The following is a 58,486-nucleotide window of genomic DNA, read 5'->3' as shown; positions in this document are numbered from 1 at the left end:
TCTCAATCCTGTTCCCAGAGGCTCTGCTTCTCAGAACCCCGGCAACCGCTGCAAACCTCGGAGAGAAAGCTGCCCTCACGTTTCAACTGATGCCAGACAATCCAGCTTCTCCCGTTTGAGTCTGAGTCCCTAGAGACTCGCCCGGATCTGGAGCTCAGAGTCTGAGACTCCCTTCTGATTGAAAATGACAACCGCGCCCTCAGCCACCAGCCCGCTTTGCGCGCGCACCTCCGAACCTTTAAATTTTCCACACTGCACCTCCTCTCAGCCTTGGTATGCTGTTGTCTTTCCTTCTAGTTGAAGAGTCTCTCCTCAGCCAGCCCTCCTGTGGTTCTGGGTGATGTCCGTTCCATCTTTTAGTTGTATTTTTGAAGTGGTTGTTTGCGGCAGCAGTCTCTGGTGTTTACCTATGCCGCCATCTTGGTGGTCTCAAGATTCAATATTGCATAGCTGTCGCTCTAGATAATCTATATGTTAAGTGTGAATTTATTTGGTGTGTATTTTTTTTAAATCTCCTGAAGTTACTCTTTCCTCAAAGAAATTGATAAACTAATTCTAATATTTAAAGAAAGAGCAAAGAATCGAGATCACTCCTTAAGAAAAATAAGGAGGGAAGACTTGCTCTTCCAGGTTTCAAGACCTTTAATCACGTTATAGCAATTAATTACCCCTTCGTTAGACAAGTTGACCAATGGAACAGAACAGAAAGTCCCCAAACAGATGTTTACTTGTGTGGAAATTGGCTATCTAGGTAAGTCCCTGAGGAAAGGATGAATTAGTCACTAAATAGTAGGAATAAAATTGATTTATCTATATAATTAAATTATATTTTTCCTATCTCACACTTACACCAATCAATTCCAGGTGGACTAAAGACTTATATGACTTTCTGACGTTTTTTGTGTCTCTGTGTTTTATTGAATAACATAGAGCTCATTGAGATATCACAAAATAAGCACTGTATAATCCCCACCCATCGAAGAAAAAATGTTACCTGCTTCCGGCAGAAGCACTCTGATTCCTAACCAGTCCTTTCTCTCCTCCCCAAAGTTAACCATCTCCAAAATGTTCTAATATATTGGATTAGTTTTGTTCGTTTTATAAGCTTTGTATAAATTGATTCACTCATAAGGAACTACTTGTATTTCTGGGTTATTTTGCTCAATATTACATTTGTGAGGTTCCTCCATATTTTGTGTAGCAATACTTCCTGTTCCTGGTTGCATAGTATTTAACAATCTATACTAATAAAAGGGTTATATGCTAATTAGACTGGACATCCTTCCGGATGTACTTCTGGACAAAAGCAATAGTGGCGGGGGCCTAGGCAGAATTGGTTAGGGGCAACCAGGCCGGGAGGGGAGGGCAGTTAGGGGCAACCAGGCCAGCAGGGGAGGGCAGTTAAGGGCAACCAGGCAGGCAGGCAGGCAAGTGGTTAGGAGCCAGCAGTCTTGGATTGCGAGAGGGATGTCCGACTGCCGGTTTAGGCCCAATCCCCAAGATCAGGCCTAAACCAGCAGTCAGTCATCCCCTGAGGGGTCCCGGATTGGAGAGGGTGCAGGCTGGGCTGAGGGACCCCCCCCCCCAGGCATGAATTTTGTGCACTGGTCCTCTAGTTTTTTATATTGAGGGAAATCTGAGTTAGTACTATGACTGATGCATAGGTGCATGCATTGCTATTGAGTATATACTGAGGTAAGAATTGCTGGAGCACAGATTCTATTTATAACTTTCTGACTTTTAGAAAAGACAGTAAGAAATTTCTTAAGACAAAAAAAGAATTACATTTGAATATGTTAAAATTAACTTTTCTTACAAAAAAAAGATAATCAACAAGCCACAAACTGGACAAAGATATGTGCAATAAAAATAAATGGAAATATTAGTATATTATAATGAAGAACTCAACTATATACAAAAAAAAAGAAAAAAACAAACAACAGAAAAATGGACAAAAGACATCAAGAAGTATTTCACAAGAGAAACAGGAGTAATAATCATGGAAATAGGTTCAACCATTAAGGAAAAAACAAGTTAAAACCACAATAAAATATCACTTTATACCTACCAGATTGGCAAGAATCAGATCTACAATAGCAAGTAAATGATAAAACATTGTAAACTGGCACACCATTTTGGAAAATCTTTGCATTACTTATAAAACTGATATAAAGCTGACCAGGCACATAAACCAACTCTACTTCTAGGTATATACTCTAAAAAAACTCTTGAACATATGAAATATGAATGTTTCATATGTTTTTCCTTTCATAAAAGCAAAAAGGAAAACTATATGCAACATAAATTGAAGCTTTACCCCTAAGCGACACTTACACTAGCATCGCCCTCATCTCCTCCCAGCTGCCATCAAGACCATCTACCAGGACCTCATCAGTCAAAAGAGATGTTCTTCCATAGCTACCGGATCTGGGTCATTACACGTGGGCTGTGCCTGGAGGTGGAGGAGATGGTCAGTAGGACAGAGGGTAACATTGATGACGGTCATTGGTGGAAATGCCTCCACCGAAGGCCCCAAGGACGAAGGTACCGAAAGCACAGTCATCACTGGTGTTGATATTGTCATGAACCATCATTTGCAGGAAACTAGCTTCACAAAAGCAGCGAACAGGAAGCACATCAAAGATGACACGAAATCAAAGGGAAACGTAAAGAACAGAAACAGCAAGAGCAAAGCCTCTCATGCTTTCCATCCACACACCAGGGCACCACAAACGGGACGGGTGGGGTCTTGAGCTCTTCATTTATTTTTGCCTTAAGCGGAGGCATTGTTTTTAAGGAAAAAGATGCCATGTAGGTTGTCTAAAAATAAAATCATATGAACTAATTTGAGAGAATGCCTCTCAGTTTAATATATTACTTAAATGCATCCTGTATACTGTTCCTGGAGAAACTCGAACCTGGTTATACACCACTACAATAAAGCATAGGACAGTCTTCAGATAACTTCTACAATGAAAACTACTGCTGGGACTGGAATATAAAAAAACAAGGATCAAAAGTCTGAATTCTGGGTTGAAGTGAAGGAAAAGACCATGCTCCAAGCAGAGCCAACATTCGAAGTGGATTCCTTGGACATTCCATCACCTACAAATGGAAGTAGTTAACTGGGAGAGATTTCCGAAGAATAAAGAGAGACTATAGTATAGTATTTAACAATCTATACTAATAAAAGGGTTAGTATTTAACAATCTATACTAATAAAAGGGTTAGTATTTAACAATCTATACTAATAAAAGGGTTATATGCTAATTAGACCGGACATCCTTCCGGATGTACTTCTGGACAAAAGCAATAGTGGCGGGGGCCTAGGCAGAATTGGTTAGGGGCAACCAGGCCGGGAGGGGAGGGCAGTTAGGGGCAACCAGGCCAGCAGGGGAGGGCAAGAGCAAAGTTGGGGGGTGGGGATAACAAAAATGAATCTGTTGAATGAAAAGATCAAATTATATAAGACTATATAACGGTATACTATCTTTTAAAAAGCTCACCAACAAAAGTAAACATTAGGCTGCTTAGGGATATACGTACAAAAACAAAAGGAAAATGCAAAGGAATGATTGATTCGGGATATTTACCTCTCAGGGAGAAGGGTAGGCTGGGAATTGGAATTGAGAAGGAACACTTAATGTAGTGTCAATCCTAAAAGAAATGTTCTCTCACTTAGGGAGTGGGTATATAGGGTTTTTTTTTAGTATACTTGATAACTTCCATATTGCATATATTTTTATATATGTACCAAATATACATATAGAAAGACAATGACAGTGGCTACCAGAGGCAGATGTAGGGAGTGGGTGAAATGGGTGAAAGAAGTAAAATGTACAGCACTGGGACTACAGTTAATAATACATTTTATGTTTGAAGGTTGCTATGGGTGGTGATGGAGGTTTAACTAGACTTATTGCTGTGATCACTTCACAATATACACATATATTGAAACATTACGCTGTATACCTGAAACTAATATAATGTTATATATCAATAACATCTCAATAAAAGTGACCAAAAAAAGAAGAAATACAGTGACCAGAAATACTTTTATACTGCTAAGAAGAAACTGTGAAAACAAAGAAACTGTGAAAAAGAAAGCCATCTTCCCTTAAATGTATATATATACTACATTGTGAAAAAAGGGGTAGTTGGTCCTCAGCTGGTATGGCTCAGGGGTAGAGCATCGACCTAGGAACCAAGAGGTCACCGGTCAATTCCCAGTCAGAGCACATACCTGGGTTGTGGTCTTGATCCCCCAGTAGGGGGCGTGCAGGAGACAGCTGAATCTCTCTCATCAATGTTTCTATCTTTCTATCCCTCTCTCTAAAAATCACTAAAAACATATTTTCAGCCATAAATTGATTAGTCAACCACTGATTAGTTGTGGATTTTTAACTACTCAACATCTTTGAATCTATTTTTTAACTGTAAAATGCAGAATTATTGTGAGATTAAGTAACATTATAATATTTAAAACGTTATTATAAAGAGACTGGTACAGACTACACACTTAAAAATTATACTTATTAATACTTCCCATGACTATTATTTAAGTGTAAGAAATCCCTTATATTCTTCTTCTTTTTAGTAATCCCTTATATTCTAAAGAATTTGTTCAGGTAGAGTGAATTTAGGCTCAACCATTAAGATAATGGTATAGTGATTTGTTAAAAAATCACTAAGACACTCAACAAAAACCATCAGAATTTTTACATTCAAATAAGGTTTCCCTTCATATAAGCTATATACTTCCTTCTTTGAAGTTTCTATCGCTTAGGGTAATTTTAGTAATCTTCCACTAAAACTGTTTAAAAAAATAATTTTTCCCAGGGGAGGAAAACATTCTTTGAGGATAGATTTCACCTGTGATAAGCATAAAATATTTTGAACCAAGTCTGATAAATAAAGTACACATAGCAATAATCAAGTTAAAACCCTGCTCAAAATTAACATAGGACTATCATGAGACCAGTTCTCTTAGATGACTTATAAATGGACTCTTCAGGCTATTTTTTCAAAGAGGAGTTTCAGAAAAGTTTTTAGCAATGGCACATAGCTAAAAAACAAAACAAAACAAAGCAACAAAATTATAGCTTCACAAGGTTACTAGTCAGAAGGGCAACATTATCTTAATACATAAAGAATCTCATTTCTATATAGTACAAGTCTGCAACTGTGGAGAGAATTGCTTAATCAGTCACTAGGGTTAGTAAAACCACTTACATCAGTTACCTTAAACTTTTGTAAGGGTAACAAAAATCTTCCTATTTTCAGTTAAACAGAGTGGTCCTTTTTATGAGAAAAATATTACAGCCAACCTACTAAATTGATTTGTATTTGAGAGATGGAGAATAATTACACCATCCTATGTAGTAAAACCCTAATATGCAAACTGACCGGACGGCAGAACGACCAATCGCTATGACACGCACTAACCACCAGGGGGCAGATGCTCAACACGGGAGCTACTCCCTGGTGGTCAGTGCGCTCCCACAGGGGGAGCACTGCTTAACCAGAAGCCAGGCTCCAGCTGGCGAGCGCAGCGGCGGTGGCGGGAGCCTCTCCCACCTCCGCTGCAGGCAGATGGTAAGGAGCGGGTGGGTCCTGGACTGCAAGAGCCCTGGACTGCAAGAGGGATGTCTGACTGCTGGCCTACGCCTGAGGGGGATTAGACCTAAGCCGGCAGGCGGACATCCCCCGAGGGGGTGCAGGCTGGGCTGAGGGACCTCCACCCCCAGTGCACAAATTTTGTGTGCTGGACCTCTAGTTTTTTCTAAGATTCTATAAAAGGAATCAAACAATGAGAAGCAAAGTTATATCGACCTTATAGAAAGTTATATTCATAATAGATACATGCAATATATTTAATCCATAAATAACACTGATATGACTCCAACTGTTTTATCTCACTACTTTATAGTGTACATAATTTATTATTTTTATTTGCTCTGGAGTATTGCCACACAAATTTTTATATGGTTTTAAGAAAATACTAAATTGAAGGTTTTTTTCTGTTAATCCTCACCCAAGGATATTTTTTTCTATTGATTTTTAGAGAGAATGGAAGGGAGTGAGGGTGGGGGAGAGATAAAGAGACAGAGAGAGAGAGAGATATCGATGTGAGAGACATATCGATTGGTTGTCTCTTGCATTCACCATGACCGGGGCCGAGGATTGAACCTGAAACCCAAGTATGGGCCCTGACTGGAAATCGAACCCAAGACCCTTTTGTACATGGACCGGCGCTCTTACCACTGAGCTACACTGGCTAGAGCTTATAAGTTTTACTAGAGGCCCGGTGCACAAAAATTTGTGCACTCGGGGGGGAGAGGGGGTCCCTCAGCCCATCCTGTGCCCTCTCGCAGTCTGGGACCCCTGGGGAGATAACGACCTGCTGGCTTAGGCCTGCTCCCGGGTGGCAGAGGGCAGGCCCAATCCCTAGGTGCAGCCCCTGGTCGGGCTCAGAGCAGGGCCGATTGGGGAGTTGGGGCACCGCCCCCTGTCATGCACAGAGCAGGGCGGATTGGGAGGTTGTGATGCCACCCCTAGTCATGCTCAGGGTAGGGCCGATTGGGGGGTTGGGGCACCGCCCTCTGTCACACTCAAGGCAGGGTCGATAGGGAAGTTGCGGCGCCACCCCCTGCCACGCACAGAGCAGGGCCGATCAGGGGGTTGGGGCGCTGCCCCCTGCCACGCACAGAGCAGGGCCGATCAGGGGGTTGGGGCGCTGCCCCCTGCCATGCACAGAGCAGGGCCGATCAGGGGGTTGAGGTGCTGCCCCCTGTCACACACAGAGCAGGGACCATCGGGGCTTGGGGCTCCGTACTCTGTCACACACAGAGCAGGGCCCATCAGGGGTTTGGGGAGCTTCCCCTTGTCATGCACAGAGCAGGGTCAATCAGGGGTTTTGGGAGCTCCCCCCTGTCATGCACAGAGCAGGGCTGATCAGGGGGTTGGGGAGCTGCCCCCTGTCATGCACAGAGCAGGGCCAATCAGGGGGTTGAGGAGCTCCTCCCTGTCACGCACAGAGTAGGGCCAATAGGGGAGCTGGGGCACCGCCCCCTGTCACATACAGAGCAGGGCCTGTCGGGGGGGGCGGGTAGTTGAGGCACCACACCCTGTCACACTCAGGGCAGGGCCGATGGGGAGGTATGGCTCTACCCCGTCTCACATAGAGCAGGGCCCGTGGGGGGGTTGGGGTGCCACCACTGTCACACACAGAGCCGCAGGGCAATCGGGGTTGGGGCGCTGCCCTCTATCACCCACAGAGCCGCAGGGCTGATCAGGGGGTTGTGGCCCCGCCCCCTGTCACACACAGAGCCGCAGGACAATCAGGGCGTTTGGGCGTGGCCCCTTGTCACGCTGATCCCGGTGCCGGGAAGCCTCGAGGCTCCGCTGATCCCGCCCGGCAGGGTCACAGATCCGGGTCCCAGACCGCAGACAGCCTTGCCTGCTGCCGCCTGCCTTCAGTATAGTATGCAAATTAGCCGCCATCTTGTTGCTTCAGGGTGGGGTCCCCACTGGGGTGCCTGGCCAGTCTGGGTGAGGGGCTGAGGGCCGTTTTCAGGCTGGCGGGCGACTGAAGCTCCAAACCTCTCCTTTTTTTCTTTTTTTTTTTATTCTGGCATTTATTTACCTTCTGTGGCTGTCACTGGAGCTGAGAGCCGGCTTTCTCTCTGAGGCTCGGCTGAAAGCAGGTTTCTGGCCTTTGTTTTCTGTATTCGAAACAATGTTGCGACTCCAGCTCTGAGATCCCGGCTGACTGACAGGAGCTTTCTGGAGTTTTGTTTATCTTCTATAAATGTTACTATGTTTCCAACTGAAGCTCAGAGGCAGGCGGGGAACGTTGAAGTCCACAGCAAGCAAACCTCCTGTTAGCTTCCAGCTGCCTGGCTGCTGGCCGCCATCTTGGCTGACAGTTAATTTGCATAAGGATACGCTGATTAGCCAATGGGAAGGGTAGCGGTTGTACGCCAATTACCATGTTTCTCTTTTATTAGTGTAGACTAGAGGCCCGGTGCACAAAAATTTGTGCACTGGGGGGAGTGGGGGGAGAGGGGGTCCCTCAGCCTGGCCTGTGCCCTCTCGCAGTCTGGGACCCCTCAGGAAATAATGACCTGCTGGCTTAGGCCTGCTCCCGGGTGGCAGAGGGCAGGCCCAATCCCTAGGTGCAGCCCCTGGTCGGGCTCAGAGCAGGGCCGATTGGGGAGTTGGGGCGCCGCCCCCTGTCATGCACAGAGCAGGGCGGATGGGGAGGTTGCGATGCCACCCCTAGTCACGTTCAGGGTAGGGCCGATTGGGGGGTTGGGGCACTGCCCCGTCACACTCAAGGCAGGGTCGATGGGGAGGTTGTGGTGCCACCCCCTGTCATGCACAGAGCAGGGCCGATCAGGGGGTTGGGGCGCTGCCCCCTGTCACACACAGAGCAGGGACCATCAGGGGGGTTGGGGCTCCGTACCCTGTCACACACAGAGCAGGGACCATCAGGGGAGTTGGGGCGCCACACCCTGTCACACACAGGGCAGGGCCGATCAGGAGGTTGGGGCGCCGCCACTGTCACACTCAGGGCAGGGCCGATGGGGAGGTATGGCTCTACCCCGTCTCACATAGAGCAGGGCCCGTGGGGGGGGGGGGGGTTGGGGTGCTGCCCCCTGTCACACACAGAGCTGCAGAGCGATCAGGGGGTTTGGGCGCTGCCCCCTGTCACGCTGATCCCGGTGCCGGGAGGCCTCGCGGCTCTGCTGATCCCGCCCGGCAGGGTCACAGATCCGGGTCCCAGACCGCAGACAGCCTTGCCTGTTGCCGCCTGCCTTCAGTATGCAAATTAGCCGCCATCTTGTTGCTTCAGGGTGGGGGTCCCCACTGGGGTGCCTGGCCAGTCTGGGTGAGGGGCTGAGGGCCGTTTTCAGGCTGGCGGGCGACTGGAGCTCCAAACCTCTCCTTTTTTTCTTTTTTTTTTATTCTGGCATTTATTTACCTTCTGTGGCTGTCACTGGAGCTGAGAGCCGGCTTTCTCTCTGAGGCTCGGCTGAAAGCAGGTTTCTGGCCTTTGTTTTCTGTATTCGAAACAATGTTGCGACTCCAGCTCTGAGATCCCTGCTGACTGACAGGAGGTTTCTGGGCTTTTGTTTATCTTCTGTAAGTGTTACTATGTTTCCAACTGAAGCTCAGAGGCAGGCGGGGAAAGGAAGCAAGCCTCCCTGTTCGCATCAGCTGCCTGGCTGCCGGCCGCCATCTTGGCTGACAGTTACTTTGTATATATTCACTGATTAGCCAATGAAAAGGGTAGCGGTCGTACACTAATTACCATGTTTCTCTTTTATTAGTGTAGATTGCCCCTTACAACTCCACATAAAGGGGGAAAAAAGAGACAGAGCCAGTGACATCCCAATAATAATTCTTTAAAAGTCTGATGAGAAATCACAGAAAACATTCTTAACTGATAATACATGAATTAGATTCTAAATGCATTCTCTACCATATAACAAATAGCAAACAAAAGAACAAAAAAAAATTTTCACATTTACCATTTGTAAGAGTAGTTTATGCAGCTTCAACCATCTCTTTACTAAGCATTTAACAGCATTTTAAGTTCAAAATACATTTGGGAACTAAAACAATGAATAATACTCCTTAGAGGGAATACAAAATTTATTCAAACATTTAAAAAATAATTAGTTACACAGAATAGAGTGAATTTAGTCAAAAACAATATCAAGTAATTTGTTCTTAAAGTGGCAGTGCAATATAGTAAAGCAGTGGTTTTAATGACTAGAAACATATCTTGAAGAAATAATATGCAAATTTTCACTGTTTCCCACTTACAATTTCAAAATTTAGCTCTATTTTATATCACTTTTTGGTAGGCGCTATTAACATCTGAGGTTAAAGTAACAGGCCTCATAATTAAGGAGTCATCTTTGAATATTTCATCTTTTTATACCTATGAATATAATCATCTTTCAACTCCATGATTCCTTCAGCCTGATCCTCACTTCATATCTCATGTTTAATTAAAGAGACTGTGTATGTTGATTCCACTATTTATTTTTTTGGACAATGGTCAGGTCCTTCAAGGCTATGCTGACTGCCATACACAATGGAACAGACAGCCACATGTCCCCTGCACTTCACCTGACTTCTCTCATGAATAGTTCATATTTTATGGCTACCTGGGGTACCAACTTAGTATGTTAGGTGACTACTGTTTAATAAAAAACAGAATTGGAAATGTAACATCTTTATGTTCCTTATTCTCTATACATATGACAAAGGTAGAATTGTTCGAGAAAAAAACATTTGAAATAATCTTAGGAATAAGATCAAATCCCCTTCACCACAAAATAAACAAAACCAACATACCAGTAACCATAGCTAGACAATCCACAAAACCAACTACAAGAACTGCAAGAACACCATTATATGAGAAATGCTGTGGAAGTCAGGTTTTGAGATAGTAAGTGCTGTAGAGTTCAACATTTGGGGGACTGAATGAAATATGGTTATCTCTATATATAAAAGCTTAAGTGACCGTATGACCGGTCACTATGATATGCACTGAACATCAGGGGGCAGAAGCTCAATGCAGGAGCTGCTCCCTGGTGGTAAGTGTGCTCCCACAGCCAACCTCCTGTGGCCCAGGCCAGCCAACCTCCCACAGTCCCTCTCCCTGGCCGCCTGGCGATCCTGACTGGGCAAGATGGCCCTGATCGCCAGCTGCCTGGCCGAGGAACCCCACCCGTGCACGAATTGGTGCACCAGGCCTCTAGTAGTTGTATAAGAGAACACTGGTTCAGATCCAGCAATGACATGTGAACTTGCCCATAGACTGATAGGAAAAAACAGAATAATTTGGGAACTTTTAAATCTGCTTCATGAAAGACTTCTTCTGCTAGCCTGTGTCCTCTTACAATTTTTTTTTTTGGGGGGGGGGGGGGGCGTTCATTATACCCAATAGGCAATGGCTTTGTTATGTGGCTTTTTTGATCTACTGCACTGACAAGCCTTAGTTGCCATTTTTTTTTTTTTAAATCTTCACCCGAAGACATTTTTCCACTGATTTTTCAGAGAGAGTAAAAAGGATGGGGGTGGGGTGAGGGTAGAGAGAGAGAGAAGCATCAAAGTGAGAGAGACATATCAACCAGGGCTGGGGAGCAAACCTATAACCCAGATATGTGCCCCTGACCAGGAATTGAACCCGTGATCCTTTGGTCTGCAGGCGGACACTCTAACCAGCTAGGGCCAGGTTGCCTTTTAATGAGGACCGACAAAGCTACTAGGCAATGAACTTCAGGGGTGGCTAGATGGGGTTAGGGTTCTTACTGCCCTGCTTCCTTGTGAACCAGATGACTGATCAGCAGTGAATTATACTGAATTCTAAGGCATGACTTTTGGAGATCCTAGAAGAAAAGTACCAAACTGCATTAAAATAAAAAATATTTCTCATATACATTTATAAAAATATATACATATAATGAATAGGCCATTTTACAATTCTGGTTTAAACCATGAAGACCTGTTAAATTAGTAGGTGTAAGAATATCCTGGCTCAAATTAATGTACAGAAATATTTCCAATTAAAGTTAAATAAATATACCGAAGGGAATTAAATAAAACAGAAAAAAAATGTAGTTTCAATCTTTCTCTGTTTTTAACCAACAATATCTTTTATTGGTAATGATGGACTTGAACTAATCAGTTAACTACTGTCTATATAGGATATATATAAAAATGCATTCATTTTCTGATAATAAATTAATCCAGATTCTGTACAGTTACAAACACCAGGATGGTGGCAAACAGCAAAATAGAAAGTTCAAAATCAAATGATTAAATCAAAAAAGAGTGTTGAACATATTCTCAGGCTCCCTCATTGGGGAGTCACATAGCGATGCCATTCTTTCTTAAGGTCTATTGACTGGGCACTAGAATAACATCAACTCGAAAGCCTTCCTCTAGTATTTACTCTGGTTCAATTTTTGCTTATTATGAAGAAATTTCTTTTTTTGTATGAGATGAAAAAATAAAAGTATACATTCATTCAGATGGAATCAGTTCACTAGGTCTTTGGTGTCCTGACAATTCAAACTGAAATTAAGATCTTCCAATACTCCTATAAGCTTTGAGCCAAGTGGCATGCAGAGATCAAACATTTGTTTCTACTTCTGTAAATATTCAAAAAAATTGGGAAATCAACACCCTGAAAAAAAGCAAGGCATAAATTCATCAGCACCTAGTAGAACTGCTCTTCAAAAGGTCTCTTCCAGGACTTGTATGCATGCATATAAGCCAAACCAATGGACATGGACAACAGGGGGATGAGAACATGAGTATGTGTGTGTGTGGGTTAATGGGGGGATAAGGACACATTTGTAATACCTTAACTAATAAAGAATTAAAAAAAAAAAAAAAAGGTCTCTTCCGTGTCCTGATGTCCTGGTGTTGATGAACAGAGTGTAATCTCCCCTCTAGGAAAAGCCCACTGCCTAAGGTTAATACCTTTAGGCCAAAAAAAAAAAAAAAAAAGTAAACTCAGCAAATGACTTACATTTTGATTCGTCCACACTTTTTTAAATAGGGATTTCAACATTTGGCACTACTTTAAACATTTTTCAGGGAAGGTATGGTTTCAGGTTAGAATGTCTTCCCTACTCAATTATTTGCTAGAGTGGGAAGTATCAAATTTAACGTTATTACTAATAATTCTTTAGCTACTATCCCAAAAGTTGCACTTAGTCACAATACAACAGTTTACATTTCATTAAGACTCTAGCAGTAGTTAAAACTGTTCAAAGAGGGTCATACAAAATCCTGGTCATTTTTCCTGACTATCAGATATGATGAAATTGTTGATGACTGGAACTCAAATCACATGCAGTCAACCACATTATTGGATCCATGACCTACATCTCGAATTTGGCTAGTTAAACAGGCACACACAGCTACACCTGCTCCGGCTCTGCAATGAGACACAGATCCAACAAGCTCCCACCTGAAATGAGAGAGGAGAAAGAATGTTATTTTTTTTTTAAAAAAATACATTTTTATTGATTTTAGAGAGGAAGAAAGAAGGAGAGAGAGATAGAAACATCAATGATGACAGAGAATCATTGATTGGCTGCCTCCTGCACGCCCCCCACTTGGGATCGAGCCCACAACCCAGGCATGTGCCCTTGACCAGAACTGAACCCGGGATCCTTCAGTCCGCAGGTCAATGCTCTATCCACTGAGCCAAACTGGCTAGGGCGAAAGAATGTTATCTTAAAAGAAAGCATGATTTACTTTATTCAAAACTGCCTATCATGGGACTGGTTTTGAAAGACACCAAGCCTCCTAAGGGAGACAAGATATCCCAAATGCTTTATATTAACCCATGTGGCAGCATTTTAGCACCATGAAGTAATCAGTTACTGGAAGATCCCATTAAAGTGTAGAGAAAACAAAGTTACCTATTCAGCACTGGATCAAATGCTTCCACTGTATTTAAGTATGCATTGCCATTATGACCACCAACTGCAAAGATTTTGCCCATCACTGTTGCGATCCCCACTCCACCCCTGGGAGTGGTAAGTGCTGCTACATAATCCCACTTGTTGCTTCGAGGGTCATACCGCTCAACCGAACTCAGAGGAGAATTATCATCAAAACCACCTATATGAAGGAAAAAATTTTAAAAGCATTAAATTTCATAGAAATTACTGCTAAGTCTTAATTCAATAGCTTCTACAAAACAAATCTTTTAAAAACATTTTAGGAAACAGAGAAAATCAGAAAAAAATTCATCTCAAAATCTATTACCACTCCCAACTTCTGTTAAGACATATTTTCTATAATTCATGATAAATGAAATTGTATTTTACCTTAATACTAGGATTGAAAATCTTAAAGTAAGAAAAACTGGAGTCCCTGTATCTAAGCAGAGAACATAAAAGCAAAAAAACACACAGACATTTATATAATTTTCCCTTAGCTTGCTAGGGGCAAGCAAGGCAGCACCGGGATTCCCTTCTGTGTGTACACATGTGCATTATATTTTGAATAGTAACAGGGCTTGAGAAGAGAATAAACTATACTAAGTCATTTGACTCATTTAGATATAAGTTAAAGTTTTCCAACTACTTAATACCATAATTGCCATAATAATTAGATATGGTAAACTATGACTGAATTCTTACCAGTTTTTGCCCAAACTACATCTTCATGCCACATACTCTAGGTCAAGCATGTCAAACTCACAACCCACGGGCCGCATGCCTCGTTTATTTGGCCTGTGTTAGCTTTTGAGTTTGGCATGTTTGCTATAGATCATTCTGAAAATATTACTTATAATGTTTCTGAGGGTTAGACGAAGACTGTTATTTTAACAGTGCTCTCTCCTTAAAAATAAATGTGTCTCGCCCAGCTGGTGTATCTCAGTGGATTAAGCATTGACCCTTGGACCAAGAGGTCCTGGGTTTGATTCCTAGTGAGGATACATGCCCGGGCTGCGGGCTCCATCCCCAGTAGGGGGGCATGCAGGAGGCAGATCAATTATTTGCTCTCAGCATTGATGTTTCTATCTCTCTCTCCCTCTTCCTTCCTCTCTGAAATAAATAAAAATATATATTTTAAAATAAAAATTTCAAAGCAGAGGAAAAGAGGATGCAATGATGCATGCAGTGACTAGCTCTCTGAACTCTTTTCTTCCTCTGTAGAGGAAGGGTTTACTAATCCTAATATAGCCACCTATTTATTGGGTAACTACAAAGTACCAGATTTGAGATGTTTAATATATATTGCCTCTAATTCTTAAAAAGAATTCTAAAAGATAGGCATTATTACTCCCATCTCTTGGCCCTTTAAAACCTTAGTACTGGAAGGGAGTAGACCAGAAGTAGCATCAATTATCATTTGGGAACTGTTAGAAATACAGAATCTGGGCCCCGCCTTTGCAGTCTAACAATATCTCCATACTATTCACATGCATATTAAAGTTTGAGAAAGCACTGTCCTATGGTTCCTTCCAATTCTACAATTCAGTAAGTCAAAAAAGCAATTAAGAAGAAGCCAATACCTATTATGCATATGAAATAACTATTGGTTTGCTTAGTCAACATAATTCTCTTGGGATGAGAAAACATGTCTTAGATCTTTAAAGATTTTTGCAAAGCACATTCATTCAATTTGTGTCATTAGATGAAAAAAAATATATCTTATTTAAATGTAACTTCTTACTTTAGATATACTTGCTACTCCTAGTAAAAATATGGAGTTAGAAGTTTTAAACATGAACGAGGAAGATGTAGACAACAAAGCATGAATGTGAACCCTAAGAATTCAAAAGTAAACCTTAGGACTGATTCCACTTGAACCTAAATGCAAATAATTTGTGTTATGTTGTTTTATAACACTACTAGATGCCCGGTTCATGAAATTCGTGCATGGATAGGGTTCCTAGGCCTGGCTGGCAATCAGAGCCAATCGGGGCCTTCCTTTGTTCTGTGCCACCCCCTGGTGGTCAGCACACATCATAGTGAGTGATTGAACTCCCGGTCTCCCAGTCAAACTCCCAAGGGGACACTTTGCATATCAGCTATATATATATATATATATATATACACTAGAGGCCTGGCACATGAAATTGTATGGGTAGGGTCCTTAGGCCTGGCCTGCGATCAGGGCCCATTTTCCCCCGCTGCTGGCAGCTGGCCCTGCCTCCTGCCACTGATGCCAGTTGTGCTCTGTGTGTGGGGCAATCAGGGCCCCACTCGCTTGCACCCGCCTTGGCCTGGAGCTGCCCACATCCACCGCCACCCACCCCTGGTTCCCCATTCCCCATCGGATGATCGGAGCCTGCCAGCCAAGGGGAGGGACTGAGAGGTTGGCCTGCTGGCTCCCATCGGGTGAGGGGTCTGAAGGCTGGGGGCAGTCCTGTGTTGAGCGTTTGCCCCCTGGTGGTCAGTGTGCATCATAGTGACTGGTCGTTCTGCTGCCCAGTTTATTTGCATATTATACATATATATATATATATATACATACACACACACACACACACACACACACATACACACAAGATTATTGTATAACCTGTAATAAATTAGACCAGAGAAATACTATCCACTCACCAACAACATATAAACAACCATGGAGATCACTGACTCCATTGCCTGCTCTTCGTTGACCCATCTCTTTAAGTTCTATCCACTTATCCAGATGTGGATCATACCTCTCCACACTAGATAGAGAAGCTACTCCGTCATTGCCACCTACTGCATAAACATGGTTCTACGTAAAGAGGAAATAAAAAACATATCACATTAGTTTTCTAACTGATTTATACATTATCCTAATAGTAAATCAGAATCTTGAAAGAAAGCAGCATTTCATGAAATAATATGGTGTATGATCAATATATGCATACTGAAGATATGAATATCCCAGATCATTCCTTATTTGGTTAGGGATATGATGTAATGCAGTCCAATGAGCAAGTTGCCATATAACTTACTACTAGAGCCACAGAGCCAACTCCTCCACGGGGAGTAATCATTGGTGCTACTGTACTCCATTGATCACATTCTATGTCATATCTCTCCACGTAGTTGAAGCAAGTGTTGTCATCTAGCCCTCCAATTGCATAAATTGGGCCTCCTAAGGAGGCTAAGGCAATTCCTCGCCTGCAAAGACAATAAAACAAATTTTAGCCTCTGGGTTTGTTTTCAGAAAACAGGTAGCAAATAAAAGAAAAATTGTGCTAATACAAGTCATTCATCATGTTAAACTTCAATGTGTTGCACCCCCCACCCAATTATATTTAGATTTATCGAAGCTTCTCAATAGATGGCTACAGGGTTGCAAGTCTATGTAAGCAGTGCCCTCTGGAGTTTTATAATGCACAGCCTACATGGATTACTTTAAACTCATATGAAGTAATAAAGTTAAAACCCAACAAAATACATTAAATGTAGTCCAAAACATTCAATAAGTAAACTGACTTATGATGAACTGACAAATGGTTTACTATGAAGGTAAGAAGTCAAAGAAGTCAATGATTAAATTAATATAATCAGCAGAGCACATTTTGTTGCAGGGTTTCATTATATCACACTTAAAAGACATCAACTTTTATATTACATCCTTTTTATCACATTGCTTTACTTATGTAGGGCATTTATTTCTCTTTTTGGAAAGTAAGAGACTTAGCCTATGTTAAAAACTAATTCGCAGCCTGGTATGTGTGGCTCAGGTAGTTGAGCAATGACCTATAAGCCAGAAGGCCAGGGTTCGATTCCAGTCGGGGTATATGCCCAGGTTGCAGACTCGATGCCTAGTAGGGGGTGTGCAGAAGGCAGTCAGTTGATGATTCTCTCTCATTGTTGATATTTCTATCTCTCTTTCTCTCTCCCTTCCTCTCTGAAATCAATAAAAATATATTTTTAAAAAACAACTAATTCATAGTAACGATGATCAGAAAAAGATTACATAGCCTGGCCAGTGCAGCTCAGTGGTTGAGCATCAACCCATGAACCAAAAGGCCATGGGATCGATTTCTGGTCAGGGCACATGCCTGGGTTATGGGCTAGAACCCCAGTAGGGGCTGTGCAGGAGGCAGCAGATTGATGATTCTCTCTCATCATTGATGTTTCTCTCTCTCCCTCTCCCTTCCTCTCTGAAATCAATAAAAATGTATTTTAAAAAAATAAAAAGATTACATAAACTTCTTTAAAAACACATTGCAGCAATCTAAAACTATTATGTCACAGACTTGGTATGTATTTTGGATAAATTAGTGTATCTTATAAATCTCTACCACCTTGCTTCTTCATCTGTACCCCATTTGAGACAGTGCTTAGGTAAAGCACTAAGAACAGTGACTGACCCATATTTAGTGCTATGTATTAGCTATTGTTACTGGTGAGAGCAGCTGTTCTACTGAGTTTCTAACTCTAAGTTTACCAAAAGAGTATTGAAGGAAAGAATTCTTAAGAATAATGTAGTCATTCATTTTGTCATATTAAACTCTTTTGAGTATAAAGCAATGACTTATAAAATACAGCTGGTAGCAGAATACAAGTCAGAAAGTTAAAGAATGAGGGCAATTCTGTATGTCACTGCTTGTTTGACAATAGAGGGGAACACTTAGAAAAAACCTGAGAGTGGTCTCTAGGAGCTGAGGGTAAGCCCTGGCCAATGGCCAGTAAAAATGAGAAAGTCAGTCCTACAATCACAAGGAACAGAATTCTATCAATAACCTAAGTGACCAAAATAATAATAATAATAATAATAATAACCTAAGTGACCTTGGAAACAGTTTCTCCCCCAGAGCCTCCAGATAAGAGCCTAGCCCCGCCTATACCTTGATTTTGGCCTCATAAGACCCTAAGTGGAAAACCCAGTCAAACCTGCTGGATATCTGACCCATGGAACTGTGAGCCAATAAATGAGTGTTGTTTTGTACGGCTAAGTTTGTAATACACAGAAATTGAAAACTAACAGGCCTATCACAAGACAAACAAAAATTTCATTCTGTTCACTATCTTGTTTTGCCTAATGCAGAAAATCACATCACTATACATATCAGATGCTTAAGCAGGAACCATTCTTTTTTTTTTTTTAATATATTTTATTGATTTTTTACAGAGAAGAAGGAAGAGGGACAGAGAGTTAGAAACATCAATGAGAGAGATCGATCAGCTGCCTCCTGCATGCCCCCCACTGGGGATGTGCCCGTAACCAAGGTACATGCCCTTGACCGGAATCGAACCTGGGACCCTTGAGTCTGCAGGCCGACGCTCTATCCACTGAGCCAAACCGGCTCGGCCAGGAACCATTCTTGCCTCTGCCTTAGTCTTCTTTCTAGCTCCCAAGCCTAATTCATATTTCTGAACTACCTCTCAAATATGTTTTCTTTTCTCTATTCCACCTAATTCATATTTCTGAACTACCTCTCAAATATGTTTTCTTTTCTCTATTCCACCTTCTACTACTTAAGTCCTAGCCACCATTATTTCTTGGCTGAAACATTACAATAATCCTTTTGGTCTCCCAGACTATTTTCACTTTCACTCTGATCCTTCTCAAATTCCTTCTCCATTTCATATGCAGGGGATCTTAGAGATGAAAAATGTGATTCTATTGTCCCCTTGCTATTAAAAATCGCATTTGTGCACGTGTGTGTGTGTGTGTGTGTGTGTGTGTGTGTGTATTTCAAAGCCCACTAGATAAAGTAAATTTTGGCAAACCTGAAAGGCCCTTTCTTTGCCTACTGTTTCAGCCTTATTTCTTGACACTATCCCTTTGATCTCTCACCCATACTTGACACCTTTCATGCTCTCTGCGCTACTTCACCTCTAAATTTTCGAAGATTCTTCATCTCTTTCCACCCACCACCACTTAAACTAGGCTAAATTATTCTATCCCTTCAGACCTTAGGTTAAATGGGACTTCATTAAGATCTTTTCCATTCTCCAGCACCCTTTACTTTTCCTGTGCTCACATTACTACTACCCTTGTAATCATGTCTTTATTTGTAGTATTTTCCCTTCTAGAGTGTAAGCTCTATGGAAGTGGGGCCTTTGGCTGCCTTATATACTGCTGTATCTTCAGCACTTGGTATGTTGTACAATGGTCACTTAACTGGTGTTTGTGGAATAAATAAATCAACCCCTGGATATGCTCTGTTAGGATGAAGAGTTTCAATAAAACCACAGGTTAAACCAATACCAGTGTCCATGTTAGTGGAAAGACGAAAAAGAAGAGGGGAAAAGTAAAGAAACCCAGATATTTTATATGTGACTATGATCTTGAAATGCACACTGAAAAAATGATTTGAGGGAATACAAATTGTTAGCAAATAATATGACAAAATAACTGCAGTTCTATTATTTTTATAGTTGGATAGCTATTGTAAAGTGCTCAGGGCATATTTTAAAAGATTAAAGAAATTCAACTGCTATCATGCTAGAGAAGTTTCACTCAATTCTTGGCTAAAAACTAGCCAACTCCCTTATTTTAATTAATGCACTACAATTTAAATATTATTTGTAGTTAGCACATAGCATAAATGAAACCCTTAAAGTATTAAAATGCCACTTGTAGACAAGTGGGAGATAATAGCATATTTTAAGGTCAGCTTTCTTCCCTAGAATTCTTTCTCCTCATGAGAAGAAAAAGGCTAAAAATCTCCTTTAAAAATAACTCTTTAACAGTTATTTTTTATACTTATCTTTTATACTTATAACACATGCAAAATATTCAGTTAAAAACACTTCATGTTGCCGAACTGGTTTGGCTCAGTGGATAGAGCGTCGGCCTGCGGACTCAAGGGTCCCAGGTTCGATTCCGGTCAAGGGCATGTACCTTGGTTGCGGGCACATCCCCAGTAGGGGGCGTGCAGGAGGCAGCTGATCAATCTTTCTCATTGATGTTTCTAACTCTCTGTCCCTCTTCCTTCTTCTCTGTAAAAAATCAATAAAATATATTTTTTAAAAAAAACACTTCATGTTAAATTGATAGATAATAGAAAATTAGTTGGCAATGTATCCCATGTGCAATTTAACTTAAAATTTCTTGTTTTGGTAAAAAGCAAATGCTGGTACAGTTTACAAATTATACAAGCCATAATGTCTGAAGTTAGGTTTTGTCTGTTGAATACTTATTCAGATAGCCCTTTTTCTTTCCTTTATCCCATTTTCATTCTGAAACAAAGAGGCAGAATTACTGTAGTATCTAGGTTTATATACAGTGTTAAGCTGTTTTTGAAATCCTCACCCTGTTTGCTGAATTTTAAATTTAAAAAAGAAAAAGAATAAGCAATCCAATTCAAGCTGTAAAAATATGTTACTTTTCTGACATATACATACATAATTCCAGTCACTGGGAGGTATTATATATAGTATGCTCCATTACTATTATATTGATCTATAAATAAATATTCATTCCTTCCTTCTAAAGCACCATACATCTCTTTAAATATCTAGATATTCTCTTAAGTGCTCATGTTTCCAGACCAAAACCCTTCAACAATGTTTTATATGACAGTTTTCAGAACTCTTACTAACCTACTAGTCTGTAGTTACATTTCCAACAATTTTTGTGCACCCCTATCTATATATATAAAAACATAAAAGACTGCACAGCAGAATGACTGGTTGCTATGACATACACTGACCACCAGGGGGCAGATGCTCAACGCAGGAGCTGTCCCCAGCCCACAGGCCCTGATCGCCTGATCAGGGCCTGCCAGCCAACCTCTCAGTCCCTCCCCCGGCCAACAGGCTCCGATCGCCATATAGGAAACACGGAACTGGGGAGTGGAGGGGGAGTGGCGGCGGATGTGGGTGGTGCCAGACCAAGGTGGGTGTGAGCAAGTGGGACCCCGATCACCCTGCCAGTCACCCCACACACAGAGGGCAACCTGCAATAGTGGCAGGGGGCGGGGCCGGCTGCCGGCAGCTGGGGAAGATGGGTCCTGATCGCAGGCCAAGCCTAGGGACCCTACCCGTGCACAAATTTTGTGCACCGGGCCTCTAGTATACCATAATTATTTTCAAAGTAAAAACATATATTACTCTACAGGTGATGTTCACTATAGAACATCCACTCAAAATAAATTTAAAATTATTAAATTAAAATAATAGAGTCTCATTTTGTATTCCCACACCCTAATTGATACTACATAGCCTACTTTTTGAAACCACAGCTATAGATATGGACAAATCAGCATAAAGAACAGTACAACTATATGCAATCTCCATTGATCCAAAGGCTTCAATTCTCTTAATGTAGGAAACTATATTATATTTGCTTTTTTCCTTTCTTTCCCCCCCCCCCTTTTTTTTTTTTTTAGAGCTGTTCCTTTAGATTGGTTCAGGTACTTTTTCCATATGAAACAAAATCACAAACCTGACTTCTCACTATGTTGTACTGGTGTAATTGATTTTTTTAAAACACGTCAAGCAGGTTTAACCTATAACTCTAATTTTAATATTTTTAAGGTTTGCCTCTATATCTAGAGTATGTTTGGTCTACTACATTTTTGAATCCTGATTTTGTCACATATTAGCTATCCTTCCACTTTAGAATATCTAAAAATTTGGTTTTCGAGTCTTTTAAAAAATTCTGAATGGGCTAGTCAACATTTACTAAGTCATGTTACTAAAAAATCTTCCTCCCCTTTAAAGTGATCCACTTATCAACATATATTTTAATTTACTGTAGATGAAGATTTTAACTATTAATACTTATAATGATTAAAAATAATGAATAGAAATTGTGGGGTATTTTATCATGTTAAAATACATATAGCTTAGTCCTAAAACCATTCTCCTAAATAGGGAAACACCAGGACATTTCCATTAAGATCAGAAACAAGGCAAAAACACCTATCTCTGTTTCTATTCACAATGTATTAGATTATTAACCGATACAATTAGAAAAGAAAAACCATGAGAAGCACAAAAATATGTGAAAAAATAGGCAAAAGTTGAATAAGGCCTACAGATTAGTGAACAGTTTTGTATTGATGTTCATTTCCTGGTTTCAATCACTGCCCTGTGATGGTTTAAGATGTCAACATTACGGGATTTGGGTGATGAGCACACAGCAGGTCTTCTCTGCCTCAGCACCCCTGGCTTTTGGGGCCAGATAATCTGTGTTGTGGGAGACGTTCCTGTGCATTTACAGGATCTTTAGCAGCATCGTTGGCCTCTCCCAACAAGATGCCAGCAGCAACTCCCCCAACCTCCCTGCCCCCAACCCAAGTTGTGACAACCAACTGTGCTGACCTACCTCTTTGTGTTCATTGATGCCTTCATCATCCATTTATTATTGAGAGGGTCAAACATCTCCATGCTACCTAAATGCTCATTTCCATCATGTCCACCCACAGCATACACTTTACCTGCCAGACAGAGAAGTATTTTCATTTGATTCCAAATAAACTGACAGTTATTTACATGTATAATCAACATATAATAGAAGAGAATAATAATTTTCCACAAGTATTCTTCTGTTCAACATTATGGTCAATGTCACTTTTGTAGTTAAATGGAAATAAATGTGAGCTTCTACTAAATAAAATGCCTGGAATGTGCTGTTCCACATGAAGTTATTTAAATGTTCAAGCACTATCCCTCAGGTTTCCCAACTTTTTATTATTTAGTAGATGAAATCATGCTTTTAAAGAATGTTTTATAAAATGAAAAAATGCTCTTATGTTACATAAAGAAAATATAAAACAATACAATATGATCAAACTTTTTCTAAATGAAATAAAAGTACACAAAAAATTGGAAAGATTATATATCAAAATGTTAACTGTGATAGTTTTGGGGTGTTTGGGTTACAGATGATTCTTATTAAAATGTTTTCATATTTTCTAAAAAAATTTACATGCTTATAATCAGAATAAAAGTGATTTTTTAAAAATCTAACAATTTATCCATGGTTTTCTACAATTAATCATTTTCAGTAACCAGTAAAAAAAAAAATCTAATTTCAATAATAATTAGATGGGTATAGAAAAAAGCTGGTATGTGTTTATTATTTGGGTTCAAGAAACATTTTTCTTTAGTTTGATTCTTTTGCAAATATAATTCACAACAGTTTATTTTAACCCCCTTTCTCCTGGATACTCATTTCCTGTAAAGCAACTATATGCAAGAGATTGTACACTGAGCATCAATGGGCATAAAGCAAGTAAATACCACCAAAATATATTAAAACATATTTTATCATTTAGAAATTTTCTTATAGAAAGAATGATCAAAGTTTAAATAGTTTAAAAGAGCATTTATGATCATGTGATGTGACTTAAGACAAGAATGAACACACCTTCCACCGAGATTACACCCACGTGTCGCCTTCGACTATTCATTTCTGGTCCAAAGAACCAACTGTTTTTGTTGATAGAATAGCATTCAATACTGCGAAAAGGGTCACCAGATCCACCTCGACCACCCACACAAAACAGCACACCTAAAGGTAAAGCCACAAAATAGAAGTCAAAATCACAGTTCCCTAATTTTTAAAAAATTAGTATGGGAAAAAATAATTAGGAAGTCAAAATTTTGATTACTGGCAAAGAAAGTGGGTAGCATTCAATGTTACTACGTTACTAGAAATCTAATTTTCTTTTTTGTTTTTCCTCATTTGAATTTCTCAAAGAATAGGATACATTAGCCACCCCCACTTCCCAACATCCCATTACAATATGGTTTAGATCAGTGATGGCGAACCTTTTGAGCTCGGTGTGTCAGCATTTTGAAAAACCCTAACTTAACTCTGGTGCCGTGTCACATATAGAAATTTTTTGATATTTGCAACCATAGTAAAACAAAGACTTATATTTTTGATATTTATTTTATATATTTAAATGCCATTCAACAAAGAAAAATCAACCAAAAAAATGAGTTCGCGTGTCACCTCTGACATGCATGTCATAGGTTCGCCATCACTGGTTTAGATCCTCACCCACTATGTAAAATTGCTCTTGCTAAGGTCCTAACAAGATCCAGTGAGCTCTTGTTAATTTCTTACTGAACACAACTGCAACACCGATCACTCTGTTTTTGAGAAACTCCTTAACTCTCTTAGTTTCCCTAATATCAAAGTCTCCTTTTGTGTCTAATCATTTCTTTCCTATGTTTTCCATGTTTTATCCTTAGCCTACTTCTCACATATGTCATGCTCACGCATAAAGTGTATTTCTCTATTTTAAATTCCATCTGTATGATAATGCCTTCCAATTTATATTTCTAAGCCATATTTCCACTTGATGTCCTATGGGCACCCAAACCCAACATGCTCAAAAGGATCTGGCTTCCTCTCTTACCTACCCCTCTTCCTTCCCTGAGATGTCCTTCCTCTTCCTCTATATTTCCACTGCCACTGCCTGAGTGCAGGCCCTCGTCAGCTATGATGACCCCCAACTACCGCAAGATCCTGTCCTCTCTTATCACTTAGAAGCCTTTTTGCTTTCGGACTGTAACAGAGCAATCTAATTAAAAGTTCTTTCTACAGCTCTTCATTACCTACATTAATAGTTTCTTTCAAATGTTAGCAATGCCACTAAACTGTACATTTAAAAATAGCAATTTTAATGTTATGCAGGCATACCTGCGAGATACTGCATGTCTAGTTCTGCAATAAAGCCAGCATCACAATAAAGCCAGTCACACAAATTTTGTTGGTTTCCCAGTACATTTAAATGTTGTTTACACTATACTATATAGTCTATTAAGTATGCAATAGCATTATGTCTAAAAACTGTACACAACTAAATTTAAAAATACTTTATTGCTAAAAAATGCTAACCATCATCTGAGCCTTCAGCAAGTCATAATCTTTTTTTCTGGCAGCGGGTCTCACCTTTACTTTGCCAAAAAGAAAAAAAAAAAAGTGCAATGTCAGCGAAGTGCAATAAAATGTGGTATCCTTACATATTTACCACAATTAACAAGAAACTGAAATTTCAGTGTGGTCCAGAATCACCCCAAAGGCATAAAACACTGACTGTGGGGCCCTGAGTTTTAGTAGGTTTGTGGTAGGTCCAAGATTGTATTTCAAACAAGTTGCCAAGTGAATGCTGACGCTATTGGTCCAAGGGCACCACTTCCTTCACACACTGAGAAACTTCCCTACAAGATCAAGCCTTAGCACAGCATAACAGCATGCAGTGCCTAGCCTGATCTTCTCCCTCTCTTTCTCTTAAAACTTCAAGCTCCTGCAACAGGCATGTAGTTGTGCTCATCCTCGAAGTGATCTATTATACCGACATTTGTCAGCAGAATCGAAGCCAGGTTAAGACTGTGTGCTGAGTATTTATGCACTAAGAAGGACTAGCACTGTGCCTGGCATATACTAGGCATTCAATAAATGTAAAATGAACAGAATATCCCTTTCCCTAACTGGCACCCAGAAAAAACATCTATGTATTATTAAAAACTAAGTCTGAGGTTTACTTTTTTATAAAATCTTTTCTGATCCTCGAAAGGTAAAAATAACCACTCTTTTCTTTGTGCTTCCCACTATGCCTTACGATTGTATCAAAGTGTTTGTAATACTTTACATTTATTTATTTACATGTCTATTTCCCTAGATCAGACTGCAAGTACTCTCAGCATTTCTAATGCTCAACCTAGAATCCAGCACGTGGTAGGCACTGAATAAATGTTTGCTGAATGATTATGTAAATGCATGATCAGAACTGCGTGCACTCTTTTCCAACTAATTCAATATTTTAAGTCGTAGAAATTTAAAGTTGGAACTGGCTTTAAAAATCATAGTCAAAATTGTTTATAAATAAATCAAGGCCTTCAGAGATTAAGAAATCTGCCCAGCCCTGGCTGGTGTGCTCAGTGGTTAGTGTTGGCCCAGGCACCCAAGGGTTGAGGGTTTGATTCCCAGTGAAGGGCACATATGTGGGTTGCAGGTTCGACCTCGGTGCTGGTAAGGGTGCGTCAGGAGGCAACCAATCAATGTATTTCTCTCACATCAATGTTTCTCTTTCTCTCTCCCTCTCCACCCTTCCTCTCTCCCTCTCTCTTTCTCTCTTTCCCCTTCACTCTCTCTAAAAATCAATGGAAAAATATCCTCAGGTGAGGATTAACCAAAAAAAAAAAAAAGAAATCTGTCCAAAATATAGATATTTAATGGCAGTGATGGAATTATAATGCCAGAATGTAATCCCAATCATTGATACGATTTTCTTTAAATGGAAATCAGTATTTCAGCTTCACAGTTAACCTATATGATGTGGAAGAAAACGAAGAATGAAGCAAAAAGATCAGGATGCAAATCCTTTCTCTGCTATTTCTTTATGTGGCCTTGAGCATACTTTTAGCCTCTCTGATTCTTAGTTTCCTCATCCATAAAATGGGATAACACTAGCTATCTCCTAATGAGGACTGAATCATTTACTAAAACCTGCTTCATTAAGTTCTTGCAATCATGTAAGGGATCGTGTATATGAGGACTCAGCATATGTTGGGCATATAACACAGTGGTCGGCAAACTGCGGCTCGCGAGCCACATGCGGCTCTTTGGCCCCTTGAGTGTGGCTCTTCCTAAGCCTTAGGAGTACCCTAATTAAGTTAATAACAATGTACCTACCTATATAGTTTAAGTTTAAAAAATTTGGCTCTCAAAAGAAATTTCAATCGTTGTACTGTTGATATTTGGCTCTGTTGACTAATGAGTTTGCCGACCACTGCTCTAAGGCAATCAGATACTAATCATCTTACAATCAAGTCTGGGCATACATACCCAACCCTCAAATACAACAAAGATCCTTCCAGCAGAGTTGATAAACGATTAATTTAATTACCAGCAGTATGCTTCCTTGGTGTAGTCCGAACAGAGTATTCAAAGTCAGGTACTGCTCTGCTACTCAAGTGAAGGTGGTAATTTCTTGCTTCATCCAATAAATCTCTACATTTTAGATTTTGCTTGACAATCTGTTCTTTTGCCACAACACCCATAAGGAAATCCACCGGCAATAGCGGCAAACGAACCTAAGATCACGAACAGTTATGGATATAAAATTTAAGTTGTAACTGGACAGCTCATCCTCCACTTTCACTGCAGCATATTACCCTTTTAAAACTCATTTACTGTGTCATAAAGACGTAAAGTACAACGTACCTAGTTCTAAAGCAATTTCTAGGACCGGTCTGCGCTAATGAAAGCAGATTATATGCTAAATGTATTACCCCCTTTTAAGTACAGCTTTAAGTAGACTAAATAAATAACATTCATTCAAATTTCTTCCAAAATGGTACTGTCATGATTAGAAGGCCCCTTGCTGCTAAAGAAAAGGCACAATCAAAACAAAACTCTGTGCTTTGCTGTTTTGCCCCTTAAAGCTAAGACTGAAACATGAAAATGTGATCTATTTCTGAAACACACAAACATTCAGATCTGAAAATTGATTTGTTTTCTTCAAATCAATTACCTTAGAAGATTATATACTAACTCAAGAATGCATACCCTCTTTATGGAGAGGCACTCACTTTTCCTCTCTTAAAAGAAGCATCGATTTTCCAGTGGAGTAAAGGCATTATCAAACCAGGCAATACAATTTTGAGTTAAAAGCATGCACACGTACACAAAAATAAGATACAGCTGCAAGATAATGAAACTTTTTGTTTGTTTTTTGTTGACAAACTTATTTTCAAAGTAATTCTAATGCCTATTTATTTATCTTCCTAAGTAACCCCTGTTGACAGTAAAAATAAATGACTAAAATAGAGATACATTTCTGAGATTTAAAAAGTAAAACTGTGGTGAGGGAAGAAAATGGAAAGTTATATCTTGTAGTTCTTTCCAGAACAAATCTATATGCAGAGAATGATATTTCTAAATCAAATGTAACAAATTCAGATTTACCATTAAACAGTATAATAAATAAAAAAGTTAAGAGTCAAAGCCATTTTCACATTGTTTTACATCAAGTGATAATTTACACCTTTCATGACAAATGAAACATGCTGATTTGCTTCCAAATCGTTCATTTCTATACACAATCTTATTTCAGTCCCTACCTGTGCAAGCGTTTCATCCAACCATTTGGAATGATGCTGAGGATTGGCAAGAAGCCACTTGATGGCTGCATTATAGACCTGTTTTTCATTCTCAATATTTAGATCACTGGAGGACAAAAGCTTATGGAGATGCTGGGGTGACACACTTACAAAGTCTTCACACTCCACTACTTCAGTAAAGTGCTCGCAGGCATACTGATCCGCCATGTCCATCAAGTCTATTCGATTGTGACTTTCCGCAAAGGCTCTTACCGCCAAGCAATTGGAGGGATGAAAATGTAACTTCATGTATTCACAGCAAGCTCTAGCCACCAGTTCCACCTGCAGAATGCAGGCTGCATATAAGAGAGGCTGGACGTTGTCAACAGTCAGAGTGAGCCGTGAAGAATAGACAAACTTCACCAGGTCTTCTATTGCATCGCCATCAAAATCTCTAATCTCAATCACTGTCTGCTTGGCTTCAGCCATTTCAGAGAGAAACATGGCTCTGAAGTAGGGAATAACGCAAGCCAATACCAGTTTGTGACAGGAGATTAACTTTGAGCCAACCTGTTCCAAACAAACAAAACGGGACTCAGTTTAATAACACAGCTAGTTTTAGATCAGCATCAACCATATGCTGTAGTGGGGACAATCACTCCAGACAAATTTAGTGCATTTGTTTTAACAATGTAATGCTTTGGTCACTTACTTTATTTTTTTTTTGAATTTGCATTTTATTTATTTTTTTTATTTAACTAGTGACCAGGTGCACAGATTCATGCACATTGAAAGGAAATTATTATTAGGTGGCTGGTGGGGCAGGACTGGGCGAGAAGGGCTAGACACACCCCAGAGTCAACATCCTGCAGTCCCTCCCCGGCCACCGCATCTGGGGTGGCACCGTGACTCAAAGGGCATCTACGGAGTGAGCAGGGTCCCTCCGGCAGGTGGGGTCCCTTGGCCTGGCCTGTGGGGATCAGGCTGAAACTGGCTCTCCAACATCCGCTGAGGGGTCTCTGCAAAGCTGCTGTCGTATGGGGTGTACAACGCAAACGCAATTGTGCAGTAAACCAGATTCGGGGCAGACAGTGCCCCAGCAACAACATAACCCACGGCCGAAGGTGGAATCACACAGCCCCGCGAGGAATTGGGCTCCCTCCTCTCTGGTTTTGGGGTGCGTCACCCAAGAACCGCTGCTGCCAAGTCACTGCAGCTCAGCAGCTCCTGTGTTGAGTGTCCGCCCCCTGGTGGTCAGTGCATGTCATAGTGACCGGTTGGACAGGCGGAGGGACACTTAGCATATTAGCCTTATTGTTGAAAGTTTTACATATCTCTCCTTTTCCCCCCATTGACCTTTCCCTTTCCTCATGGTTATTTACTTTTAATCTAGGCCAATTTCTTAAAATCAGGTAATTTTCTTCTTCCAAATTAGCCACTTATTTTTTATACATGTATCTATGTATATATAATGCATACAGAGTAAACAATGCTATATAACACTGTATAAGTTTAAGATATACAATATAATGATTTGATATATGTATCATGAAATGATTGTCACATAATTACATTCTTTCTTCCCTTATGATGAGAAGTCTGAAGACCTTAGCAACTTTCAAATACATATATCTAATATTATTAACTATAGTCATCAAGCCAGACACTATTTTAAGTACTTTTCATATATTAACTCACTTAGTTGTCCCAATGCCCTATGATTATATACTATTATTACCCATGATTTATCAGTGAGAAATTGAAGCACAGAGTAAATAAATCAATATTTAGCAGTATTTACTATGACTTATCTGAGGTTTTTTTACTTCCTGTTTAAATTATTTTGAAATAATGAAAAAATGTAATGATAAAATTAATTTTATATAAAAATAATAAAAACTCTGAAATCTCATGTTAATTATTTAAAGATTAGATTGCTTGCAATAGTTTGCCATTGCAAATGACATAGTAATAAACTCTGTTGTAATTGAATCTTTGTCCATATTCCCTATTATTTCCTACAGATAAATTCTAGAAATGCTGCTTCAAAGAATAGGTGCAAAATTTGGATACATTTTGCTAAATTGTCCATTTTTTATCTACCTACGATAATTGTATTTCTTCTACAAACTTTTTTCTATGATGTTTTTCTTATTCATTTGTGAGAACTCATACATTCAGAGGACTAGTCATTTGTTTTATATAAAATTAAACTTTCATCTTTTACAGTGTGCTTGTAAATTTTATTCCCCCCATATATTTTTTATATAATTAAATCAATCTTTTCTTTATGATTTCTGCCTTTGGTACTATGCTTGAAATGGGAATCATTCTAATATTCCATAAACATTTACTTCAAGTCATTTTTTTCTAGTACTTTTTTTGTTTTACACTACAACTTTTATTTCCATTTGGAAATTTTGGATACTGAGTAGACAGATATCTTCTTTTTAACCTAGTAGTTATCCAAATTTCCCAGCACTTTATATTGAATAATCAATGAGTACAAGTAATAGAATAGTAGTGTTTAAGCAATTTTTCCATTTTCATGTAGCAGCTGATAATATAATATACTTATAGTTGTGTCTCATTATTTGGGAACTAATTTTTAAGTAAGATATTCTAAAGAAAAAGGTCTGAGGAGTTTTGCTTATAAATGCTCCTCACCCAACTTTTTTCACTGATTTAGAGGAAAAATGAATAACACATATTTCAATGAACAGATGATCATTTCTGGCACATATGCTATATTTAATTTTTTAAAAGAATTCATTCAAGTGGGATTTAGATTCTATTGAAACTCAAGTTGAATCCTACACTAAAGCAGAAAGCTTGGCATGTTTTCAAATTTACTTCAACCCTAAAATGAGATCTAAAATCTGATGTCAAACATTTTCAGAATAGCCTTAAAATATCCCCTTTTTAAAAATTATCTGTACATGTCACCACTGATATTTGGTTTTTAGGCAAATATCTGTAAATCTCATATGATCTCTGCTCAATTAACCTGCCAACATTCTCTTACATAATAGTACTATACTATAAAACAGAGTTCTGTGATTTCCAGATAAAGTGTTTTAACACTGCTTTCTCACCCAAGCTGTACAAATCAATGGCCCATAAGTTATTTTCATGTTTTTATAATAAGGTTCTGTCTCTCTGTTTTAATTTTAACTTCTTGACTCAAGTAAACAAAAACATGGATGTTTAATGCACACGCATATAAAATCACACCCCTATGTACCCCTTAGAACAAATGCCCATCTTATCTTTAAAAAGAACTTTGAGTAATATGTATGAAATAGGAACATAAAAAATTTTATCTTTTTATTCATTAATTCTCCTTTGACACTATATACTTTCATTATATTCTTGAAAGTTTATATATTTTTCTTCTCTGGTACATAAAAAAACATTTAATCACAAATTTAGAATTAAAAGAAATCAAAGCCTATACACTACATATTTAAAGTAGTGTATAGGTGAAAAATACGTAATCTAAAAAATATAGACATTACTATACAATTTTAAATTATATAAGTAAATACTACATTATGTGTCTTTGATACTAGTGAAATTTCTAATTTATATTTGTTTTTATTAGATCAGTGAACATATAAATAATTCAAGATGCTCAGGGAAAAAACATGCCAAGCTTATAGTTTAGTGAAATACGTAAAATATCAACATTAAAAAAATGTTCCCTGCACTGGCTGGTTGCTCAGTGGTTAGAGCGTTGGCCCTCAGACCAAAGGGTGGAGGGTTCAATTACCAGTCAAGGGCACATTCCTTGGTTGTGGGTTGTATCCCAGCCCCAGTCAAGGGTGTGTGGAGGCTTTCTCCCTCCCTTCTACTCTGTCTGAAAATGAATAGGAAAAAAAATCGTGTGAGGATTAAAAAAAAAAAAAGTAAGCAGAGTTAGGGGTCAGCAACTATTTCACAAAGGAAATTGTTGGGGAAAAATAATAAAATAAAATGTTCCCTTATTAAAAAAAAAAATCAAAACCAAGTAATTTTCCATAGATTAGCCAATAGGGATAAGAAAACAATGAAACAAAGGCTTTTAGATTGATAAAGCATTTCACTTCTTTTTTAAATGTTTTTATTGATTTTTTTAGAGAAGAAGGGAGAGGGATATAGAGAGAGAAACATCAATCAGCTGCCTCCTTCACACCCCCCACTGGGAAACGAGCCTGCAAACTAGACATATGCCCTGACTGGGAATCAAACCTGTGACCTCTCGGTTCACGGGTCGATGCTCAACCACTGAGGCACACCGGCTGGGCAAGCACTTCACTTACAACACAGGGAAAAACAGGGGGAGTCAAGCATCCTTAATTTTAATTATTGATTCAATATGCAAGTCCAACCAGAAAAACTAAGTAGAACTCTGAAAACATAAATGATCTTTTGCTGAATTATGAGGTAAAATCAACAAAAAATTATATAAAAACAACATTAACAAAGAACATCAAAAATTCCAGTACTATCAAATCTGACTTGTAAAATGAACCTATTTTACATAAGGAAGTCAATTACTTTTTAATTTTTTCTCTCTCCTCCCCCATTCCATATAATAAAAGCGCAGCATGCAAATTGTCCCCTCGACTAAGAGTTTGTCTGGGAGTTCCACCAGGGGGCAGGGCTGGGTGAGGGAAGGTAGGGAGGCACCAGCTGGGAGTGGCAGCTGGTGACCGGGAGAAGGGAGGGAGGCACTGGCTGGCAGTTGGCAGCGCTAGGGACCCTACCAGTACACGAATTTCGTGCACTGGGCCTCTAGTCTATCTATATAAAACCCTAATGCAAATCGACCGAACGGTGGAATGACTGGTCGCTATGATGCGCACTGACCACCAGGGGGCATACGCTCAATGCAGGAGCTGCTCCCAGCCTGCAGGCCCTGACCAGTAGTGGTGGTAAGGGGCAAGCAGGCAGCACCAGGCCAGCCAAGGTGGGTGCGAGTGGGGGCCCCCAATCGCCCCACAAGTGGCCCCGCAGATCGACCCTGATCACCAGCCAGGCCTGGGGAGCCTACCTGTGCATTAATTTCATGCACCGGGCCTCTAGTACAATATAATTTACTCAAAAGTCAACAAATACTGTTAACCTTCTGGTATATTTTTCCTTCCAACTTTTTTTCTGTGCATTTTGAAACATAACTCAGTTGTCATGAACTTTGTTTCCTAAGTTTCTGAAAACTTTTGTAAGCTTCATTCTCATTGGCTATACACTATTTTAAACCAGGGTTGGGGAGAACCTTTTTTTTGCCATTTAGATATTTATAACATCCTTCTTGGGCCATACAAAATTATCAACTTAAAACTTAGCCTGCTATATTTGGTCAAACATTTAATTATCTCACCCCTAATGCCTTGGCAGGGCCAGACCAAATGATTTTGCGGGCCTTATGGCCCCGCGAGCCGATGTTCCCCGCCCCTGTTAAACAGTGGATGCAACACACAATTTAACCATTCTGATATCAGCCATTTAGATGTCCAGCATTTTAGAATACTTCTTTGAGATAAAATCTGAAAAGCAGAATGAATCAAAAACTGTGAGCTTTTCAAAGCTCTTGATACAGACTGTCAAATTGTCCACAAAAAAACTATGAGCCAATTTACTTATCCAACAGCAGTGCTTGAAAATACCCCCTTCATAAAAATTTAAAAAGCAATAAATGTTTTAAATATTCAATATGTTGATAATTGATTTTAGCTATGTTTAATGCTTATTAAAAAATTGGCTATCCTGTGAACTATTCTTTTGCAAACAGTTGTTTTACATAGGTTCACTTCATTTCTAAGTTTTAATTATATAATTCCATTAACACAGATTATTAAAAATCTTTTACAAACACCTCAAAATTTTTTAAATCATTAAAAAAATCCTAAAGCATATTAGGTTGAAATGTTTATAATTATGCCACTTAAACAGTAAATGTTTGAGAACTAGACTGAAATAAAAGTGCAGAAGATACACAGTGGAACAGAAAGAAACAAAGACTGGAGGGGGGAAAAAAACACCTATATAGCAAAGATTCTTTTCATATGTGTTTATAAACTACTAGAGGCCCGGTGCATGAAATTTGTTTGGGGGGTGGGGAGGGTCCCTCAGCCCGGCCTGCACACTCTCGCAATCCAGGACCCCTTGGGGGATGTCCAACTGCCAGTTTAGGCCCAATCCATCGGGTCTAAACTGGCAGTTGGACATCCCTCTTGCAATCTGAGACCGCTGGCTCCTAACCACTTGCCTGCCTGCCTGATGGCCCCTAACCACTCTACATCCCTGCCTGATCACTCCTATCCGCTCTGCCTGCCTGCCTGATCGCTCCTAGTCATTCTGCCTACCTAATCACCCCTAACAGCTCTGTCTGCCTGACTGATCACCCCTAACCTCTCTGCCTGCCTGCCTGATCCACTTAACCACTCGTCTGCCTGCCAGCTCAGTGCGCATTATAGCAATCGGTCGTTCTGCTGTTCGGTCAATTTGCATATTACCCTTTTATTATATAGGATAATTTTTCAGTTTAATCTTTTGTAATTTCATAGAACCTTTTCAATCAAATAGCTACTCTTTTCAATAATTCACCAATTTTAATGAGTTTGAGTAGCCAAAAAGCGTTTTATTTCCAAGGTCAAGAAGGATTTAACTTTGAGTGGTGGGCCCATGATGCAATGTATAGATAGATCATATATCACAGAGATACACACTTGAAGCCTATATAATCCTATCAACCAATGTCATCCCAATAAATTTAATTTAAAAATTAAAAAATATAAATGGCTACACAGTAAAAAAATAATAAAATAAAAACTAATTAAAATTTTTTAAAAAATCGTTATATTCTATTTATTTCCCATGCATACATTAATATGGTGAATTGGTAATTCATTAAATTTAAATAATCTGTTTTACACTTTTTATTTTTACCAAAGCCAGTGTAGGTCACTGAATATCATTCTAAGGTTGAAAATTAGAACAATCATGTGAAATTAAAGCATAATATACCATATAGAACAAAATGTTCCTTCATTAAAATATACGCATTGCTAGATTTCACAGAGCAGTAGAATTACATAATGGTTTTCTTCTCAAATCCTTAGAACCTAGAAATATGTAAGGACGCTAAAAATTTAAGTAAAGCAAATATAGATCATGTATACACAGTATAACACTATAATCCTGGACATTCAGGGCCTGAAACTAAAAGTTTATGCTTTCAGTTATAGACTTTTGCTAAGTGTCTCCGATCTGATTTTCCAAGTATGCCCTCAACCCCACAACTATGAGCTCAAAGAATCTGTCTGATCAGGAACAGAGAGCAAAATCTAAGAGATCCCAAAGAGGCAAATCTTATGTGGAAAATGCTGTATGGATGCATTTAATGATATGAATCACTAAAAAAAGTTTAGCACCACACTGAGAGATAAGAATAGGAAAGTACCTTAAGTGAGTAATGAAAAACAATTAGAACACAGGCTCTTCCATACTACTTGATCACTTTTCCAGTTTTATTAAAACTGTCTTTTGAGGCAGACTGATATGATTCTATAAAACATAGACAAAGTTTACTAAAGACTTTTTCATCTAACTCTAAATAGACTCTACTTCACTATCTGGTATATAAACAATCTCACTTAACAAAAAATAGTATTGAAGTAGAGATTAAATTACCAGGATAGGAACATAAGTAAAACACTAGTGCAATTGAGTAAACAACCAAGAATTCCTGACTTCTAAACCAAAATCAAGAGTAAGTGAATGCATTAAATTTTTAAATTCACAAATTAAAAGCTTATCTGGTCAATAGCAAGTTGATTTTACTACTAGTAACTATTTGTTATTTTAGAATTCCAGAACTCTCAAAAGTTAAGAACAATGACTATCGACATTTAATTAGTACGAGAATTTGATCTTTTGCTAATCTCCCTTTAGTTATCCTCCATTATGTTCCTCCTCCTTCAATCAAAAGGATTGAGACTAAAATCATTCTGACTGTAACAATAAGTACAGCACCAAAAATTTGCTGATATGGTTATAGAAACCCCCATTTTTCATAATACTCTGAAGTGACAGAGAAAAGAAAAAAATACAGTCTGACCTTTAGTGTGACATCACAGAGTTCTCCATTTTCATAAAACCGAAGAAGAGATCCATGAAAATCTTTCCAAGCTTCCTGTGCTTCAAAGATAAAGGAGTCGTCGCCATCGCCATCACTGATGGAAGACCTAGTCTTTGTTTGCTGGTGCTGCTGCCTTTTCCCCTTACTAAAGTGATTCCTAGGGTATTTTGTATTCATAGAATCTGAAGCCATTTGCAACACTCTTCTTTTAATAGAGCTGTCTTCTCAAACATCCCATTTATTCTTTTGTAAGTGGTAGGGCAAAAGCGGAAGGTAGATGTGGCCCACTAAACTTCAGACATTTTCAAAACCCACTCAACTGCCATTGTCCAATTTGCTGACCCTGAAAAATAAACAAAACACACGTAGAAACAAACCAAAAGAAAAAAATCAATAATAATTCTAGTTTACCAATATTATATATGTAAAAAGACTATATAAATAAAAAAAGAACAAGTAACTTCGGAGCTCTTAAGCTAATTGTCACATAAATTACCTCAGAAAATATAGGTGACCCTTGAACAATGCAGAGGGTAGATTCAAATCCACCCTCATAAAAAATCCACACATCAAAAGTATTTTCGACTCACAGTTGGAAATGCACGGTTAGGAATCTGTGGTTGAGAATGAGAAAATACTGGGGTTTTGTTGTTGTTGTTTTGATATATTTTTATTGACTTCAGAGAGGAAGGGAGAGGGAGTGAGAGATAGAAACATCAAAGATGAGAGAGAATTATTGATTGGCTGTCTCCTGCATGCCCTCCACTGGGGATCGAGTCCGCAACCCAGGCATGTGCCCTGACCAAGAATCGAACGGTGACCCTCCTCGTTCATAGGTTGACACTCAACCACTGAGCCATGCCGGTTAGGTGAGAAAATACTGTTTTTGACCCATGATTGATTGAATCCACAGATATTAAACCCACAGACACAAAAGACTGACTATAAAAATCTGTATATAAATGGACCAACATATATCAAAACCATGTTTTGAAGTATCAACTGTATTTTATATCAGTGAAAAAACTCCTTTAAAATCTAATTTGAGCCCTACCTGGTTTGGCTCAGTGGATAGAGCATCAGCCTGTGGACTAAAAGGTCCCGGGTTTGATTCCAGTCAAGGGCACAAGCCTGGATTTCGGGCTTAATCCCCAGTAGGGGGTGTGCAGGAAGCAGCCGATCAATGATTCTCTCTCATCATTGATGTTTCTCTCTCTCCCTTCCTCTCTCTGAAGTCAATAAAAAAAATATATATATATCTATATATATATATATTTTAAATCTAATTTGAAAATTCTAGGAAGAAGGTGAAATAGAAAGCATCAGGAATTTGTCTTCCCACCTAGACAACAATTGCAGTGGCAGAATCTGTCTGGTGTAACTGTTTTAGAACTCAAGTGTTGAAGGCTTACAACTTCCCGGAGAAGACTTGGATGGTAAATCACGGTTAATTTTGGTCAATTTCAGCTCTTAGTACAGTAGCAGCTTTCCATCCACACCCTCCGTCACATGCAGGCAGCTGTGCATGTGTTCCAGGAGCAGCAGCTTGCACACAATTTGCAGGAGCTGTGGTGGGCAAAAAGGACCCTGTCCTCCAAGTATCAGGAGGCTCTGCTCTGATTGCTGAGTGCTGTTTCTGCTCACAGAGATGCAGACAAAGAGTGGGCAGACATTTTTGCTGCAACTCCTTCTACTATTGCAAGCCTTTCTCTCTCAGCTGGAGTAACTTCCAGCGGATTTGAAAGGCTGGTGTTCTTTCCCCCCTATATTTTATACTTTTTCTCCTTTAGGGAGCAAGACATGAAAGACTAAGACGTTAAAAAACAACTGCATATACAAGGAATATTAGACACACCCCAGGAAAGGCTCAAAAAGACCTGAGAGCACCTGAAGGTTACAGCTCAGGGTGATCTCCAGCATAGATAACATATAAGAGAGAGAGAGAGAGAGAGAGAGAGAAATGACAAAAACTGGCAAACCTTTAAAAAAAAAAGGAAGAATCTGATTTTCAGACTTATTTTATTAGATTTAAATGTTCAGTATTCAACAACAACAACAAAACACAAGGCATACACAGAAACAGATATGTATGGCCCATTTAAGGGAGAAAAATAAATCAAAAGAAACTGTATCTGAAAAAGAACTAATGACATTTATTCTAGACAAATAATTTAAGACACTATCTTACTGATATTTGAAGAACCAAAGGAAGATGTGGTGAAAGTCATTTGTAAGAACAAAACAGAACTATCAATTAAAACGGGGGGGGGGGGGGGGGGGGGACACACCATAAAATCTAAAAAGGAACAAAAAACGAATCCTGGAACTGAAAAGTACAATAACTGAAATGAAACATTCACTAGAGGGATTCAAAGGCAGATTTGAGGAGGCAGAAAAAAGAATTGGCAAACTTGAAGATAAAATAATGATAACTATCAAGTGAGAAACAGAAAGAAAAGGTGGAAGAAACATGAACAGAGCCTAAAGGATCTGTGGGACACCATCAAACACACCAATGTACATATCATTGGGGTCCTAGAAGAATAAGAGAGAGAGAAGGGGAAGAGAGAATAAAGAAATAATGGCTGAAAACTTCTTAAATTTGATGAAAGACATGAATTTAAACATCCAAGAAGCTTAAACTCAAAGAGACCCAAAACCTAGATACATTATAATCAATCTTTCAAAAGCCAATAATAAAGAAAGAATCTTGAAATCAATAAAAGTGAATCATCTCCTGGTTGGTGGCTCAGGGGTTGAGCATCAGTCCATGAACCAAGAGGTCACTGGTTCGATTCCCGGTCAGGGCACATGCCTGGGTTTTGGTTTCGATCACCAGTAGGAGGCATGCAGGAGGCAGCCAATCAATGTTTCTCTCTCATCAATGTTTCTGTCTATCCTTGTCCCTTCCTCTCCCTCTAAAAATTTAATAAAAATATATATTTAAAAAAAAATAAAAGTGAGTCATCACACAAGTGATCCTCAATAAGATGATCAGATTAGAAACTTTGGAGGCCAGAAGACAGTGGGCAAGCATGTTTAAAGTATTAAAAGACAAAATCCGTCAACCAAGAATCCTATATCCAGCAAAACTGTTCTTCAAAAGTGAGGAAGAAATTAAGAAATCCCAAATAAACAAAAGCTGAAGGAGTTCATGACCACTAGATCTGGCCTGCAAGAAACACTCACGGGGTCCTTCAAGGTGAAATGAAAGAACACTAGACAGTAACTCAAAGCCATATGGAGAAATACATATCTCAATAAAAGTAAATACATAAGTAACAAAAATTAGTATTGTAACAACACTTTGCAACTGCATTTTTTTCTCTACATGATTAAAGAAAAAATTAATTTAAGCATAACTGGATTGGCAAAATGAATAAAAACACATGATTCAAGTATATGCTATCTATAAGAGATTCACTCGAGATCCAGACACAAACAGGTTGAAATGCAAAGGATGAGAAAAATATTTCATGCAAATAGTAACCAAAAGAGAGCAGAAATGGCTATACCACGATCAGACAAAATAAGACCTTAAATTTTAAAATGTCATAAGAGACAGAGGATATTATACATTAATAAAAGATTCAATACAGCAAAAAGATATAACAATAAATATTTACACATATAATGAAGATCATGAAAAGAATTGAAGGGAGAAAGGAACAGTTCTACAATAACAGATGGAGATTTCAATCCCCCAGTCACAATAATGGATAGAACAACAAATAGAAGGTAAGTATGGAAACAGAGGACTTAACACAATAAACCAACTACTCTAACAGACATGCCCAGAACACTCTATCCGAAAACAAAATACATATTCTTCTCAAGTGCACACAGACATTTTCCAGTATAGACAATATGTTAGACCACAAATTTAAGTCAAAATAGACTTAAAAAGATAACAGACCAAGTATCTTCTACCAATTTGACATGCAGTTATTTACCAATAATAACAACAACAAAAAATGGAAAATTCACAAAACTGTGGAAATTAACACAATTTTAAACAATGGATCAAAGAAGAAATGAAAAGAAAAATTAGAAAATACTTAGAGATGCATTAAAACTAAAATAAAACATACCAAAACTTATGGGGCTCAATGAAAGCAGTGAGTGGTAAGGAGGAAATTTATAGCTACAAACACATTTTTTAAAAATTTCAAATCAATAACCAAACTTTACAACTTAAGGAACTAGAAAAAGAACAAACTAAACCCAAAGCAGAAGGGAGGAAATAATAGAGATTAGAACAGAGGTAAACATAAAATGTACCATATTAACTATTTTTACGTGCACAGTTCAGTGATATTAAATACAATCACACTGTTTGTTTTTTTTTGTTTGTTTGTTTGTTTTTTTTCGCTTAAAGTATTACAAAGGGTATTACATAAGTGTCCTTTTTTCCCCCCCGCCCTTGACAAACCCCTACCCTCCCTTACCCCCCCGTGTCTTATGTCCATTAGTTATGCTTATATGCATGCATACAAGTCCTTCGGTTGATCTCTTACTCCCCTCCCTCCTGCCCCCCAACTCTCTCTGGCCTTCCCACTGCAGTTTGACAATCAGTTTGAGGCAGCTCTGCCTCTGTATCTATTATTGTTCAAAAGTTTGTAATGGTCTTTATTATCCATGAATGAGTGAGATCATGTGGTATTTTTCCTTCATTGACTGGCTTGTTTCACTTAGCATAATGCTCTCCAGTTCCATCCATGATGTTGCAAATGGTAGGAGTTCCTTCTTTTTAACAGCAGCATAGTATTCCATCGTGTAGATGTACCAAAGTTTTCTAATCCATTCATCTACTGATGGGCACTTAGGCTGTTTCCAGATCTTAGCTATGGTGAATTGTGCTGCTATGAACATCTGGGTGCATATATCCTTTCTGATTGGTGTTTCTGGTTTCTTGGGATATATTCCTAGAAGTGGGATCACAGGGTCAAATGGGAGTTCCATTTCCAATTTTTTGAGGAACCTCCATACTGCCTTCCATAGTGGCTGCACCAGTCTGCATTCCCACCAGCAGTGCACAAGTGTTCCTTTTTCTCCACATCCTCTCCAGCACTTGTCGTTTGTTGATTTGTTGATGATGGCCATTCTGACAGGTGTGAGATGGTACCTCATTGTTGTTTTGATTTGCATCTCTCGGATGATTAGTGACTTTGAGCATGTTTTCATATGTCTCTTGGCTTTCTGAATGTCCTCTTTTGAAAGGTGTCTATTTAGATCCTTTGCCCATTTTTTGATTGGATTGTTTATCTTCTTTTTGTTAAGTTGTATGAGTTCCCTATAAATTTTGGAGATTAAGCCCTTATCAGATATGACGTTGGCAAATATGTTTTCCCACGAGGTGGGTTTTCTTGTTGTTTTGTTGATGGTTTCTTTTGCTGTGCAGAAGCTTTTTATTTTGATGTAGTCCCATTTGTTCATTTTCTCTTTAGTTTCAACTGCCCTAGGAGCTGTATCAGTGAAGAAATTGTTTTGGCATATGTCTGAGATTTTGTTGCCTTTGTATTCTTCTAGAATTTTTATGGTTTCCTGTCGTACATTTAAGTCCTTTATCCATTTTGAGTTTATTCTTGTGTATGGTGTAAGTTGGTGGTCTAGTTTCATTTTCTTGCATATGTCTGTCCAATTTTCCCAACACCATTTATTGAAGAGACTATCTTGGCTCCATTGTATGCTCATGCCTCCTTTGTCAAAAATTAATTGAGCATATTGGTTCGGGCTAATTTCTGGACTCTCTATTCTATTCCACTGATCTATATGTCTGTTCTTGTGCCAGTACCAGGCAGTTTTGAGAACAGTGGCTTTGTAATACAGCTTGATATCTGGCATTGAGATCCCACCTACTTTGTTCTTTCTCAGGATCGTTGCAGCTATTCGGGGTCTTTTTTTATTCCAGATGAATTTTTGGAGAGTTCGTTCTAGATCTTTGAAGAAGGCCATTGGTATTTTAATGGGAAGTGCGTTGAATGTATAGATTGCTTTGGGTAGTATGGACATTTTAATGATGTTGATTCTACCAATCCAAGAGCATGGTATGTTCTTCCATCTGTTTATGTCTTCCTCTATCTCTTTTTTCAACGTCCTGTAGTTTTATGAGTAGAGGTCTTTAACCTCTTTAGTTAAGTTTATTCCTAGGTATCTTAATTTTTTTGGTGCGATGGTAAATGGGATTGTTTTTCTGATCTCCCTTTCTGAAAGTTCACTATTGGTATATAGAAATGCCTCGGATTTCTTGGGGTTAATTTTGTATCCTGCTACATTGCCAAATTCATGTATTAAGTCTAGTAGCTTTTTGATGGAGCCTCTAGGGTTTTGTATGTATAATATCATGTCATCTGCAAATAAGGACAGTTTTACTTCCTCTTTTCCAATTTGGATGCCTTTTATTTCTTCTTCTTGCCTAATTGCAATGGCTAATACTTCCAGTACTATGTTGAACAGGAGTGGTGAGAGTGGGCATCCCTGTCTTGTTCCTGTTCTTAGGGGAAATGGTGTTAGTTTTTGTCCATTGAGTATGATGTTGGCTGTGGGCCTGTCATATATGGCTTTTATTATGTTGAGGTATGATCCTTCTATTCCCACCTTTCTGAGAGTTTTTATCAAAAATGGGTGTTGGATTTTGTCGAATGCTTTTTCTGCCTCAATTGATATGACCATGTGGTTTTTTTCTTTCAATTTGTTTATGTGATGTATCACATTTATTGATTTACGGATGTTGTACCATCCTTGCATCTCTGGGATAAATCCTACTTGGTCATGGTGTATGATCCTTCTGATGTACTGCTGGATCCGATTTGCTAAGATTTTGTTGAGGATTTTGGCATCTATGTTCATGAGGGATATTGGCCTGTAATTCTCTTTCATTGTGATGTCTTTACCTGGTTTTGGTATTAGGGTGATGCTGGCTTCATAGAATGAGCTTGGAAGCGTTCCTTCCTCTTGAATTTTTTGTAGTAGTCTGAGGAGGGTAGGTTTTAGTTCTTCCTTGAATGTTTGGTAGAACTCCCCTGTGAAGCCGTCTGGCCCTGGGCTTTTGTTTGCTGGAAGCTTTCTGATGACTGCTTCAATTTCTTCCATAGTTATTGGCCTATTGAGGTTTTTAGATTCTTCCTGATTGAGTTTTGGAATGTTGTATTTTTCTAGGAATTTGTCCATTTCCTCCAGGTTGTCTAGTTTGTTGGAGTAGAGTTGCCCGTAGTATTGTTTAACAATCATTTGTATTTCTGTGGGGTCTGTTGTTATTTCGCCTCTATCATTTCTGATTTGGTTTATTTGGGACCTCTCTCTTTGCTTCTTGGTGAGCCTTGCTAGGGGTTTGTCAATCTTGTTTATCCTTTCAAAGAACCAGCTCTTGGTTTCATTGATTTTCTGTATTGTTTTTTTGGTCTCTATTTCATTGATTTCTGCTCTAATCTTTATTATCTCCTTCCTTCTGCTCACTCTGGGGTTTTCTTGTTGCTCTCTTTCTAATTCTTTGAGTTGTAGAGTTAGATGATTGACTACCATTTTTTCTTGTTTTTTGAGATAGGCCTGTAGAGCTATAAACTTTCCTCTCAGGACTGCTTTCATTGTGTCCCAGAGGTTTTGGATTGTTGTGTTTTCATTGTCATTAGTGTCCAGGATGTTTTTAATTTCTTCTTTGATGTCATCGGTAACCCAATCAATATTTAATAACATGCTATTCAGCTTCCAAGTGTTTGAGTATTTTGGGTTGTTTTTATTGTAGTTTATTTCTAACATTATGCCATCGTGGTCTGCGAAGAAGCTTTTTATGATTTCAATCTTCTTGAATTTGTGGAGACTTTGCTTGTGACCCAATATGTGGTCTATTTTTGAATATGTCCCATGAGCACCTGAGAGGAATGTATATTCCGCAGCTGTGGGGTGAAGTGTTCTGAAGATGTCAATTAAGTCCATCTGATCTAGTGAGTCATTTAGGATTGCTGTTTCTTTGCTGAGTTTTTGTCTAGCGGATTTATCCAGTGATGTCAGTGGTGTATTAAAGTCCCCTACTATGATTGTATTGTTGTCGATCTCTCCCCTGATATCTTCCAGAAGTTTTCTTATGTATGTGGGTGCTCCTGCATTGGGTGCATATATGTTTACCAGGGTTATATCTTCTTGTTGTATTGATCCCTTTAGTATTATGAAGTGGCCTTCCTTATCTCTGGTTATGGCCTTCACTTTGAGATGTATTTTGTCAGATATAAGTATTGCTACCCCAGCTTTCTTTTCCTTTCCATTTGCGTGAAAGATATTTTTCCATCCCTTCACTTTCGGTCTGTGTGACTCCCTTCTAATGAGGTGGGTCTCTTGTAGACAGCAGATGTATGGGTCATGTTTTTTTATCCATTCAGCCACTCGATGTCTTTTGGTTGGAGCATTTAGTCCATTTACATTTAAAGTTATTATTGAAAGGTACTTGTTTGTAGCCATTTCTTTTTTGTGTGTGTGTGTGGCTGTTTTCTTTCTGAGCTTGATATTTCTTCTGTTTAGACCAGTCCCTTTAGCATTTCTTGCATGGCTGGCTTGGTGGTGATAAACTCCCTTAGCCCTTTTTTGTCTGTGAAGCTTCTTATTTCCCCTTCAATTTTGAATGATAGCCTTGCTGGATAGAGTATTCTTGGATTCAGTCCTTTGCTTTGCATCACTTTGTAGATTTCCGTCCATTCTTTTCTGGCCTGATGTGTTTCTGTTGACAAATCATTTGATAATCTAATGGGAGATCCCTTGTATGTTACTTTCCGTCTCTCTCTTGCAGCCTGTAAGATTCTCTCTTTATCCTGAACATTTGCCATGGTAATTATGATGTGTCTTGGTGTGGGTCTTTCGGGTTCACCTTGTTTGGGACTCTCTGGGCTTGTGTGACTTTTTTCTTCCCCACCTCAGGGAAGTTTTCTGATATTATTTCTTCGAATAGGTTTTCTAATCCATGTTCATCTTTCTGTTGTTCTGGCACCCCTATTATTCGTATGTTGTTTCGTTTCATGTTGTCCCAAAGCTCCCTTAGGCTCTCCTCCTGTCTTTTAATTTTTTTCTCCATTTGCCGTACAGTTTGAGTGTGTTTTGCTTCCTTGTCTTCTAATTCACTAATTCGGTCCTCCGCTTCTCCCAGTCTACTGTTGATACTTTCAATGGAGTTTTTTATTGAAGCTATGTCACTCTTCATTTCTTCTTGGGACTTACTTAAGTTGTTGATTTTTTCTTTTTTTTTTTTTTTTTTTTTTTTTTTTTTTTTTTTTCAATTTGCATGTTTGTCTTTTATTAGTGTAGATTATACACCAACAAATTGGACAACCTAGAAGAACTGGATACATTCCAATAAATATCTTCTAAGATTGAACCATAAAGAAGTACTAAGTCTGAATAGACTGATTAGGAGTAAGGAGATTAAATCAGTCATTAAAAACCTCTCAGCAGGCAGAAGTCCAGGACCAGATGTCCTCATTGGTGAATTCTACCCAACATTGAAAGATGATTAAATACCTATCCTTCTCAAGCTATTCTAAAATATTGGAGAAAAGGGAGTGCCTCCAAACTCAAGGATACCACAAAAAAGAAAATTACAGGCCTATTTCCCTGATGAACATAGATGCAAAAAATCCCCAACAAAGTGCCAGCAATCTGCAGTTGTTGATTTTTTCACCTGTTTCTTCTAGCTTCTTGCATAAGTAGTTGAGTTTTTCATCTGTTTCTTCTTGCTTCTTGAACATCTGGTGCATGTACTCTAGGAACCTTATTCTGAATTCTTTTTCCGTCATGTTGCATATCTCTGTCTCACTTAGCTGCTTTTCTGGCGAGTCCTCCTTTTCTTTCCTTTGGGGGTTTCTCTGCCTACCCATGTTTGATCTCGCTGACATATGTAGATGTTGAGATGTTCAGTGGCTGCTCCCTGGGTGGCAGGGGCTCCTTGGGTTGTGGTTGCTGCTCAGACGGTTGCGGTAGCAGCTGCTTTCCAGTTGGCAGCAGCTCCTCTGGTGGGTGTTGTTCACAGCTGTGTTGGCTCTTCTGGCTGGTGGGGGGAGGCTTCACGTACAGCTGCTGTTCCACAGACAGAGGGTGTGGTGATCAGGAGGCTGTGGTGATCAGGAGGCTGCGGTGATCAGGGGGCTGCTGTTGCTTGGATCTGCTGCGTTGATTTAAAGGCACAAAATACAACAGAGCAAGGCACAACGTACCAGGCACTGAACACAAGTATATTCACAATATTAATAACCCCAAATAAAGGTGACCACCCGAATTAAGAGAATTAGGGGATAAGGGAGAAAGAAGAGAAGAAGATAAAAGAGAGAACAGAAAAGAAAAATAAGAAAAAAACAAACAAAAAAGGAGTGCAAAAATAGAATTGGGAAAAAAGAGGGGGGAAAAAAAGAGAGCGAAAAAAGAGAATGAAGTAGAAGCGGGGAAGAGACTATTGGTATGAGGAGCAAACTCCAATAGAACTGCCACTAATCTCAACAAATTCCAGCAACAGATCCCTGGAGATGAATGCAAACTACAAACCACCAATAATATCCAGAGGGGTAAGGGAAAACAGAAGCACAAAAATAACCGGGGTGGGGTGGGGGAGGGAAGGGAAAAACCAGCAGAAAAAAAAAAAAAAAAAAAAGAAAAAGAAAAAGAAAAAGAAAAACAACCTCACAACCAGTCCTAAAAAAGAAGAAAAAACACGAAACAAAACAAACAAATAAAAAAAAAAAAAAGAAAGAAAAAAGCCCAATATATTCAACAATCAAGAAAACAATAGAAAGATAAGAGAGGAAAAAAATGTTTGGAAAGTGAAGAAGGATAAAGAATAGGTGTATAAGGATTTAGAGCAGTAGATTGGAAATAGGATATATAAGTATGGTGGAATTAGACAGGGGGTAAAAAGAGGGAATTGGGAAAGTCTGGAGCAGGAATAGGGTAAGAGAAACAGGACACCAAAAGGGGAAAAGTAAGGAAGAGGGTTTTAGCAAAGAGGTGAAATTGAGATAGGGAAAATTAATGCTAAAGGAACGATGAAAATAGAATGGAGAACACTAATCCCAAAAGAAAATAAAGAGAAAATAAAATGGCACTTTAAAAAATGGTAAAATGGTAGCAGTAATAATACTGGTTAAAAATAAAAATGTGGTAATTGAAAGGGTAAAATCAGGTGATGGAAAAAGAAGAAAAAGAGAAAAAAAAATTGGTTTCTTAGTAAAAAGGTGAAAAAATTAAAAAGAAAAAGAAAAAGAAAAAATTGCAGTAGTGATGGTCTTTCGGTTCTTCTACTCTTCAGCCTGGTTCGCCTTAGTCCTGCCAGATATTTAGGAGAGTGTTGAATTTGCCTGCATTACACTGTTCCTCCGTGTTGTAAATCACAGTCCTGATTTTAAAGCAGGCCGTATTTGTGATCCCGTCTGCCTTAATTTGTATTCCCCTAAGAGTCAGTTTGTGGCTCAGCCTCTGGGTGGCAGTGTTTTTGGGTTGGCCTCTGAGGCTATACAGCTTCTCTATCCTTTTTTAATCCTTACCCTGCTCTGTGTTGTTGGTGGGACTGAAAATCCCTCTATAGGCCAGACCCTGGTAACTCCCAGGGACTAATCAGCTTGTTTTAATCCTTTATCTCATACAGGGTGGAATCTGGGTGTGGCTGTGCTCCTTGCCTGGGGGGCTGGGGGGAGGAATTCCACCCTCTGGAGGAATGGCTGCCCCAGTCCTGGGCCCAGGGGGGTCTCAGCACTCAATTCGCTGCCACCTCCTCCGGCTCCCCCTCTTTCCTCAGCCTCTCCCCAGATTCCCCTCGTCTGCACCTTCACCCTCTCTTCAGCACAGGTGAGTGTCTGTATCCGAACTGTCCTATGAGCAGGGTTCAGTGAAAACAAAGAAACAGACAAACGCCAGCCGGCCGCGGAAACGCTCCTCTCTTACCAGCACTGCATGGTCTGGGAAACGCTCCTCTCTTATGGGCACTGCATGGTCTGATCAGTTCCTCAGGATGCCCCCTTTAGTCTCAGTTCTCCGCAATCACAAAATCCAAATCTCAAATCTCCTGGCGCCAGCAAACCCGCGGAACTCCTTACCCTGGTCAGGGTCTGTGTCTGTCCCAAGAGACGCGGCTGTCTGCCATGCGGTCTCCCTCCGACCCTCTGGGCTCAGGTCTGGCAAACTTTCCTGCCCAGATCCCTGGTTTTTAACCTTTCCAGGGGAGGTCTGCCCTTCCCGGCTGCAAACCGTCTCACCAGCTGAGTAAATTTGCCAATTCGGGGTGGGTGTTATTAGTTTCAGCTGTTTACTCCGTTTGCTCCGGGACAAGACCTGGGACGCGTCTGCCTATATCGCCGCCATCTTCGAAATTTCCCAATCACACTGTTGTACAGCCATCACCACCATCCATCCCTGTAACTCTTCATCTTGTAAAACTGAAACTCTATTCCCATTAAAGAAATCCCCATTCTCTCCTCCTCCCCAGCCCTTAGCAACCATTATTATACTTGGTCTTTATGATTTTGACTACTCATACCTCATATAAGTTGAATCATACAGTACTTATCTTTTTGTGACTGGCTTATTTCACTTAGCATAATGTCCTCAAGGTTCATCCATGTTGTAGCATATTGCAGAATTTCCTTCCTTTTTAAGGCTGAATAGTATCCCATTGTGGGATACAGCTAAAGCAGTGTTTTGGGGAAAATTTTAGAGCATTAAATGCTTATGTTAAAAAAGAAAAAAAGGTCTTAAATCAATAATTAAGCTTTCACCTTAAGAGACTAGAAAAAAAGGAGCAAAATGTACTCAACACAAGCATACGGAAATAATAAAGAGTACAAACCAATAATATCAAAAACAGAAATTAAATCAAAACCAAAAGTTTTTTTTTAAAAGATCAACAGAATTGATAAACATCTAGCAAGACTGACAAAAAAAAAAAAAAAAAAAAAGAGGGAGAAGACTCATGCCCTAATATCTGGAATATTAGGGATTATCACAATGAATCCACAGGCAATGAAAAGTTAATAAGGTAACTACTATGGAAAACTCTACATATGTAAATGTGACAACTTAGTAAGTGTTAGTTTTCTCCAGTTCAATATGGCATAAAAATAAATAAATAAAAGGCACAGAGATTGGAAAGAAATAAGTCTGTCCCTATTAGCAGACATGATTGTCTATATAAAATATTCCCAAGAAACACCTAGAACTAATGAGTAAGTTTAACAAGGTCACAAAATATAAGGTGAACACACAAAAATCAATCATATTTCTACATATTAGATATGCATAACTGAAAACTGAAAATTTTAAAAGCAACAGTACTAAGAATGGCTCAAGAGAAATTTATTCTAAAATCAAAAGCTTATTTACAAAATGACAATGTGATCATGATAAATGGACAGTCCAGCAATTTTCAAACTTTTTCATCCCATGGCACACATAAACTAATTACTAAAATTCTGCAGCACACCAAAATATATACATCTTGCTGACCTGACAAACAAAAGGGGTAATTTTGATTCATTCACATGCGACAGCTATAGTTGTGTTGGCTGTTGTCATTTTTTCATTTGACAGGCTAAAACAGTGGTCGGCAAACTGCGGCTTGCGAGCCACATGCGGCTCTTTGGCCCCTTGAGTGTGGCCATGAAGTTTCAATCGCACTGTACGTGCACGCCTGCACATGGTATTTTGTGGAAGAGCCACACTCAAGGGGCCGCAGTTTGCTGACCACTGGCCTAAGAGAAAAGAGTCAGGTATTATACATTTTAAAAATTATTGTGGCACACCAATGAAAACTGTGGGGACAGACACATATAGCAATAGAACAGAATAGTCAGTTCAAAAATAGACCCACACAAATATCTCCAATTGGTTTTTGACAAGGCGCAAAAGCAATTCAATGGAGAAATGACAGTCTTTTAACAAATGATATTGAAACAACTGAACATCTACATACGAAATATGGCAGCCAATCAATGATTCTCTCTCATCATTGATGTTTCTATCTCTCTCCGTCTCCCTTCCTCTCTGAAATCAATAAAAATATTAAAAAATAAAATAACTAAAAATGCAATACACTCACTATCTTTCATATATAAAATACTATGCAAATGCTGACATTCATCTCTAATTAATTTTTAAGATATATAGACCTCTCAGACTTTGTTGTTGTTGTTAATCCTCACCTAAGGATATTTTTCCATTGATTTTTAGGGAGAGTGGAAGAGAGAAGGAAAGACAGAGAGAAACATTGATATGAGAGAAACACATTGATTGGTTGCCTCCTACATGAGCCCTGACCAGGGCCTGGGCCGTGGAAGAGCCTGCAACCAAGGTACGTGCCTTTGACCAAACTGAACCCAGGGCCCTTTGGTCCTCAGACCGACACTCTATCCACTGAGGCAAACCGGCTGGGGCTTCAGATTATTTTTATAGAGAACAAATCTACTGAGATAAAAATAGTTCTGTTTGCCGAAACCAGTTTGGCTCAGTGGATGGAGTGTCAGCCTGCGGACTGAAGGGTCCCGGGTTCGATTCCGGTCGGGGGCGTGTACCTTGGTTGCAGGCACATCCCCAGTGGGAGATGTGCAGGAGGCAGCTGATCGATGTTTCTCTCTCATCGATGTTTCTAGCTCTCTACCTCTCTCCCTTCCTCTCTGTGAAAAATCAATAAAATATATTTAAAAAATAGTTCTGTTACTTTATCTTATAAATCCCAAGTATTGATTTAGAACCTTGAACTTTGAAAAGCATTTACATTTCAAATGAAAAAACTGAACAATATAAAAGGGAAAAAGAAAAAAAAAAGATCTGAGAAAAAAGGCATTACTCTGGTTGGATTCATTCATAAACTTGTATAATATCACTTGATCCACCTCATACTCTTCAGACCTTGTGACTGTTACTGGAAACTGACCCAGAAACAGAAGTTGGCTTCACATTATAAAGCGCTATAGCCCAGCAATCTAACACCTACAAGGAAAACAAGGCAGTTTGACACAGTGTACTTCAAACTCTTATTACAAAAATAAACTCAAGCTTAGCACTCCAACCTGATCCTGAAATTCCCCAAATGCAAATAAGATTAACTTTAAATTTTATAAATTCAAATTATAAATTATAGTCTAATTTAAGACTATAAGATGATTATAAATTCCATATTCTTTTCTAACCAGCAATATTGAAAGTCAAAATGATCAATTAGGATTTATTATAACTTTCTACTTTGTGCTATATAAGAAGAAATATTATACAACACATAACTATGTGAATATCTAGATTGGAAGATAAAATAGTTTTCTTTAGCATTTGGTGTTTTGTTGACAAAAGAAAACATGTCCAACTTTTAGAACAAACAAACCAAATTATCTTTTAGCATTTCAAAGTAATATTTTAACATGCTGGACTGTATTAGGGTGTGGTTCTCTGCCATACAGTCTATTGCCCATCAAGGCAGGGAAGGCAGGAGTGGACAGTATCTGCCTAATGATCATGGATGAATCAGTGGTGTGTCATCTTCAGCTCTAAGAAGCAGCACTATTAATCAGGGGACTGGCCAGCATACTGTTATATCATAAATATCAACCTCTAGTAGAAAATAGGCACTCACGGTGCTTCAAAAATTACCTGTTCATTTTCTTTTCTCAAAAAACTAATGTTAAAAATAATCTGCAAAATATATAGTAAAAACAAACTAACAAAAACCCTGCCTAAATAACTGAAACTAATGGTTCCTAGAACCTCGCAGTGGTTCTCAACCTTCTGGCCCTTTAAATACAGTTCCTCATGTTGTGACCCAACCATAAAATTATTTTTGTTGCTACTTCATAACTGTAATGTTGCTACTGTTATGAATCGTAATGTAAATATCTGATATGCAGGATGGTCTTAGGTGACCCCTGTGAAAGGGTCGTTCGACCGCCAAAGGGGTCGCGACCCACAGGTTGAGAACCGCTGTTCTAGGGGGAAGATGGTCATACTACTCAACCCCTTTTGAGCATGTTGAAAGCTGTGAGTCTTCTCCCCAGAAAAGTGCTGTACACGCATACACCGAGTTTATACTCCTAGGTTAGAAGACCACTTATGGGCATACCAGCAAGATGACATTATAATTCTGCACAGCAATGTATTGTCATTCAATGCTACTAAAAAGTGCTTTCATGACTCATCACTTCGTAAAAGAAAATGGGTCACTTTTTAACTTATTAATCACTCCATAGGTTCTAAATATCAAGGATATTGGTTGAAGTTTGCTTTCTAACTATTTTAAAGCATTAATGAACTTGTGCAGAAAATAGTTTAGTTCCACCCTCCCCTACACTGTTCTACCCATTCAGTTCTATAAATAGAACTATTATATCTCTAAACAACTTGGAAAAGATGTGATATTGTGTGTTGGAGAATGGGTGTGGCCTATGTCAAAGCCCTGGCAATACAGACAGTGGCAGAAATATCATCCAATGTGTTTACTGGGAACATGGGACCCCAGCCCACCAGACTAGAAAATAATGTGGCTCTACCAGGTCTGGTTTTGAAGACTGAAAGGTGTGTGTGTGTAACTGCGATTGTTGGAAGCAGTTAAAAGGTTTCATTATTAACTTTCAAATGTTGGAGATTTTTATCTGGAAAGATTGTTGGGAGAAGCGATCTTGACATCTCACTAAAGGTATGATAGATCCTCCCTTCCCGCAACTGGTGGGCAGAAATTTCTTCTTTATAATGTTCAATTACAGCAGAGGTCAGCAAAACTTTTATCAAAAGAGCCAGACAAATAAACACCTAGGCTGTCAGGGTAGGTGTTTCTATCAAAGCGACTTAACTTTAGTGTTTATACAAATCAGCCATAAGCAATATGTAAATGAATGAGCATAACTGTGTTCCAATAAATTTTTATTTATGAACACAGAAACACACACACACACACACACACACACAAACAAACAAACAAAAAACACAGCAAGATGAAGTAGAAAATTTTCCAAGGTCCCTTTGACCTTCTTCGATAGTTTTACCTCTGAGTCACAGGAATTATGCATAACCAGATAACGAACTATCTTGTATAACCAGCCCGTAGAAAAAAAAAGTTTTAACAGTATTTACATAACTGGTATTCACCGGAAATAAACTATACTAGCAGCATTTAAAAAAAAACAGCATGTGACTAATGATATCAATGAATATTATAGTGCTTACTGTTTATGAAATTATTTCACATATTATAAACATTTTTACCCTCCTTTTACAGCTAACGAACAGGTTCAGAAAATAACTCACCATGGTCACACAGCCAACAAGTTTAGTCTCTTTAGTTCTTAATATACAAAAATAAGTAATTGTCACCCTAGCTGGCTTGGCTCAGTGCATAGAGCATCAGCCTTCGGACCAAAGGGTTCCGAGTTTGATTCCGGTCAAGGGCATGTACTTTGGTTGCAGGCTCCTCCCCGGCCTGGGCCCTGGTCCGGCTTGTGCAGGAGGCAACCAATTGATGTGTTTCTCTCACATCGATATTTCTTTCTGTCTTTCCTTCTCTCTTCCACTTTCTCTAAAAAATCAATGGAAAATTATCCTCAGGTGAAGATTAAAGAAAAAAAAAATGTTGAAAACTCAAATATAAGAAACCAACGTTTAAACATCCAGTTTTTTAAAACAGAAAAGCTATGTGAAATTAATTTTTAGGATGTTTAAAATATTCTCTTTAATCTTCTAAAAATAACACCCATTTCAATTCTCTACAACTCTTAAAAGTTCTCGACTTGTTTTTAAGGAGTCATTTACCTACAGCCATAGATAGAATGTACACCACCAAGAGTGAACTGTAATATTAATTCTGGACTTTGAGTGATAACAATGTGTCAATGTAGGTTCATTAGTTGTCATAAATTTACCCTTCCAGTGTGGGGATTTCGATAGCTGGGGAGGTTATACATATGTGGGACAGGCCAGAGGGCACATGGGGGCAGGATGTATATGAGAAATCTCAATATTACTATGAACCTAAAACTGCTCTCAATATAAACTCTATTTTGAAAAGGGAATGGGGTGTCAAATTTTATCTACCTCACTTTCTTCTTAACAATGAAGAAATGATGCGGGTTTTGTTTTTTGTTTTTTATTACACTGACTGAATTTACAGAACATGCAATTATTACAGACTATAATATCATCTTAAAAGGCAATAATAGTAATCTTATCAAATGCTAAAGAATTAGTAGCTTTAGATGTTAATATGGTAAAGCTGGTACCAGAAAGGGGACTGACCAGGAGCGGACTAGCCGGTAGTGTGCGGGTTCTTGACTTCCTGTGGGAAAGATTTCACAACACAAGTCCAGGTGATTTTGAGAGTGTGTTTATTAATTAAAGCTGGGGACAGTGAAACAAGGAAGGGCTTAGGACAGTGGTTCTCAACCTTGGCTGCACATTAGAATCACCTGGGAATCTTTTTAAAATGCTGATTTCTGGGCCTCATCCTCTGGCTTACTGGCCTGTCTTAAAGCTAAATGTAATGATTGAGGTATAGTATGCTGAAATTTCTTTTTACATTTATATTAATACTACTTGGTATCTTAAAGGAAATCTATAAAGTGACAAAGTCTGAAGTGGGTCATGGGTTGACTGAATACCGGTGGCTGTAAAAAGAGGAAAAGCAACAGCCAATGAAAAACCCCACTGCCAAGCAAAGGTCCTCTGCTCACCAAGTCTACCCCGGGGCAGGGTCAAGACATGAGGGAGATGGGGGAAGAGGATTTCCTCAGAGAGTGAGAATGAAGAACACCAAGAGCTGGACAATTATCAACTTACACAGGAGGAAAGTGTGGACAGAAGGAAAAAGGGGACGGGGAGGGCACCACTTGCTAAACCTGACAAGCTCGGCCATGTTACACACTCAGAGACAGAACGTAACCACATAGTATGGTCTGAAATTAACACTTTCTAACTGACAGCAGCTCATGGTGGGTAGTCATGTTCCACGGCGGCATTTTTCCCTACCAAAGGTCATTTTCACCGTAACTGGGCCTGTCGTCTTTTTGCACCTAAGATAACATATGTGATAACATGCCTTTGGAATATTAAAAAAAAAAATCTTCTTTTTTTGGTCTGGATCCCTCAAAGCACAACCACCTCTCCAGAGCAGAGACCACAAATACCCTTCATAGTTATTATTATCATGTTGTTACCTGTTCACTTTCCTATACCCACCTAGGTAAAAGAAGTATGTGTCTATTTGGTTTACTTGTACCCACTCCCAGAGAGCTCTCCCGCTCCCCTCCCCCGCCTCACTAATCTGTCACCAATGAATTTCATGTAACCCCTGTGTATCTTCCCCTTTGATTCTGATGAGTAAATTAAGTGGTAAAACTGCCATTTTGCAGAGCATTTTCTCAACCCACTGAGCTTTTGCTTCCAGGTAACGGTCATCAAGTTGGCTCAATTAAACTCATAAAGATTCTCTACAGATTTTGAATGTTTCTTATGTAAACAAAAGCAATACAGCCGAAACCGGTTTGGCTCAGTGGATGGAGCGTCGGCCTTCGGACTGAAGGGTCCCAGGTTCGATTCCGGTCAAGGGCATGTACTTGGGTTGCGGGCACATCCCCAGTGGGAGATGTGCAGGAGGCAGCTGATCGATGTTTCTCTCTCATCGATGTTTCTGACTCTCTGTCTCTCTCCCTTCCTCTCGGTAAAAAATCAATAAAATATATTAAAAAAAAAAAAGCAATACAAAGAAAAGGTGCCACCAGCTGATAAAATACTTCTCAGCCCAAGTTTTTTCAAAAACCTTTTCCCAAAGATTTCTTCCAAAGTGGTGACATTCGTGAAGAGAACCAAAGTGTTGCCTCCCAGAAGCTGCCTTTTAGGGATGTTGATTTTAAGCTGTTTATTAAGAAACAAGACTCAGAACCTTTGACCCTGCCCCTTTTCCTGCCCAACACATTCAGACACAGAAATCTGCTTCAGGAAGGATATCTTAAAATGTCGCCTTTACCTAAGTTGAATTATGTATGGTTAAAAAAAAAAAAAAAAAAAAGGCTTCAGGCAGCCGCCTATTGGCTAGATACCCCAGTGTCGCACGTTTCTGAGTTGCCTAGCAAGGATTTACCCACCGTGTATGTTCTGCTCCCCAACCACCTGTAAACGGCCCACTCCCCACCCCCTTTCTTTCCTTTGTCCAAAACGTCTTACATACCCCATGTTGCCTCCCACTCTTTGGAATGTTCGTGCTTATGTGAATTCCTCAAGCACATACATATATGAAAAACTTTGATTGTTCTCCTTTAATGTCTTTGTTAATTTGATAAGGAGCCCAGCCAGAAGAACTTAAAAGGTGGGGGCAAAGTATTAATCTATTTTAGCCCCCACATTAGCACAGGGAAAAGGGCTAGAGGTGGTTATGCTATGAAAGCAGACGAAAGAGAATGAGAAAGGTGCAATTTTCTACAAAAAGCCACCTGCATCAACACTGCCAAGCGGGAAAACATATAACAAGCGTTTCAAACCCAGGCGCCTGGGAGCGTGCAAACCCAGCCGAGGGCGAGCCGCAGGCTAGAACCCTGCAACCGCGCGGCCGAGTCAGCCTCCCGAGGAAGCCGGCAGGCTCAGGACGCAGCCCCGGACCGCGAGGAAGGAGGGGGGAGCCGGCTGGCATCGCCGCGGGCAGACAACTCGGCCGAGCGGCTGCGTGCGTGGGAACGGCTGCCGTGCCCGGTGTCACGCCGCGAGGGGCCACACCACCGCGGGAGGCACACCTGTTGCGGGCAGAAGCCCCTGAACCAGCAATGAGGACGGGCCGCCCAGGGGCAAGTCTCGCCCCCACCCCAGGACCCGCTAGCCCGGGACAGGCAACCTGTCCCCGGGGTACGTCCCGGCCAGGCCGCTCAGCCCCCCGCCGCTGCGGGTCACCGAACTGCTCCGCCCCCACAGCGGCTCCCCGGGGAGCCGAGCGCCCGCCCTGACCCCCCGCCCGCGCACCACTCGTTCCCGGACCCGCAAGCACCTGCCTGGCTCTCTGGCTCGGGAAGACCGGCAGCAGCGCGCCGGGGGGGCGGCCGGCGACACCGACGGCGCGGAGGCTGGGGCTCCCCTCGGGGACGCGACCCCGACCCTCCCGCCAACGAGGACGCCGGAAAGCGTGCAGCTTTCACGGGCCCGAAGCCTCCGGCTGTGGAGTCTGGTTACTGCTCGCAGAGCTGGCGGCGCCCGGCGCCCGATGCCCGAGACAGGGCGGCGTTAGGGTTTGCAGCTGGGGCGAGAGGGCTCGGCGAGGGCGCGGGGACCGCACCAAGGCGCCGGGAGCGAGGGGAACGAGCGCCCAGTTACCTCGGTCCTCCGTTCGCTTCCTTTTGGCCTCGCCGAGACCGCAGCCGTGCCACCGGGTCCCCGCAGCTGCGAGGCACCAGCCCCGAACAGCGGGCCTGACGCGCGCACCCCCCCACCTCCCCGCTCGGGAGCCGGCTCCTCCGGCTCAGCCCCCGGAGCCGGGCCGGGGGCGGGGCGAGGAGAGCGCCCCGGGCGGCGCGCGGCACTCTGGGAAGTGTGGTTCTAGGGGACCTTTCGCGTCCGCCCCGCGTCCCGGCCGCCCCGCTGGCTCCGGACCGCGGGAGTCCCCCGGGACTGGCAGGGTCGCCCTGCCCTGATATGGCAGGCTGGGGCCTAGCCAAGCCCTCAGAACACATTTTTGGATAGGATACCGCGTAAACACCTCTGCAGTTGTTCAGTTTCTTCATTTCACTGCCAATGCAAAATGTAGTTTATTTTTATATCCGCCCAGTTTCCTCGTGCGCGTGGTGTTCCTATGGTTTATGCCTTTCAAAAACAAAACAAATACACACACAAGAAGAGGAAAGAAGGCTCCTACTTTTACTCCTATATCACTGTCTCTACG

At 39.9% G+C, this 58,486-nt stretch overlaps 1 protein-coding gene across 1 annotated transcript; it reads right to left on the bottom strand.

Moving 5' to 3' along the window:
* Positions 1-9,394: 9,394 nt before the first annotated feature.
* On the bottom strand, positions 9,395-58,068 carry KLHL8 (kelch like family member 8). Its single transcript, XM_070393158.1, has 10 exons — positions 57,922-58,068; positions 36,610-36,973; positions 28,530-29,078; positions 27,314-27,500; positions 23,821-23,964; positions 22,777-22,888; positions 16,496-16,664; positions 16,113-16,272; positions 13,458-13,659; positions 9,395-13,000 (listed from the first exon to the last, which is right to left on the bottom strand). Exons 2-10 carry the CDS (start codon positions 36,820-36,822, stop codon positions 12,877-12,879), a joined length of 1,860 nt encoding a protein of 619 aa, XP_070249259.1. The 5' UTR covers positions 36,823-36,973; positions 57,922-58,068; the 3' UTR covers positions 9,395-12,876.
* Between the last annotated feature and the right edge of the window lie 418 nt (positions 58,069-58,486).

The sequence above is a fragment of the Myotis yumanensis genome, unplaced genomic scaffold, assembly GCF_028538775.1.
Source record: "Myotis yumanensis isolate MYYU_CA2020_CCGP unplaced genomic scaffold, mMyoYum1.0.hap1 SCAF_1, whole genome shotgun sequence".
NCBI classification, from domain to species: domain Eukaryota; kingdom Metazoa; phylum Chordata; class Mammalia; order Chiroptera; family Vespertilionidae; genus Myotis; species Myotis yumanensis.
Note: the sequence above shows the minus strand (reverse complement) of the source record. Positions and strands in the feature narration are given on the sequence as shown.

Bases quoted from the DNA above. Each gene is read 5' to 3' on its own strand.
- KLHL8 (XM_070393158.1), bottom strand. From the start codon at position 36,822: ATGGCTTCAGATTCTATGAATACAAAATACCCTAGGAATCACTTTAGT. The intron at 23,965-27,313 runs GTAATTAAATTA...CTTTACCTTTAG, and splicing joins ACCAAGGAAGCATACTGCTG to GTGTGCTGTTTTGTGTGGGT. The intron at 22,889-23,820 runs GTGTGTTCATTC...TCTGTCTGGCAG, and splicing joins GGGTGTAATCTCGGTGGAAG to GTAAAGTGTATGCTGTGGGT.